General features: G+C 40.8%; 1 protein-coding gene across 1 annotated transcript; it reads right to left on the minus strand.

Annotated features, from left to right (window-relative positions):
- Positions 1-33,745: 33,745 nt before the first annotated feature.
- SLA (Src-like-adaptor) lies at positions 33,746-49,514 on the minus strand. The gene is made up of 7 exons (XM_008939508.1): positions 49,454-49,514; positions 43,200-43,299; positions 39,787-39,873; positions 38,326-38,429; positions 36,969-37,100; positions 34,913-35,042; positions 33,746-33,965 (listed from the first exon to the last, which is right to left on the minus strand). The coding sequence occupies exons 1-7, from the start codon at positions 49,512-49,514 to the stop codon at positions 33,746-33,748; spliced, it is 834 nt and encodes a 277-aa protein (XP_008937756.1).
- Between the last annotated feature and the right edge of the window lie 22,575 nt (positions 49,515-72,089).

Genomic DNA, 72,089 nt, shown 5'->3' on the forward strand with positions numbered 1-72,089 from the left:
AATCACCAGCAGTTTCTGCCAGTAATGTTGAATGAAAGGAGGGATGAGTTTTCAAATAGATAAAAACAATTGCAATGGAGACTGAAAGTCATATTTAGGAAATCTGGTTTTCCCCCTAAACCAAGGTAACGAAAGGGGCAATTTCTTCAGAAATTAATGCAGATTTATACTGTTTTATTATTGGTGGTACAAAAGAAAGATAAACTATAATGCCTTTGGTCCTTGTTTGTGGTTTTCTGCAAGGATGGGGATAGTATCTCAAAGATTATTCAGAACTGGATCAGAAGAAATCTTGTATTAGAGGCGTGTGTTAGGTCCCACTTTGGAAGAGATGCTGTAACTTGCTATGACACCATCTTTTTTTGTATCAGGAAGAAAACTTGTTTCAGTCTTGTAAATTAATCTTATGGTACTCACACGTGTTATTTTAAAAGTAGGTGGATCCTCTTGATAAATGAAACTTAACTGCTCTCTTTCAGGGCATTGTGTCTACTGCCCCCTAAAAATCTATGCAAATTGTCAACAGCTACAGACTTCCCTGGTGTGTTCTTTCCAGAAATACACAGCATATCTGCTAAATGTTGTGTGTAACGGAAAAGAAGCAGGTTGACTAGTCATTAGATAACTCAATTTAAATCATATACAACTGGGTTTACAGGAGATGGTTAATATTTGCAAAGGATTTTCAATATTGAGTTCAGAATTTATTATAAGCTGTTTTATCATCCTATCTATGACCACCAGCCATGATCATGTTCGAACTGTTTGTATTTATTAGTAGAATTTGTGCTCTTTTAATGATCTTTTCAATGTAATAGAAGGAAAATACCTGTCTTTAAAGTTAAGCAGAAATAATGTCTGTATGAAATGCCTTGAGGAGCTAGTGGGGTAATGTGTAAGTTGGGCAATTCAACTTCCTTGAAATCTCTCTTTCCCATGGGATGTAGAGAACCTCTTTAGTAAAGCTTTCTTCCTCCCAGTGTGAAGCTCGGTAGTAATTTTGTCATTTTTCTTTTATGTTTTCCTTGCTTTCTTAAACACAGAAAAGTAGTAACCTAAGCAACACTTAAGGAAATTAAGCTTTTCTATCTGTCATTTGCTTTCTACTCTAAAGACTGTCCAAAATTTAGCCACAGTAATTGAAGTGCTCATTTTACCCTTAGTAATAGTCTCTATTATACACATTTGCAGGTCACCTTTCCAAATACAGAGCAGCTAGGGATGTCTCTGATCTGCAGAGGTCTGGTTAACCACCCAAGCAAGCAGAGCCTCCCATGACGAGGCAGGATTGGGGATCAGAGTGGTTGTCCTGAGGACAGAAGTCAGGAGAAGTCACTGAATTACAAAGAACACAACTAGCCTGGAAGTCAAATTAGCACTAGTATCCTGTGCTCTTTGGGTCTCTAACACCACTCTGTGCAGCAACACATTCAAAGTGCAACTGGACACCATCTGTCCTTCTTACGTTTTGCCTCATTTTGATGGTAGGAGTACCAGCCTGGTTATTTAGGTCAGGTTACTCTCTGTGTCACATTGTCAGAGGTTTTGGAAAAGTTTCAAAGACATTGTTTCAAAACTCTTTATATATTTTATATTAATATATGCTATAGATTAGTGGGTTTAGAGTTGGGAATCATAGGGAATCTAGAAGTGATGAATTTTCTACATTGTGGTATTACTTGTGCTTGAAGGAAAAAAAAATTACTGTGACTTCTGTGTGGTAACCAGATGGTGAGTGTAAGAAAATGTCACTATTTAAAGAGTACTGTCATGAGTGTATACATACATGTGTGTGCCCATAGAAGTATTTTTTTAAAAATATCTACATGTAAACTCCACCAAAAGATCAGAAAGATATTTAGATTTAAATACATTTCCAGAAGGCTCTGTGAAATATTGAAGTTAATGTTATGTCCAGTCCGGAGTCTGAGTTTGCAGAAGCACAATCTAGGCTTGTATATTGATAATCAGTTAATGCATTTGACTGCCTCACTTGCCAGTCAGCCAGTCTGCAATGCCCGGGACAGAGTGCACAGAACTTTTCTTCCTCCCATTTGCAGGTAGGGTGCTGACTCCATTCCAGGTCAGGTGTTTCCAGCCCCAACAAGTTGTGAAGAATCCCAGATTAGCAGATTTATTTTCAGTCTTGTGGCAAGTAGATGCTTTGTCTGTTTTAGTGATTGATCTTCTTGAGGGAGAGTGTAGAGGCATGTAGGAAATACATGAATACAATACAACAGAAAAAGCCTCACTGAGAAGAGTTTCTACAAGTACATGGGCAGCAAGAGGAAGGGTAGGGAAAATGTGGGTCTGCTGCTAAAAGGAGCGGGAGATCTGATGGCAAAGGAAATGGAAAAGGTTAACATGCCCTTCTTCATCTCAGTCTTTACGGATAAATCCACCCTTCAGGCCCTTGATACCAGGAGCAGACGACTGGATAAAGGAAGACTTATCCTCAGTGGATCAGGTTAGGGTACAAGCTGGACATAAAAAACCCATGGGGCCTGATGGAATGCACCAATGAGTGCAAAGGGACCTGGCTGATGTCAGTCTAAGGCCACTTTCAACTAACTTTGAAAGTCCTTGGTGACAGATGAGGTTCCTGAGGCCAGGGGGGAAGCAAATGTCACCCTGTCTTCAAGAAAGAAAAGAAGGAAGATCCAGGGCACTATAAGCTGGTCAGTCTAACCTTGTTCCCCGGGAAGGTAAAAGAGCAACTAATCCTGCAAACCATTTCCAGACATATGAAGAACAAGGAGGCGATTTGGAGTAGTCAGCATGGATTTTTGGAGGGGGAAATCATGCTTGACCAGTCAGATAGTCTTCTACAATCAGATGACTGTCTAAGTGGATGTTGTTTACCTTGACTTCAGAAAGGCTGTTGACACTGTCTCACATAACATCTTCACAGAAAGTGGAGTCTAAGTAAATCAACAGTGAAGTGGAGTAAAAGTTGGCTGAACTGCTGGGCACAGAGCCGTGACCCAACTGGAGGCCAGTCACTGGTGTTACCCCCAGGGTTGAAACTGGGGCTAATAGTGTTTAACATCTTGAATAATGACCTGGATGATGTGACAGAGAGTCACATCATCCAGGTCATTGCAGTGAGTTTGCAGATGCTAAAATTTTGTAAAGGGATGGCTGACAGACCAGATGAGTATAGTGCCATTCAGATGGGACTCAACAGGCTGGAGGTATGGGCAGACTTACGTCTTAGGTCAAGCTGTCTTCCATCAGGTTGTCTTTCATTTCTGTCTGAAAACTGGCTAGCAAATGCATGGAGAAGCTGTTTTAACATTCACTCTTCTGGGAAAATAGTCTCTTATGTTCACACTTGCTTCAGATTTTCTAGTTCAAATTGATGGGACTATGGGCTCCTTTGCTGCCTTCCTTAGGTGGTTGGGAGAGCACGATTTGCAAGCTGAAGTAACATCTTACATTAGCTGCCTTATGTAGTTAGAAGAAGTTGCATTTTAAGAAATCTTTGACATCCTGCAGGAGGCCAGTTTGTTAAATACCAGCTTCTCCATCTCTACCCTTATGCAAGGATATGACCTCAGATTTGAGCATCTCAGAAGAGCCAGTAGAATCTTTCTGCCCTGGGATGCCATTCTTTAATTAAAAACAAAGCCAACACAAAGGAACTTGTCAAGATTCATTGTTTTCTTCCTGAATAAATTGGAGAGCACTCTTTAAAAGACAGTTTTATGGCTCCCCAAACATTTTATTTGTCCATTTGCTCTGCAGTGAAGCCAGCTCTCCCAGAGCAAGATTGTCTTTCTTTGGACTGTCACCAGATTTTAATTTGTTTCACTTTCTGTGTTATGTAAACTTCAAATCTCACTGGCTTGATTTTATTTTTTTTAAGCTTGCATGTGCAATCTTCAACTGCACACAGTCAACAAGGGACAGCTAGAATGGTTTGATTTATCCTATTATCTGCCGTGAGGCAGAAATCCTTGAGCCAAAGAGTTGCAAGGCATTGTCCATCCCTGTTAGTTCCACTATACACAAAGAGGAATTCTGTTGCAGTCACGACAGGTTCAAAAGAAGAAAAGTTGAGAGCAGATTCTTTTTGTCTTACCCAAATAATTTTCTGCAGTTTTCTTCACTGAAACAGTTCCTAAATAAATACGTATTTATTTTCCTTTTGTTCCCCAGTCTGGGCTTTTGAGAATGTTCATTAGCTGTAATCTTCATAAAATCTCTAGACCTTTCGATATCCAGTGGCAAACTAATTTTCATTAGCAGCTTCTTCCCATGCTGTCACAGAGCAGCCTGCACCCACCAGGGAGATGCAAAAAGTTCCTTCCCCATGTGAGGCTGACCTCAGGAGAGATACAGCAGGAGGCAAGGCTTGAGGTTCTTCGTGTTCCTTGCCTGGTACCACCAGATTGTTCACCCAGCAGCCTGTTGTAGCCCTTTCCCCAGGTTACTCCCCCTACGAGCAGGACTGCTCGGTGTTTCTAACACTCATTGCATGTCCGTCTAGCCTGCAAAAAGGGGGAATTAAGTGCCCTGTAATGCCTGCAGGCCACTGCTGGCTGGCAGGAGAGAGGTGAGCTGCACACTTTTACCTCATTTCTTGTTGCTTCGTTGTTACTTCAACGTGTTTTTCCTCTTTGTGTTCTTGTAATACTCTTTCTGATAAAAGGCTAGGCTCTCCAAGTCACCTTCATCACTAATCTGTAGTGTGTTTGACTGAATGTATAGTTTTCATGTGTAACTAAATTAATACTTTGTCTTCTGCACATCTATCACATGGAGCAAAGCATGCTCCTGCTTTTGTGATTTCCACATAGTTTCTGTTATCTGAGAAATAATACTTGCAAAACAGAGAGTCTGAACAGACTGGGGAAGTCCAGCCTATTACATTTGGAGCTTTTTTTCCCCTGAAGAAGTTAACGTGTTGTGATGACGCTGGGTATGGAACCATCTGTGGTGAGTTTCAGGGGTGACCTTTAGCAATGGGAGGACAGATGTTATTTTAAGACTGCCCGTACTGAAAATTCTAATGGCATACTGCAGTCTTGGTTTACTTCTGCTGGTATTTAAATAACAGCTCTGCTGAGCTGTGTGAGTATGGGGGAATTTTATATAAAAGAGAAAAGAGTCAGGTCTCATTATTAGATTTGAGATGGAACTTTCTGCAGCCAGTTCTAAGATAGGAGGAGTTAAGGAATGGTTTATAATCAGTTATTTATTGTTCTTTTACAGTTGCGTAGTTCTATTATTCAAACGATTTATGCACAAGGGTTTGAACTGTGGAAGTTCTTAATGTCTTTACAATGAAGACTGAAAGAGGCAAAACAATCTATGAAACATGTTTCCTGGCTTTTTAGAAGGAATATTTGTGCTTGAAGAAAACTAGAGACCCTGAAAATATTCCTGTGCATATATGGAAGGGAGGAGCGACACTGATGTATAAATTCTCCTTTTGTTCTTTGTTATGAGCTTTATGAATTGCATGCAGTAATTGCCCAAACTTTAATGAGCATTTGTGACTCCAGGTTCTTCAGTTTTAAATAAGACACAGGTATCTTAGATTTGGCAACTGCTAGAAGAGAAATGCCCTTAAGTGGTGATCTCTGCATGGGACTGCAGATAGAATATAAATCATATGGGCTCTTTTCCCACTCCATTCAAATCAAGTAGTACATTGGGAGACCACTGATGTATATGGATGTAAGGATCTGTTAGGCCCTCCCTGTTCCTGCCTCCTGTGATCCCCTAATGACTTATAGTCCTTCCCTTGATGCAAGACTGAGCAGTAGCTATGGGATTTTCCAGCATGGGAATAAGTTTCCCATCGGGCTATCTCAGCACATGGGATATTTCCATTCTTAACAGAGATGCTGATGGGTGCAAGTGCCATGTAGCTGACTCTGGTGATTAATACTATCATTTGTCTTCCTATTTTCCCACAATACTGAGGATACGTCCGAGAGATCTTTGGTGTGAAACAAAGACAGCCTTTTTTATGCATCTTTAGGAAATGATCTACCATGTCTTCATACATTATATTGGACCTCTGGTGTAGAATTAGTCTATCTTTGTTCTTAAAGTCAATTTTTATTCTGTTTGTAAAAATGAGGATTGTAGCCTTTTGAGAACAGTTTATTTTAAAACTGGATAAATACCTGGTATGTTTTTAGTATCACATCACTATACCATTTACTATAATTGGCACTACTGAAGGAGGCAGGAGGGTTGCATTTAACATGAGCATAGCAAGATTGCTCACTGCTAGAGGTCATAAATAACCTTTGTGAATTCGGGACATGTTTGTCTGAGGTGTGATTATAGTTATTATGCAACAGTTTTAAGAAAATTACTCATTTTGAGTTACTCAAATCTCAGTGGATGGGCAAAAATGAGAAGCAACTGTATTTTTGAAAGAGTATATTTTCAGCAGGTCCTCTCTCAGCTGCTGATTTGCTGTTTTTGCAGATTGCTGATACACAGACAGGTTAGCAGTCTTTGTTGGAAAAAATCTCTCAACACTAGGAATATAAAGCACTGAGTTCAATCTGTAAGCATGTTGTTGGCTTGAGTCAGGGCTGTTAGATATGGCTCACAGATTTCGGAATTAAGATCAGAATTTGTCTTTCAAACATAAACTAGACATAGTGAACCCAGAGATCTGGTTTGTGTACCTCTTTAACTTCATGTTAACCTCATCTGATTTATGTACCTTCTCAACTTCATGACTTTTCTTCTAAATTTAGCTTATTTTATTGTACTTCTGTATCTCTATTTCCTTATATCAAATGTCAAATTTTCCAGTAAACTCAGAACTGAACACTCTGCTCCCACTGAAGTCAGTGATGAAACTTTTGTTGGCTTTATGAAAAGGATTTTATAATGTTCTTGCCTGTGAAAATGGGAATCTGAACTTTGTGCCCCCAGGAAATCTATTCCAGTATTGTGATCTTATGACTTGAGTGGGAACAGAGTAAGGCCAATGTTCAGTCCTTTTGCAAATCCAGTCTTAAACCTTGCCTACCCAAACAAAAACATCTGGAAGAGAGAGGCTCTCTGTATGGGACATCTATAATTTTGCAATAAATGTTACAGGGCTGGCTGGATTCGGAGTGCTGTAATTATCCAAAACATTTGCCAAAATGTGGTTTGGAAGGTCAGAGCTCAACCTATATATAAAACAGAAATGTCTTCCAGCCCATCAGGTGCACCATGCGTTTTCAGTAAAGCAGTGCCAGTTTGCAGCTGTATCCCAGAGCTGGGTGGCTCTGGGTTAAAGGGCTCTGCTCTGTCATTAAAATAAGCATTAGTGTTTCTGCATTTATCTGCATCTGGGGTCAGCTGGGCAGAAGATTGGAAAAGGAAAACACTGGAATTGTCCATGTATAAATCTGATCTGAGATTATGAATGCTTTATCCAGGACTGAGAATGAAAAACCCCAACCCACAACCCCTAAACCAACCCAGAAAACAACCCCGTGTGGGTAGTGGGAGGTTGCAAGTGTCACTTCTGTGAGATTCAGGGCAAAAAATAAGCAAAATAAAATGTGCTTTAGGTATGAATGTATGAGCTATAGATATTTACATCAGGAGTGGCCACTCTTCTGTGCCTCGCATAGGCTGCAAAGTGCCCATTCTGTCTTTTTGTGTTTAAAGTGAATGTTATTAACTTGACTCTATCTCACATAAAGGGAGGAATTAAAAACCCTTTTAATATAGAAGTAGGCAGTTTAGCTTGTGATTAGTTGCAGAACACTACATACACATTGCGTGGAGGTAGGCCTGGTCTCCCAGGTAGCAAGTGATAGGACAAGAGGAATTGCTCTCAAGTTGTGCCAAGGGAAGTTTAGATTGGATACTAGGAATAATTTCTTCACAGAAGGGGTTGTAAAGCACTGGAACAGGCTGGCCAGGGAAGTGGTAGAGTCACTATCCCTGGAGATATTTGAAAGATGTATAGGTGTGGTGCTTAGTGATACAGTTTAGGGGTGACCTGGCAGTGCTGGGGTAACTGTTGAACTTGATGATCCTGGGGGTCTCTTCCAACCAGAAAAATTCAGAATCACAGAATGGTAGGTGTTGGGATGGATCTCTAGGGATCATCTAGTCCAACCCTTCTGCTAAAACAGGTTCACTTAAGGCAGGTTACACAGGAACATGTCCAGGTGGGTTTTGAATGTCTCCAGAGAAGGAGACTCCACAACCTCTTTGGGCAGCCTGTTCAATGCTCTGTCACCCTCAAAGTAAAGAATTTTTTCCTGATGTTGAAGTGGGGCTTCCTGTGTTTTCTTCATAGATTCTATGATTCTATAATGGTAGTGTGCATTCACAACCTTAATTTGAGCACCTTCAAAAGATTTTAATAATGGTAAGCTAGTAAACCTCAGGGAAATAGATACAGGAGGCCAAACTCAAGTGTTGGAGGTATAAAACCAAGGAATTTATTTTGCTTCTGTGGAATTGTTTCAAATTTATTTCCTGAGAGAATAGAGTTTAGCATAGCAAGAATACTTTTGAATGTTTGACCTGAGGGCAAACGGAGGCATAGAAGGATTATGAGACTTCCCGAGATCAGTTGATGAGTCAGGAAAGCTATGGGAAGAGTCAGTCTGGTGAAATATCTTCCAAAACCACTGATGCACTCAGACTTGTTGACTTACAGTGGAATTCAGACAAGGCTCCGTCTTGAAAGAACCACAGCGAATAATTTAAAGCTTTGTGTCTGAACCTAGAGATGTTGCTTGTTCCAGTAGTAGGACCTCAGTCACTGGTATTGTGCATAGAGCAAGGTGGCAACACTGCTCTTTTGTAAAAACAAAGTTTAAGTCATTTTGATTACAAATAAAATCTTTCCTTGTTCATGTTTTTTGGGGAAAAAAGAAGTGATTGAAAACATACACCAATAAGATATAATCTGGAAAAGTAAGACCTGGGGGATCTAGTAGTTTAGGCAGATAATATCTGGAGAAGATATCTGGGGCCAGTCTTTTTTCAATGGTGTCTAGTGATAGGGCAAGAGGCAACAGCCCCTTGAAAAAAATGGAAATAAATATTTGATGCAGTCTAGTGCTTTAAATGTTGAATTAAGTCTTGGTGGTCCATGGCCACAAAAGGTGTTTAATGGGGTTTTGTGGTGAAGGAAAGGTTGTGAATCCATGGAGACAATTCCCAGAGGTCCCTTCCAACCCTATCATTCTGTGGTGTAATGATCAATTCTCCATAACTTACTGGTTGGTTTCTATTTTTAATAACTTTCTCAATAAATGTCACAATCTGTCACCCAGATGTATAGGCTGAAATTTCCTAATATGGGTCATGCAGCAGGTCATATTAAATGGTTTTAAAATAGAAAAACCATTGACAATATGAAATGTAGTAATACCCACATAACTGAAATCACTGTACTCCTCTGAAATAATTGAGTAGTCGGTGCTTAAGGGGAAGGAAAAATTAAGTGCAGTGGGTCTGTTGCACAAGTCAAACTGTGATTGGAGGGTCAGAAAATCAATGTACTCCTCTGAAACAATTGAGTAGTCGATGCTTAAGGGGAAGGAAAAATTCAGTGCAGTGGGTCTGTTGTACAAGTCAAACTGTGATTGGAGGGTCAGACTCTCTCTGAGTATAGCACTGATGATGACTTTGCTGCTCTGAGATACCAAGTAAGCTCGTGGTCGGTAACACAAAACAGTGCAATACCACATTAACCTTCATTTGTACTTAACTGGAGACTTTCAGCCTCTATCTCTTGGATGAGTTGCTCCCATATATAACATGAATAGAATGGTTGAAGTGGTTGAAAAGGACCCATGGGCCCCAGTGTTCCCTTCTTGCGTTTTGTTATATGGAGTACAGTTGGTTGGTTCATCACTCCATCAGATGTTTTCTTCAGTAAGGGTGAGAGCAAGGGGGCTAGCACTAGGGTAACAGCCTTGGCAGTGGTGGTAGCACATCAGATTTTTTCAGCATGTCTTCTGGGAGATAACCCATGCTTGAGGCTTATGCTTCCTTAGGAAGGATTTACCTTGCAAAAGTGAAGATTTTCAGCATTGATGTAGAGCCCTGGGTTGTGACATTTACTCTGTGTTGTCATTAATTATTTGGAATAGAATAATTTTGAAATCTAATTTAGTCATTGCTATTCCTTGCCTACTGGTTCAAGGAACGATGCAGCCAGGCTGATCTGTGGCCTGTTTTGGGTCTTGGGTTCTCATCAACTGGACAAGTATGTCCAGATTTCCAAATTGCCACAGCCCTGATTGCATGGACCCCAGACCTCAGCTCCAGATTTGATGTTGAGTGGTATGGTCACCGATGCCTTTCTGTGAGAAGGGGAAGGAAGGGGACTTTGGCCATTTTTGCAAGTCACCCATTTCTCAGAAGACTACAAGAAATCTTTAATAATATGAACTGCCACAACTTTTGCATCTGTGTGGTAAATGCACTCAAGCAGCAGGGCAAAATCTGCTCACCAGGAAGAGCGAGGCAGCAGCTGAGTTAGACCTGTCCTCACCCTGCAATCACATGGAGAGGGTAATGCCAGCCTCCTCTTTAGGATTTGGTGGCCACAGTAGGGCCCTTCTGCTTTTAAAACATTGTACTGTTGATAGGAACTAAAATAATTAAAGGCCCATTCTTTCCCAAGTCTTCTTTTTTGACTTCTGTGTGCAAAACTGAAAGCCTGCAGATATTTTTAGCTTTGTGTATGAGAAAAGAATGTTTGTAGCATTTTTTTTCAGTTGTGTGAGAGAGAATAAGAATTCATGATGAATACTAGAATCAGTATGTATGTGTATATATGCTCCCACACGTACATGCATGTGAATATACACATTTGCAGATATGTCATGTATATATGTACATATTTGTGTATGTCTGCATATACGTATGAAATAGAATTAAACCTTACTTATGTAGCAGTTACATGACATTCGTAGGATTTCATGTAATTCTGCCTACAAAATCAAATTAAATTGATCAAAATAATCCTTGTAGCCTTTAAATAAAAGTTGGTAAATCTGTGAAAATTGCATGTCCTTCTGTAAGAGTTTGGTTTGTGGCTTGTAAGGAAATTGAAGACAAAATATAACATTTGTGAAAATGACTGTCTCATTTTCACTTAGTCTGTAAGGTGGGGGCTTGCTCTCTATATGTAGGCAACACAGATATCTTCATTTCAGCTGCTCCCGTGAGGTTCCCTGTACAGACAACATGAACCTCTGCCTCATGCTGTCAGTGGATTCCTGGGGGGACTTGTCTCATCCTAAAGCAGATGTCTAAAAAAGGATGGAGATATTGCATAGTAAAACTATCTGTTCCTCCTGACAGTACAAGGAGTCTGGTACAATTAACTAAGATGTGGACATCTGCCTTGCAGGTGAATGAGGTGAAGCTTACCTTAGGAAACCAGTTCCTGTTTTAGATACAGATGTGGATATCTGCTGAAGGTTCTGGGAATGCTCAGCCGCATGCAGGATTGCCACTTGCTTTCTAAGGAGTTAGTGGCTGTACCTGCTCAAGAACTTGGGTGCAAGCATTATCACCCATGTCCTTTAATGTAGTTAAGCCTGTTCAGAAACCTCTTATTTAAATCAGTTGGATCTACATGCAAACCTGGATGGAGCTGCTCCAGATTTACCTCTTTATTAACTGAATACCTGTGCAAGCATAGTTGTACATGACCTCTGAAAATGGGACTGCACTCTAGTCAATCAGAGGCCTTCGAATATTACATTCCATTTGTTGCCAGTTGATGCAAAGGAAGGTGAAAGTCTTTAACTGGGGAATTCCTCAATGCTTTTATTTCTAAATTATTGTCCTTTGAAGTTTTTACTGATTCCTCCTGTTATATGACTTTTGTATGGTTCACTTTACAGAGTACTTGGATATATGGCAGCCCTTAAATGTGTCCTCTGTTCTCATGGATTCATCCATCTCAAACTTCGAAGTTGCACAAGTTAGTAGAGATATATCCAACGACTTCTCCATTGCCAGAGACTTTTGTCTATCCGGTAAGAAATGGTTATTCATAGCTTTAGAGAAAATACTAAAAAATTTCAGTGAGCCTGAGTAAACCAAAAGCTTCCCCCTGCCCTTTCTGACATAGGTATGCTGGTTTTACTTATTTTAAAGACCACTTCAGTGTTTCTGAGTTTGAGAGAAGGGTCCTGAAATAGTTTATGTAATGAAAGAGACAATAGGGATAACGTACAGTGAGTGTCATTTTGACATCTCTTGGGCACAGTTCTCTTGCTTCTCCAGGCACTGTGCAACTTGGAGAATATTGTAGCAATAATTAAAGGGGTGATGTCATTATTTTCTAAAGAACAGTTAAGGGAAGCTCATCAAGTCAGACAGATGTAGAGACACCTACCTTTATCCAAAGTAACCTGTATCTGTGATGTGTGAGTGCAGTTTAACTGAGACCTCAGGTGAAGATGGGCTGTAGTATCAACAAAAGTAACTGCTTTAATCAGTAGCCTGCCTAGACAGTTGAGTCCATTCACTTGACATGGATGGGGAATCCTCAGTGCTGCAGAGCAGTAGAAATAAGGAAACTTCCCACCTACTGTAGAAGATGATCCTTGGCATGGCCCCACTTTTTGCAGTAGATGTTCCTTACCTTATGAGGGTGGGCAGTGTAACTAACTCTTCTTTTCTTCTCCTGTGACTGTTTGAAGGATGCTTTCTGAAGGAAAAGTGTTGAATAACCAGCTCTGAGTACAAACTGGGATGAGTAAGGGAATCTTATCTCTTATTCTGAAACCTTTCCCTGGGGTTCCCTGGGGACAGTTTGAATTTAGCTGAGGTCCTTAATACATTATTAGAAGACGTTTTTCTTCTCCTAAAACCTGTGATACTAGTTTTCTTGCTGTATTCCTCCATTTTAAAGCAAATACAACCTTTTGCCCTCTGGCTATTTTGCAGAATGTTCTGGAAGTCTGAGGACATTTATGTCCCATTATTTTATTTTAGAGCTGCTTCATATCTTTGTTGCTTGACCTGTTGTAAAACCTTTCTTTTAGGCATCCTATAACAATGCCATACAAAATACTCTGAGAATACATTTTTACCTGGTCTTTTTATTCACGTTTCACCTCACAGCTTGTTCAAAGAACCAGTCGTGTATGGTGGTTACACTGGAAATCCAGCCATCAACAGTAAGATGCCTTTTCTACCCTGATACTCAGATATGCACACATGGCCTACAAGGGCACAGCTGCTGGGTTCTACTCAAAGAGCCAGCAACATATATCTATAGGAGACAAGGTAAGAGCAAGTTAAGGCTGTGGAGGAAAGACCTCAACTCTAGTGCCCTGTGCACAATTCTTATGAATGAAAGAGTGAAGAAATCCTCACTGGACCTAAAGCAAGATGGGTATCTGCTAGACAATTGTTCATTGCTGTTGCAGTGAAGTTACAGCCAAGCAGGATGGGAAAATGTCCCCAAATACTTTTTATAAAAATGCATGAAATCATAGTGTTACCATTTAGTGTTGAAGCAGGTATAGTAAAGGAAGTTTAGTCTATGAGAGATGTTTCGGAAAGTGCAGAACAGAAAAACATACAAAAAAGCAGTAATGAAAGTCCAGCTCCTTCCTTTTCATGTGCAGAAGAGGTTTCTATAGATTCTTCCTTTTAAACTCTGACAATAACACAAGGGTTGTTGAAAGCCAATTGCAAGTCTTAAGGACTGTCCCTGGAGAAAAAAAACCAAACAAACCTGACCAAACAAAATCCCTAAGCCAAGGTGAACTAAGATTTTAAAACAGTGAAAATGATTTGAGAGAGAAATAGAAGTTCTGCAGGCAGGTAAAAATTCTATTGTTTGGCTATGTACTTACTTGTAACTCTAAGTTCTGTTGTTTTTTTTTTTTTTTTCCTTGACTTTGAAAGAGACTGCTTTCTGGTGGTGTAATACTGATTATTTCTTTTATTAGAGTAATTAGAAACCAGGTAACAATAAGAAGGAAGGGAAGAACTATTTCCTTTTATCCTCACTGAAATTTCTGTGAAGAATTGACAGATCAATGAGAATTTTCTAGGTTCAAACCTGATTGGAGAAAAAGGGGTTTGTCATTGTCAAGTGAAGTGAAATCACAAATTGTGACATAAAAGCTAGACTTGTGTGTTTGTGTATTTTTGTAGTTTTGTTTTTCATCATGTGACTTAGAATTTGGTTTCCCCCTATTAAATATGTTCTTTTAAGTGAGACATAAGGTGTCATTTAGCTCCATTTATAAAGTAAGACATTATTGAAAAAATCTTCTTTGGATAGGTAGTCAATAAAAAACTGGATCAAACTATCAAATTATAACCCTCTAAGATTTCTTTTTTTTTTTTTTATGCCAGCAAAAAAAAAATTCAGATGGAGTTTGTGTGTGATCTAAAATGTAGATACTGGCATATGTTCTGTGGAATAAAATGGCACTATTCACAATAAAATGTAAGGAAAGAGGTGGTGATGAAGACCCTCTGGTACCCTATGCTCTTGCATTCCCTTCTCTGGCATGTAGAAGGCACACATGTGCCTGACTTAGAGATCCTCACTTCAGTAACAGCACTTGTTGACGATTCCAAATTCAAGAACAGCAGTCCCTACTCAGGACTGTAGGGGATTTGGATATAGGTTGTGCTTGTTGTCTTCCATTGAAGCTCTTCTGTCTCACATGATGAAACAGCTACTAAAAAGGGGGCTGAAGGGCAAGTCTTTCCTGGTCAGAGCCCAGACCAATGATCTGGGAGGTTATTTTTCCTCTCTCTGACTTGCTATAAATGTTCAGAGGTTTAACATTGCAATTTTTAGAACCGGGAGGGGGAAGTATGAAAATCTCTCCCTCTTTTTCTAGAAATGCCTAGATATCTATTCTAATGTGATGTCTGCTCTGGAAGAAATGTTTGAGTAAGGATGTATAAAGTGAGAATATCATAAATTTATTTTTAAGTTAAAGAAGTGAGACACTTAACAGTTTAAAGTTAAGGGAAATGGGATTAATTTACATTTCTCAAATGGTACTAATGTGAAAAGGTGAATTATTTTTCCTTTCTTCACCCCACAACAGATTTATTCCTGCCCATTTCTGAATCGGATTTAACCCCATCTGTGTCCATCCCATCCCACGGAGATCTGATGGGCAAATCCCAGGTGATCCACATTGGCTCTGAGCGGAGGAAGATCAGCCAGTTCCTTGGGGTCCCCTACGCTGCACCCCCCCTCGCAGGGAGGCGCTTCCGCCCTCCAGAGCCCTTCGCTTGGCTGGAAACCTGGAATGCCTCTGAGCCTCGGTGAGACACCCCTGGGATCACCTGCAGAACCTGGCTCTCCACGTGTAGGAAAGCAGCTGGAGCCATGACAATGATATTCATGTCCTCTCTTGAAAAAAAAATCCTATAGGATAGGGATTGATAGTTTAGGGCTTTGTTTAGTAAAAAAGGAACATTTCTCTGTCTATATATGCATTCAAACCCTTCAAGAAAAAAGGCAGATTCCAGTACATTGCCTGGAAACTACACGTGACTCCCCACCAACTGCTGCCAGTCCGTTTTCATCCTGAGTATTTATACAAGTGTTTATAATATTTACACGAAGATATTTTGCTCCTGCTGGGCCATAAATCTGTAGAATATTTAATCAAACAGGGAGCTTTAATGTTGCTGTAACCAGAAGCTGTGGGCCTAATCTAGAGACTCTGCCTACTAGTGTCTAGAAGATCAGGCTGAAGCACCAAGACAGTCTTTTCTATCCAAAAGCTATTGAATGGCAAATACTTGCCAAATGGCTTGGACAGAAGTAGTTACAAACAGTTTAGGTAATGTCTTCAAAGGAAATGAGCACTCAGAACTGTATTAGCAGATGGGCTAATATTTACTTTTTTTTTAAGTCCCTATATCTAATGTTTCCCATTGGCTGGCCCCAGCTCATCGCTGAGTTTGGGTTGGAGGCACTCTATGCATAGCCTTTGTGTACACAAATGTTTTTCAGTTAGTCTTCCAATATCAGTCTTCATTTTGTTGCATTGAAGAACCAAAATGACAAATTATGAATGTGTATTTATCTTAGAGAGAAGAGGGTTTGCATAATACCACTTAGTATACTTGTGCTGGGGAACATTTTAGGACAGTGGATTTCTTTTTAAAAAGACCCAAAACAATCAGAAATGCAGCAACGAGAACCAAAATGTGAAAGTGGAATGTTTTTCATAGGGTCTTTCTGGCAGTGTACCCCTGCTCCACATAATAGAAAGCAAACTGCAGAGCACATGAGACCCACTTGTGTAAGCCATGCTGCACACATGCAGAGGAAGAGAAACAAGAAACAAGAGATGAAAGGTGCGGAACAGTCAGCAGGAGAGGGTCTGGTGGAAGGACTTGGTGCATTTCCTGCAGGGGGAGTTGAAGAAATCAGGGCTGAGAGCTGAGGTATAGTAACCCAAGAGCTTCCAAGGCAGCTGATATGGACCTGAGGTTTATTGACATCCCGTGTTACCCCTCCAGCTACAGCTGGCCACACAGTCCTGTTCAGTTCCTGGCAATGAGAATGGTCCTCATGCGGTTGGTGACAAACTACCTGAGCTAGCTAATCTGGCCAAGAGCTTCCATCATTGTGGAAATGATAGATTTTTCAAGGGAAGTGGCACCCTGCAGGCCTAACATGATTCATCACCTGCCTTGGTGGAAACACACCCTGAGGCTACAGATTTAGAGAACTGTCAGCTGTGTGGAAGCTATTTGGTCCCTCCATTACTCAGGGTTTATCTGCAGAGGTTTCTGGCAAAGCCTGTGATGGACCTAGTGGAAAGAGACGTGACATTGTCTTGCAGAGTTGCAAAAATATCTGTCCTTTTGTGGTCTCATCCTTCAGGTAGCACCTGAGTTGTGAAGGTGTTAACAGCAGAACCACAGTAGCCCTGCAGCCTCATGGGAGGGATCTGGTGGGATGTGACTTTTTGTTTCCTTAGGTGCACGGTGGTGCTGTTGCCACACACCATATGCACTTTGTGTCTGAAGCCACAGTGTGGTGTCTAATAGGAATTTGGTAAAAGCCATCTGCTTCTGTGGTCTCTTTTTGAGGACCTGGTGTTGAAATTTTCAAAGCAGCTTAGGGATCTTAGTTAATCTGCTCCTATCTTTCAAATTCTCAGTGCTTTTTTTAGGTCAGTTAAGAACTTGGTCATTGTTTTCAGTTATTCATTTAAGGTTAAAAAGCATTCTTTGAGCTTAGCACCATGGAGGTGCACTTGGAGAATCAGAGGGACTTCATTCTCTGTGTATATAGAAAGCATTGACATCCATATTTTTTAGGACTCTATAATGGTGTTGCAAAATATTTGTATATAAGAAATTCACATTAGCACAGTGACATTACTGATGGTAGAGAAATATTTATTTATCAGCCTGGACCTGATAAAAGACTTTTTAAAAATCCAAACCAAACCAGCCATAAAACCTGTCCAGCTGTTGGAGCCTTGAGCTGCTGGAGGAGCTGTGGACTTGCCTCAGCAGGTGGCAGCCTTTCCCTGGAGTCAGTCCCAGCATGAGGAGATCCTGGGAGCTGGAGGAACTTGGAATCTTGACGAGTTGTTAAACAAAAAGAACCCTAAAAAACAACAACAAAAAAAAAACAACAAAAAACAAACAAACAAACAAACAAAAACCCAAACAAACCAAGCCAAACAAACAAACAAACAAACAAAACAAAAAAAACCCAACCAAACAAAGAAAAAAACACACACCAAAAAAAAAAAAAACACAAAAAAAAGGAAAAAGAAATAGCTCTGAGCATGGGTGGTGATTCCTTCTCCCCTGTGGAAAGCTGTGTGATTAATAGCGTTAAACTTGTTGTCCTGGCCAGATTCCTACATGTGAATTTGTATTTTGTCTGACTCAAATGGCTTTAGAAGTTTTGGTTGGAGGCGATGTGCTTCACTATGTCAGTGTGAAAGCTGCTAAGTGATGTCACCGTCCTAGGAACCTCCCTTATGGAAAGATTTTGTAGAATTGCATTAAAGCTGGCCCTTTTCCTTGTGTTTTCTATTAAATTATTCACAACTCCAGTGTAAAATTTTACAAAGGCACTAAAAATGATAATTTAGAAAAAATTCTCTGAGATATTGTCTTCTCCATAGCCAATTTTGGCTTCTTCCCTAATAAATTGTGCTACCTTTCCATAACTCATTATGTGATACAATTGTGGCTATGAAGTAGAAGGAACTGGCTTCAAAATAGCTTATACCTGAACTGCAAAAATTATCCACTTGATTCTTGTCATGGAGAGAGCTCGAGCATAAGAATTTCATACAGATGATGGCCAGGAAATTATTCTCTGTATGTGGCTGGCTGCTGAATTCCTATTGAAAGGTTGCTTTTAACGTTGCTTGGCACTGTTAATGGTCTGCTATGATGCTTAGAGCAAAGAGATATAAAAAATGCATTAACATTTTAAATTTAGCAGATTTTCCCACAGACTATTAGAAAATAAAACAAATATAAATAAATGTGGTCGATAGATTATTAGAAATTGAAATAAATACCTGGCATTTCAGCAAAAGAGTGGATTGCATAGATGTGCAGGCAACAGCAGGAGGAGACCTGTGCCTGAGACCCCCCATCCTGCTCCCTCTACATCTGGTGCTAGCTTTGTGCAATTTATGTAAAGCATGGGTTTTCTGAAGGTCTATTTTCAAGTTCTAATCTTTTTTTTAAATGAGTGGAAGGATGCTGGACATGGAAATACGACATGGTTTTTGCATTTTTATCTGTGTGTACAAACCCACGTATTTGTTATTAAGATACAGATGGGCATAGTTTTGAATGTGATGTATATCTACAGATTTAAAGACTTTATAAACTTAGTGCATCAAAAGATAAGGGAAAAGCAGCAGTGGGAAAAGAGTTCAAGCCTTTTTATTGTAATTTCCTCAATCTGTGTCTCTAGGGCAGCTTGTTGGCAGCCAGGAGATGGAGAGGCCCCATCATACTCTGCCAGTGAAGACTGTCTGTATCTGAACGTCTTTGTTCCTGCCACCAGTGTGAGTATTTAAGTCAAATTTTTATGTAGCTGATCACTGTCTCTTTTCAAAATACTTTTATTTGTCATGAAATGTTGTTTTTCATGTGGTGTCCACAAAGCCCTGTGAGGTTAAATTAGGCAGTCTGTTGTTTGTACTGGTACAAGAGTGTTCCCTATAGTCATTCAGTGAGCTGTGTTTGGGTAACTAGGAGGGTAGAAAATTGAAAACCTAGAGAGGAAAAGAAGGAAACAACACAAGAAGAAGGTGGCAACCAAGGGGGAGAAAATAAGGACAGAAATGGCAATGTCCCTGAAATGAGATTGAGCAGGAGGTGATAATGTGATACAACACATCACATCAACAACTACCACCAGTTTTTTACTCACATCCCCACTGTTTCCCTCTTCATATCTGTGGGAGCTCCTGTGAGGAATGAGGTCAGCAAGCAATGCTGGGTGCACAAAGCATAAAATAAATGTTTTAAGATGATCGTGTCAGTGGTACAGTCTGAGAAACTGTCATTTGAAAGTTCTTCAATTTATCATTCTAAAGAGATATAAAATAAAGCTTCAAGTTAGAGCCAAGTGTAGATGATGGGCCAAACCCCTGGGGGGCTGGGGATAAAGGTGCTGAATAAGCATGTGAAACCCATCTAAAAATGGGCCCAGAGCACAGGAGTAGAGCTTTTTTTTTTCCACAGTACTGGTCATTTTCAGAAGATGATGGTGGTTGTACAGAAATTTATGAGTCTGTCGGACTGCAAAGAGCTGGTTTAGGTATGTGGCATCAGCACACAGTCCCTTGCAGGTCCTTTTCATCACCAGAAAAACCAACAGTCTGTTTTGTCCCTGCAGCACCAGACTGTCACCTTGCCTTGAGTTCAGTCATGGCTTATTGAAACCATCAGGTCACTGTTGCAGGCACTTTGCCATCTCTGCTTAAGTGCTACTTTCAGGATAGCTTGTTTGAAAGCATTGTATCTTCTGCCATCTGACAGACTGAACAGGCTTGTCTTTTCTCTTGAGCAGTACTGGAAACTGATTCCCTCCTGGTTTTTGTAAAGCTGTGAGACAGAAGTAGGTCCGACCGTGTCAATCAGTTTCACATGTGTAAGTCTAGCCCAAGAGAGAACCAAAACTTTGGTTTTTGCAGAAGTAGCTGGGAGCAGAAGGCATGGCATTTTCCTGTTTCATTTTGTGGCAAGCTCTATTTTTTACTCAATACAAAGAGCTATGGTTAGATATTTTTCAGCCCATGGGAAGTTAAATTAGCTAGTAAATACTGAATATAAAATCTCCTGGAGAGCAGCAAAGGCAGAGGTCATTCAGGAGCATTTTGAGCCTGAGCAGGGCTTGCTGCCTGTCACTGAAAGATTCTTAAGAAGGTGAATGACATCACTTCATTTTGCTTCCATAGCTACATTTACCACACAGCCCTTCAAATAAAACTGGTGCTTCTAAGAGACTATTTTTCCACCTTTAACCATCACCACCTATCACACTAGCAAAACAAAGCTGCACTTCAGCTTGATTTACAAAGGGTTCAAATGTATGATCAAGAGTCGAAACTCACCACTAAGAATCTTCTCCTGTCCTGTGCACACGTTGTTCCCATCCTTATCACACCATCCCTGTTGCACTCAACTCTTCCCAGAGCAATGCTGTACATTAGTAAAAGCACTGCATGTCACCTGGCTCGCAAGAGTTTAAATCTATCCCTGCCAAGTAGCTCATTAAGTGTTTTACAGAAAGATGGAGATAGCTCTGAATATTATGAAGCCTTTCAGACTTCCAGCTGACTTGCACCTTCCTGGTGGATGCTGAACTTCTCTCCCCTTTGAGAGTTTGCACATGGGACCTAAGCCTCAGCAGGCATGAGACCATGATGGGGCTTCTGGGCTCCCCAGAAGACATCCCCCTGCTCACCAAGACAGGCAGCTATCTGAGCATGTACCAGCTGGAAGTCTTTGAAGAGAGTTGACACCTCAAAGCCTGACTATTTGCATTTTGTTGCTAAGCATGGAGCAAAACACTGGGCAGTAGCCGTTTGGTGGCCTTGGCCTGGCTGTGAGGATTGTGCTGGCCTCATTCTGCCCAGATGTTGTGTGTGCACCACTGCAGCCTGACACTGGTGCTGGTGGTGCTGCATCTGAGCCTGGAACCAAGTGGTGGGTGGTGAAGGTATTGGCTCCAGCAGGCTTTAGTTAAGGTCTTGTATTTCTTCTGCCTCACAGATTTCATTGCAGTGTTGGTTGAATTTGGTTGAGAACAAGGCTTGGGGGAAATTCACTTATATTCAAAGCAAATCATCCAGCAGCTTGTATAGTAAAAAATTAATCAGCTACCAAATCTATAGATAGAGGTGCCATGAAATATCTCGTTTTGTGAGGCATAGTTCAATTACACCATGAAAATTATTGTACTATGCTGTTAAAATAGCCAACAAGAAATGGAAAGGCAATTATGTCAAACAGCCTTCATCTAAAATACCCAAATCCATGAGCTCTGAGACTGAAATCCCTTGGCTTCAAACCCAAGTTATTTTTCATGATCGTTTAACTTTACATAGGAAAGGGATCTGTCATTGCTTGATGCCAGAAATGGGAATGGTCTGTCCAGACACTTGGCACTGGGCACAGCTCTAGTGCTAAATCTCCCCCCAGATTGCTCCATATCTGTTGCAGGAGGCTTTGTTTTGCCATTTTCACTTTTATCTTCCATTTCTTCATTTCTTAAGCTTTTCATCACTACAGCATTGGGTAAAGTCACTCAGCATAATGTAATACACAGCTCATGGGGCAGCTGGAGGTCATGGTGCTACCTACATAGGCTGTGCACACATGGGAAGAGCCTAGTGTGAACCTCAGGCTGAACCATGCCGAGCTGAGGGGATGGAGCTGGCTCAACAATATGTTTAATGCCATTTTAGCTGAGATGACTTGATGCAGTTCTATTTTAGAATGAATTTCTGTCTCAAAACATTTTTTTCCTCATCTCTCTTTCTGTGCTACATGCAGTGCAGAAACAGGAACCAGGGACCAAGGCACCACGTATTAGGCAATTTCTATTCAGGAGCAGAAGTTCCTGAGAGAGCACAGCACATTTCAGTGTTTGCAATTTCTGGGGTTTTCTTGGTAATATTGTCGTGTTCACAAGAAGCCCCTGAAGCAATTCTCCAGACAGACCAATGAAGAGTGCACACGTATGTGACAAACTAAGGGCAGCTGAGGGGAGTTTGCCTCCCATTTCCTTGAGAGGATATTAGGAAGAATTTCTTTCCTGCCAGAGCAGTGAGACATTGGAACAGGCTGCCCAGGGAGGTGGCAGAGTCACCATCCCCAGAGGGGTTCAAAAAACATGTGGCATTTGTGGACATGGTAGTGTTGAGTGATGGTTTGACTTTAATGATCTTAGAGATCTTTTCCAACCTTTATGATTCTGTGATTCTTATCCTGTAATTTTGCAGTCAGCTGCAGCCATCACTTCTCTGCTGCTTCTCCCCTACAGCCAGTTGCATTTTTGCTGGAGGTGCTCTTTGCCAGAGCAGATGGGACTGCTGTGTTTAGCTAAGCTCCATCCAGAAAACAACAGCAACAGAGCCCAATGCCCTCTAGCTGCAGGGAAAACAAACCTCAGATGTGCTTTGATGCTGCTGCAGGGGCCACCAGCCCCTCTTTGAAAAACACCACAAGTTGGCAAAATAGAAAGTGGGATGGGTGGGTGAGTGTGATCCTAGCTGAGCACAGGAACGAGGAGCCTCTTTCAGGATAGTCCCAAAGTGGGCAACAGAGAGTGAAAGTGCTTAATGGAAAACTGAGGTTACACTTTGGAAAAAGCATTTCTAGCACTGGAGCAGGTTTTTCTGTGTTATGCAGCAGGAAGGAGAACAAAAAAAAAAAAGGCAAAACCTGAAACCTCTCCATCTGTTTCACTGGTATTTCATCTGAGTGTCATCTTGACAGAGCTGTAATCTGCTGGCAGAGGTCTCCTGGGGCAGTGCTGCTTTGGTGCTGCTCTTGCAGCTCCAGCCCTGCTGTGTGTGCAGGGAACACCCACACAGATGCTTTGGGACAAAACCTCAGTTTCTGCACAACATTGGGTGGCTCTGCAAGGAGTGCCAGCCTGGGCAGCAGCCCATCATAGCTCCTTCCCATCCCAGCAGTCCTGCTGGGCTTCTCAGGGGCAGACTCCCTCTGTGCTTCAAAGAGGTGGATCTCTCCCATGCAGCGAGAAAGTCCTCTCTGCAGGACCTCTCTACATATCTAGCAGGTCAAAACCCCCACAGGGACTGAAGGAGCAGTAAGAAGCTCTTGTCAAATGAGATTTTTGGGACTAGATAGTGTTTAAGTACTGACGACTTATGAGTAGAATGTAGCCTTGCACAGCTCTTGAGCTATTCTTTCTCAAGTTGAAGCAACCCAATAAGCCTTTTCCTTCTCCTGTTTCTTGCCAGTTTGAACTTTTCCTGCCTGTTTGTGTAAAGCAGACATGATACAGCAAAGATAAGCCCACCACATGCTCAGTGGCCAAGTCAGCAATTGCCTGAGCTAACCTTGGTAGAGTTGTTGGCTGGTGGAGCACAGTGGTACTATTAAATCTTTATGCTAGACATAGTGTGCTCTTTAATGGTATATAGATAATTGTGGGCAATTTAGCCCTAGAATTTCAGATAGATGGCCAGATAATCCCTCATTATGGCCACTGTTGAAGACCTATGAACATTAGCTATTAGCCAATGTTAGCAGGGCAGGTGCTTGTGTTCTCAGCAGTGACCTACAAAATCTATCTGCCACAGAAATATTAACCTGATTGTTGTCATTGCAGGTCAGAAACCTGCCAGTGTTGCTCTTCTTCCACAACGGAGGGAGTTACAGTGCTGAGGTGGGAAGGCTAACCATAGATGGATCATACCTTGCTGCCATCAGTAACATCATTGTCGTGACAGCAAACTACCGGGTCGGTGTTTTTGGCTTCCTTAGTACTGGTAAGTCATGGATTTCTGAAGCAAACACAACCAGGGGCTAAATTCCGTTCTGTAACACTTTCATTTTTAATTGGGAAAAAAAAAAAGTTATTTTTACATTTGAGAAACCTGTATTTTTCACTGATTAAGGTGTTGGGTTTTTTTTTCTGAGAAAAATGGCCAAGAAATGGTAGGGACTTAGTCTCAAGAGAAAGAGGAAAGGCTGGACACAGGAGGACAAGAACAAACAAAACCAAAGCACCAATATCAAAGCACTGGCTTGACATGTTTGCAGATTAAATGGTGGATATTGGGCTTTGCAGACACATAAACAGGTTCAACATTAGAATTGCTGCTAGTTTCAGTGGCATGTCATTGTTGATCTGGTTTTCAGTGTCTCCAACTTCAGGCAGTTCCTTGAAATTTGGCTAGTGCTCAGTTGTGCCCAGGTCAAGGTGGGGAAGAGGCAGAGAGAGGTAACTGCAGGTGAATGGTAAGGAGGACATGAAGGTGTGGAAAGTATAGCACAAAGACGATTGATGTTTGACATGTTTATTTTGAATTCTGTTAGCCCTTTTTACTGTCCTGGGCATGACTGGACATTTGCGTGTTCTCTGTTTGCATCCTTCCCCATACTCTAGTGTAAAGGGCACTTTTGCTCTCCTATTGCCTCCTAATACAGTTGCCATTAAAAATTAAACAAATTTGCATTATGTACAAGATTTTATGTAGTGCAAAGATGCATGTAGTTATGAAAATGTACATTAACACGTCCCTAAACCTTTTTGGTGGTGCCATCTGGTCTTTGGGTTTTGGTTTGAGTTTTTTTATCCATTTTGCCTTTTTATTAGATTTGCCTGTTTAAGTAAGTAGTGCTTTTCCTTCTACCATCCTTGAATTCTGGCTGGGGTAGGAATGCTTAAAGTAGAGAGAGACATGGAGAGAAAATTCAACAACTGCAAGTGAAGCTCTGGTTCCATTGGCCTGGTGGCAATCCTTGATCTTCTCTAGCAGACATTTTAGTACTTTCAATAAACTTTAGGAGGTTATTTTTGTCATGTTTGCAAATGCCAGGCCTACGTACTTTGTTTCATGGTTCTTTTGAGTATTTACTGCTAGTGCTGCTAGGTGGATTTTGCCTAGTTTGGGATTATAGCTGCAGCTATTGTTATTGTTTCCCTGCTTTGTTCTACTGCTTTGTTCAAAGCTCACTCCACGCAAAGCCTGGTTTTCATTCAGTAACTAGAGCTGGCACTACAAACTCTTTACTCGTTTAGCTATGAAGATGGTAACAGGTGTATCTGGGGAAAGAATCACTCTTTTCATCAGTGCAAACCAGATGCTTATGAAAGTGATACTGTGGCTTCATTTTTGGTAGAGCCCAGTGCGTGTGGATAAGTCCCCTGCGAGGTTCCATTACACAGCACTGCCCACGCCTTACCCACTAACCTCCTGCAGCCCCTGCAAGTCTCACACAGGCTTCTTCCTAAGTGGAAACTGCTAAGTGGGCTGAATATTATACAGCAGTATTTATATGATGGTCCTTATTTTATGGCTCAGGATGAATTCTCCATCCTCTTTCATTAGGGATCTGCACACGTAGCTCAAAACATCAGTGCATGAGCTGAATGTACTGAGTTTGCCATTCTTCAGCTAGGACTGGTCCATTACAGATAGGGAGTGTTCAGGGATCTTCTCCTTCCCTGTACTATTGAGGTGCAGCCAGGGACAAATGCAGTCTTTCCTGGCTTCTTCCCCTGTGAGAAATCCTTGATATACATTGGGAAAAATCCTGTTGCTTCAGAAGGAACCTGGAGCAAGTCAGAAAAGCTCTTTGCAAGAGTCACTGGAACAAGCTAAACACCACATTCATGGGAAGCCCTAACAATTTCTTCAGTGCTACACTCGTGGCTCTTCTGTGTCCCCTTTAGTCCATGTGAGGTTGATGAACTGCAGTGTGTCTGTACTAGTCTCCCTGTCAGCATGGATTTTCAGTCACACCCACTCTGTTGAGCTCTCACTGCAATTCCTGCTCTTTGGTCCACCACAGTTTGGTGAAGTTATTCTGACTCATTCTGTACATAACCAGTAGCCACTGGGGATTCTCAGTGAAGGTTATCAAGCTGGGTCAAATACTGTATGAGGTTTTTCTCAGCACAAATCCTTACCAATGCACCAGAGATATTTCTAATCTTACTGAAAGATTTGGACAAATTTGGTCCTTCGGATGTTTTACCATCAGTCCCAAAGGGGACAGGAGTTCATCCTTAGGATTCTGTGGGCATTAGCAGAAGAACTGTTAGAAGACTCTGAAGTTAAAAACAAATGTTACTCCCTAAGCAGTATCAGCTTCATTGTCCAACTAAGCCAAGTGCTGAATGTTGACTTGTCATAAACTGTAAATCTAGAAATGAAGAAGTTAAAAGGAGATTTGGGGGAATGAAGGATAGTGAAAATAAAATATTTCCTTTTTTTGATTGTTGGATTTTTTTATTTGCTGGTTCAGTAGTTGTTTTGGTCTCTCATGGATAGGGCTTCTGCAGGGAGTCAGAGTCTCATTCTTCTGACTATACAGCATGTTTAATTTAATCTGTTATGACCTATTAGTGCTGCAGAAAGTGATGCACATTTTTATTAGTGCCATCACCTCTCACTTTGCACCCAGAAAAGTTAAGGTGAATTGCCAGTGATATGAATGGCAAAGAGTATGGAGAAGATAATCAAGGTTTTATGCAAAATTCTTTTAAGAGTCCATGAAGTCACATAAATCAAGATGATTTTCATGCTTAAATTTAGCACTATTGTTCTTGTCCAGTTTAGTAACAGCGGGACTGCACATGTTTGTCATTGTTTGCTTCCTGGGGACCGGTTTCTTTTCATTCTTCCATTGTCCCCAGGAAAACCATCTTTTCCTTCAGAAAGATCTCTTATGAGATTTATATCCTATTCAGGCCTATCACTCAAGCAGTGGAAAAGATTCCTGGCAGACACATTTATTTTGGTTTGACTACTGTGAATGTCCATGCATGCATCTGCTCCCCGGTGTGTGGTACATCTCACAACCTGGCTGTGGGTTTTGCCAGGTCAAAAGGAACTGGCTACATTTTCTTCCTTGGTCTTGTTGTTTTGTATGTTCATAGCAAGGTACATTGTGGGCTAGAACATCTACATGGATTTCACTTCCTCTGGAGAGGTTTCATAAAGCACGCAGCAAGCCTTTGAAATGGGGTGTCCCTTTTAACAGCATAGAGTGGATTTATTGCTGGATTGAGAATGCTTAGAACTGGTCATGGTGTATAGAAAAGCACCAAACACCTAAAAAGTCAAGCAGGAAACGTTCTTCTCCATTGATTGACTGGTGTGGCTTGGCCTGATCATCTGAAACTATGGCTATAGGTGGAAGGTTGTAGTTTCTGGAGCCATTTAGTTCTTGGCTGTCCTACTGAACAGAATGATCATTTATAGTAATGATTATTGTGATGTGTGTAAAATATGCAAGGCTATCAATAATCTGATCTCTATATGCTATTTGGCTGATTAAATTGGTCTCTATGATATCTTAGTAATTCATGAAGGTAAGCATATGGATATCTACTACAGGATGTAAATTTTCCATTACTCTGCCTAAGACAGGGCTACATGTCCACCAAAGGCAGCTTTTTACTCTACTGTCTATTCATTTTGGTTCACTGGTTTCTGAGCCTGCCTTTACTTTGAAATGGTGCTATTTGGTCTCGATAATGGAAGAAACAAATTGTTTCAGCTGTGTTTCTAGTCCTGACTTTCTATCTTGATTTTTTGTTCCAACTTATAAGTGTGGAGTATTTAAAATCAATAACAATGAATGGCTCACTGTGCATAAAAAATAATTAGACAGTGAATAATCATTTTCTATTCCTTATGGTCTGTGGAAGAATTACTTATTCCTTGATTGCTATAAAATTAAGCTTGCCTAGGACTTTGTAACATTAGATGGTTTCAGCATTAGTTTTCTATTAAAGAATCAGGTTCCTGCTGGTTGGTGCTGAGGAGAAAGTAGTCTTCAGTGCTGATACCTAAGCATAGGGAGTACATGATTAATTTTTTTTGTTTTGTTTCCATGGGAATAAAAATATGAATACATATAAAGCAGATCTCTATTGGTTAGACATAGGTGAATCTCAAAGTTTATCTATATGGAGATACTATAAATTATAAAATAATATCTGTACATGTGTAGAGAAATGCAAGATGATGTGACCTATCGACTCTTCAGACAGGGTAAGTGTAAAAGGGATACAGGAAGCAAACAGATGCTATTAGGTGTACTCCAGGGAAGTAGTTGATGATCCTTATAAGTCCCTTCCAACTGGAGAATTTGGCAAACACACAATTTTTTTTTTCTTTTTAATTAATGTTAAGATTGTTCTACTTATGTAGAAAAAGAATCTTGTATTGTGAATTTATGGATACTTGAGCCTGGATTCAAGTTTCCTGCCATGAGGTGTCCAAATGAAGCTTAGAAGTTGGAGTATTATTTTTCTAGCATCAGGACAGACAATTAGGCATTTCCAGGGGTGCCTGGTGGAGTGGTAAAAACTCGAATGGAATCAATCTGTAAAGTGATGACTTGGAAAAGACCATGTCAGGCTTTTAAACTTTGCTACCAGTTTTGTCAAGGTTCAGCTGCAAGAGCTGCTAAAAACGTAAAACTTAATCAAAACTTCAAATATGTATAGTTCTATTTCTTTTCAGACCTATTTATTTATTTTCCATGATAGGTTCTCCTGAGGCAAGTGGAAATGCTGGCCTTTGGGATCAATTGGCAGCTTTGAAGTGGGTGCAGCAGAACATCGCCAGCTTTGGAGGAGATCCAAGGAGGGTTTCTGTAGGAGCCGATCGTGGCGGGGCTGATGTTACCAGCATCCACCTGCTCACACAGACAGTGGGTATGGACCTCTTCAGAAGAGTGTTGTTGCTGGTAAGTCCCATTCCTGCCACTTCAGCGTCGTTGTGAAAGGATGTTGCTAGAGACATGAGGAAGCTGCAGTGTGTGGGTGCTGGTTTTATTTCATTCTTACCTTGGCAGCACTAACAGGGCAGTTGTTGCTGTGGTTATTTTTCATCTCACCTGCGACTGCTGTCTCCAGGAGCTCAGTGCTTCACGAGGATGTACAAGAGATGCTCTTGGGTGTTTGATGTAGTCATAGTAAGAATCTGGATTTCGTCACTGTGGGTTTTTGTGTATTGTATAAATAGCCTTGTTTCATAACTCACAGGTACAACAGGTTAGTTTCCATTCCATAAATACAGTTGTTGATCAGCAGTTTTTGGACTCTAAAACCGACGAGCCAAACATCCGCGTGTTTAAAGCATCCAATCTTTTTATCAGATCTCATGACAGATTTCATTTCAAAGAAAAAGCAAGTTTCAGAGAGAGAGTAAAAATCTGTTTACCAACGGACTTGTCTGCTGTCAGCTCAGACCATTTTCACTCACCCCAAGAGATTCATAGTTTTACAGCCTTTCCTGTGTCAAATCTCAAGACTTTGAGATCATCTTTGTCAAGCGTCGATACTACTGTTGATATTTACAGCCTCAGATGATAGTAGTATGCTCTGAAATGAGGCTTAATCTTCAGTGCAGGTTTATATATCCAGTAGAAATGGTGCTTGGACAAAATAATCTCTGCTAGCAGTGTTGACTTGGTACAGTAAGCAGAGAAGCAAAATTTTTGGGCCAGGAAACCTGGGGCACAATTAAATGAAATCTTGCCTTGAAAATAATGACATCTGTATTCACTACTTGATTTTTCTTTAGTGTGTTCTTCCTGTGCCAGGAAACATAACCTGCCTTTTGCACCCCCATGTCTCAATAAGATTATTTTGATTGCATCAGTCTAGTGTGGAAGGTAAAAGACTTCACTGAAAATTGCTGTTCAGTAGTTGATTTTTGTTATGCCATTCTCAGATAATTTCAAACTCAGATAGTTTTCAAATCCTGGAATGTTTAGGGCTGGAAGAGCCCTGTAAAGGTCATCTAGTCCAACCCCCCTGCAGTGAGTAGGGACATCTTTGACTAGATCAGGTTGCTCAGAGCCCCATCCAAGCTGACTTTGAATGTTTCCATGGATCTAGGTTAGCTAGTAAACACAGAGTCCTTTTCTCCCAGACTACACTTTCATCCTACTCTTTCTCTGAATTCACAGACCCTTTCATGACATGGCTCAGGATGGGGCTCTGGGAAAGCTGTAACAGGATGCAGTACAATTTGCCAGTTGAGCAGCTGATGAAAGGGAAATGCAAGGACCCCTTTGGTTATCGTTATCTCTGGAGTGTAGTTCCACATTCCATCTTTTCTTCTACAAAGAAAGTTTGAATTCCTTCTTTCTCCTAGAGCAGAACATCAAATAATGGGAAACTGTGGCAAGTGCAATGAACAGACAGGCACATTGGTTCTTCCCACTAACCTAGTGTTTGTAACAACAGTTTTCTTTCTGTGACTGTTCAGATCACTGTCTTGGCAAAAACAGGACCTCCACTTCTTTCAAAGTAACATTAAGTAATTGTCTTTAAAATGCCATGGTGGATTTAATTTTCTTGTAAAATGCGCTGACAAAATAAAAAGCAAGCAGTAATAGCAGTGGCTTAAAAATATACAGTCTCTCTTTTTTTATTTTTCTTATTTTTGGTACTGAAATGATGCAGAATGCAACTGTTGGTTTACTCAGGTTTCTCACCTAGACTTCCTGTAAAGGATAGGTCTTGTTTCCATTCCAAGACACAAAAGTCATTGTGTAGTTTTAATTTTACTGTAAAGAAAGGAGCTGCACATAGACTAAGAATTGTGAAACTGATAATATATACCAGATATAGCTTTCATCTGGGAAAATGCCATGAAACAATGCAGCTTTTCTTCAAAAGTTAGTTTTGCCCTCCTTATTTGAGTCTTTGTCATGCATTAAAAAATGATACTGTTTCTAGCATGCAGAGAGGTGTGATGTATGAAAATTTCTCTACAAGAAAATGTGCACCTGAAATAGCAAAATGCTTTTGAGTCTCCTGTGTCTGTCCTGTAATAGGTTTTGTGTGGAACAAATCTGAAAGAAGATTTTACAAAATCAGTGCAAAGCTGTCATGGGGACTTATTATAGGTTATCTCATCTTTCAGTAGTATGATTAGAAAAAAGTAATCTTGGTGATTATGGTCTTGGTTTAAATAATTTAAGAGCATTAACCTGGTATTTGACTTCATCTTTGGTTAATTGATTTATTTACCACTGCAATTTTGATGTAGAAGAGTGGGTCAATGGTATGGATTGCTTCCACCTCTTGCAGGAGGCTGGAGAGGACATATACATGAGGTGTCCCATCCAGGCATTCCCTGGCACATCTTAGGAGAGCTCTCAGGCCTCCTCTGCCCAACACAAAGAAAGACAACATGTCCCTCTTGGCCATGGAAGCAGGTCAGCTGATGGTGGAAAGAGGAGATGATTGAAAACTACTAACACTACTGAAAACTACTGCACTCAAGTGCAGAGCTGTCTGACATGTTCCCTATTTCTGGTCCTATGATTAGCTACTCTTCCCCCTCTTCCCATCCCCTTATTTTTTCCCCTTCACCAGCCTTATTCCCTCTCAAACCAACCAACCACTTCTGGTTACTTTTTCTCCATTGGTCCCAGTTTTGCTACATCCCTACCCAGGTTTGGTATTTCTGGTATGGTTTCCTAGGTGATGACAGACTTGTACAGAATCACCTCAGTACTGTCTGCCTTTGCAAGATGGTACTTCCCAAAAGGTCCCCGATATGATCTTTCTGTTGTCTGTGAAATCCAGCCATCCTTTAAGGCAGTGTTCACAGATTTTGTCACCTCACATCATTACTACGAGGGTGACCGAGCACTGATGAGGATGACCTCCAGAGGTGCCTTCCAACCTGAACTGGTCTGTGATGGGGTGAACGTCTTGTCACCTGAACATCTCTTATCCTCTTCTCATGGAGCATACTCCAAGTACTACCCAGTTACATGGGCTCAGACTCTTCTGTCCATCAAAGATGCTTTCTGGCAGTGTCAGTTCAAGACTGGGCATTTGTACCAGTTGCACGCTAGGTTTTCCATTTTCTGAAAGCAATACAAAGCAACTACTGGATATTATTTTAATGAATAAATACAATGACTTAGAAATCTGTAATGCTCCCTGTACACTGGATAAAATGCAGTCACCATAACATATTAACGATCAGTAACAGTAATGAGATTATACAGATGCCTGGAGTTCCTGAGTTCATTTGGTTTTGTGGTGTTCAATGTTTACCAGCCAAATTACATTCATCCTTTACGTTCTGAAATATGTTTAAATAGGCTGTGAAATATTTTGATCTCTGAATGTCTCTTGCTAGTGCAAATGATCTGTTACAAGATCTAAAGATCACAAAGATTTGTGCTAAGAGGTATTACAGAGGAAATATATAAAAACCCAATTCCCCACCTCTCCAAACCTTCATTACTCAAATCTGTGCAAAAAAAAAGTATGACAGAATATTAGACTGAAAATATCTTGGCTTGAGAATAAAGATTGCAGCATTTTACAGCCCCAGATGTGAGTGACTACTTGATTTAGAAAGCAGTCACAAGTCAGGTTCAAAGGACGATGCTAGCTGCTCTTTTATCATTTAACAAAGGTCACATACACGTACAAAAATTCTCCATGAAATTTCAGATAAGCTCGTTACAAATCTTTAAGCAGTTTGATGAAATGTGTCATTGCTATTTGACATAACTCTCTTCAGACAAAACATTCAGAAAACTCTTTGACATCCACTGTTGCCGATTCACTTTCTTAGTTTAATTATTCTTAAAAGCCGCTATTAATATAAATATTACATATAAATATGTGCGTGCCTTCAGGACATCAGGTTAAAATCTGATCCTCTACACATAAAAAATGTTTTGCAAGCCTACCTTTGCAGTGAGGCCTGTTACCACATTTTGTTTTTCACATAAAAACCCCTCTGTTATATATCTGCTAGACTATATGCAGCCAAGGTATGGTTTTGGGTATGCCTGTACTGTTTTTCTCAGTGAGTTAAGCCTGTCTCAACTTTGTGACCACTTTGTGACACTACAGGCCATTACCAGCAGTTGAATTAAATGCCACTTAACGATTTTAAAGTTTCCCCTAAAAGGCAAAAATGACAGAAGAATGGAATCAATATAATCAGGTGTTCCTTGGATGCTGGATGTTAGACACTTTTTTGGGGTTACTGAAAGCTTTCTGACCTATTGTCAATGATAATGAATGATTCTGTCTAGAGAAGGCAAAGGCTTCTTTTCTCAGTGTAGGCAGGTTCTGTAAAGAAGGTTTTCAGCCTTGTGGAGAATACCCAAGTAAACCTTGTTACTAAGTTCTTGAGCTGTAGTTAGTCCCTTCTTATGCAATCACCTTTGTACAATGGTGGGAATGCCCCTTACTGGAAAGTCATCTGTCTCACTTGGCTCTTGACTTAGAGTCTATCTCAGTTTATCGTGCTTGTGAGCAGGTTGTCATTTCTGATGCCCTGGGGAGGTTCCCAGCCTATGCTGTGGCTGAGATAGCACCCTTAGGAAGGTCTCTGATTAATGGTCAGAAGGGGAAGTGCAGAAGCATTGCCAACATTGTCCATCAGCTGGTGTGCTTCTGTCTCTCAGCTGTTGAAGGACTGCAAGACCACAGGATGCTCTGTGTTTCTCTTCTAACCCCTCAGTTTTGGGTTTTTTTTTTGGTTGTTTTGTTTTGGTTTTGGTTTTGTTTTTTTTTCACTCTGTCTTACATCTAGTCTTCATAATATGTAGGTGGCAAGTGAAGGACACTTTTGCGTTTGCTCCCTGTGTATATAAGAGATTGGGCTTTCTTCTTTCTGGAACTTGCAAAAGAAGTGCTGTCATCTCCTGTTAAGGAGAGGTAGGAAGCGATACTTTCCCTCAGACCATAGCTGAGACAAGAATCATCCATTGCTGCCAGGGTGCTTTCAGTATCTTCACTCACCTCCAGCCTTTAAAAGAACAAAATTTTGTTATCATTCCAGCTACTTGAACTGAGCCTATTAATATAATAGTAACAGTTGCTGTACCAAATTATTTTAATTTTGTTGTATAAAAAAAAGTCCTGTCTCATAAATCACCAAACATTTCTGTCACTTAGTGATTTTTCCAAAACAATCAGTACAACAGTAGTATCTAAACGTTTTTTGGCATCCGAGAAGGAAAGAATATCTTTATTTTTTCTCTCTCTCTTCTTAACCTGTAGGAAAAATAGCCTCAATACTGCAGAATTTTGTTGCATTTGTAAGCAAAATGAATATGCTTTGTGAAAAAAGCTAGTAGAGGGAAATTTACATTTCAAATATAAGAGGTGCTTTTGTTTCTGAAGGTGTTTTTTTCACCAGCTTCTGAAACCTGACCTACTTTCTCCAGTTGCAGTCATTATATTAGAAATCTCATGAACCTCAGGTAGGGCTGTGTGCCGAGAGAGACACAGCAGGAAAGAGACATGCTGGGATAATGCATTCATGGCACTCGTGCTGCTTCAGGAGGAGCCATTTCTGACTGTTGGGGCTCCCCTGTAAGCTACTGCATGGTAGTGTGCCATTGGTGGTGGATCTGACTGGGCTTTATGGTCTGGCTTTTACTCCTGCCCCCTTGGTGGAGAGGACTCACAAGTCCCTAAGGGAGTGTTTGTGTGGCCACACTCATAGCTGGATAGGAGAAATGACTGAATGTTAACTAGAATTTCTTTCAAAGTTAGACCAAGATTATCAGTTAGAGAGCTGGACATCCAGTTTTCCTGGTTAATGTGCCGTCAACAGCTTTGAAGATTCTCTAACCTTTAGAACTGATCTCAGGAGAAGGAAATGGCTGTTCCTGCTGTGTTGCAAGTAGAAGTATATACAAGGATGGAAAAACCCCTTGATTTTTCTGGCAGCCTGTGTGTATGTGGTACCTGTGAATATTTCTCCAGCTGAAGTTTTTAGTCCTCATCACGACAGGAGGAACTTGATCCGTTACACTGTTGTTAGTGCACTGGGTAAGACAAGGGGTTGTAAGGACACAGCAGAGACCATCAGCAACCTCTGAACAGAGAAGTGAATACACAGACAGTTAATCTTTGCTCACTGTTATCGTCACTATTTTCCTTCCCCAAGGCATGCTCCAATCAACAGTTTTTGGACACAGTAGTAGTCAGTCAATAACTTCTGTGTTCTCAGGAAGGACACTGTAACACAGGCCTGACTTTTTCCTTTCCTTGTACCTCTGCCTTTTAATTTATCATGGGATGTATTTCCCACAGTACAAGTGGGGAACTGAGGCACAGAAAGATAAAGTGGTTTACCCAGAGCCTAGAAGGAAGTTTGTGACAAAGCAGGGACTTCAACCCAGCTTTTCTGAGTCCTCAGTGAGTTCTGCTTTTGCCTCCCATTGTCTCAGCCATGCAAACGGAGTGTTAAACAGATGCAAGATGCAACCACTCATATTGGATTGCATGTGCAACTATTTTGCTGGAGAACATGGCTGTTGAATGAATCAAGGTTCCTGTTACATTCATCTATGTTTCTTCTCTCTAACCTCTTCTCCTTTCTCCACTAGGAACATTACATAAATTCTTCTGCCCAAGTAGAGAACATCATGGCTGAATGCTTATGTTTTACATATCAGAGCCTTATTTCAGGGTGAGATTTCATATCATCTCATGGGTGAGGGTAGAAGAAGGAGAGCTAAATCTCGCTTTGTCTCCTCTTACACCTGTAACTCAAGTAAAAATGGTAATTGTTATAAGTTTTGGGTTCCCCCCTGAATTTTAGGCTTTGATTGATTACCTCTTTCTCAATGGAGAAAGGTGTCAGCTAAAAGAAAATAAATCCTCTCCAAATTGTCATTCCTCTGTTTGTATTATAGGACATGAAAGTTTCTCTCACATGTTTTGAATGTGAATATGGCTTTTCTCCTCAGTTTATCAGAGCACTCTTTGGCCAACACAATTTCAATTTACCTATGAAATATGCAGATCTGGTAGCTTTACACTTTTAAAGTTACAAAGTACTCATCACTAATTAAAGCACAGGACATATTGTTCTCTTGTAACTTTTATGCAATTAATTTACTGCAATCTTCCTTCCTTCTTTTAAAATGTTCTCATTTTAATGGATGGTAACTGCAGCCACTTAATTGTGTTGTTTGTCAAGTTATCTCTCTGACATGGGTGAAATTTCCATAAATCTGGAAAACTGGCATTGAAACAGATGTCATCTGCTGGACTGATATTAGTAAAAATGACAACTGAAACTACATTTGAGCTAACAGCTTGAGCCCCTTGATATAAGCTCTGCTGATAAAATGCAGCCAAACTCTTCTAAAGTAATAGGGAAGAAGCTAACAACATTTCTGAGAATTTTCTGCTGCAGATAATGTTGTGTGAGATAGTGGTTCCTAAGAGAAACGTGATTGCAGAACCTGATCTTGCATGTCCTGATGCTATCTGCCTGTCTATGTAGTAAATAAATAAATGGCAGGCATGCTCATGCTGGTAAGCAAAGTGAGCCAGGAGCTGAACTCTGGACTTGGGACCCAAAACCGTGATTTGCATCTGTACAGATTAACATTTTCACTTTATCTGTGCTCTGAGAGGGGCTGGGCATCCCTGGCCCACACTAACACCCAGATTATATTTGAAAATTGTCTAGGAAGTGCTAGATGCCAGTGTTCGGACCAAATAGTGCTAATGACCTAGGCACACAATATCATATACCCATATGGACAGAGCCTATTTGTCTTTATTTAGCTGAGTTCTTGGGTTGATTTCAACTGTACTGTTACGAGTAGTATATTTGTATTTAGGATCAAAAATAATGTAAAAGATATAAACCAAAATACTTTCCATTACTTGTTCTGCAACAGTGGTTGCAAGTCTCAGACACAGGCAAAACTTTTTGTTCTGCACCTTGGCTAGATAGTTTCACAGTTGCCACTGGAAAATATGCTTATTCTGCAGCTCTTTTTACCTGAGTAGTGATTCACAAGGTCTTCAAGGCACTGAAAGGTTTGGCGTGGGGAGATGTAATACCAGTTGTTTGGGAGGCGGAAGATCCTGTAATGTTTCACTTGCCTGTGCCGCACCGACAAGGAGTACAGCCCTGGAGAGAGAGCAGAGCTGAGCACACCAAAGTGTGGCCCTAGTTCTGGGTGGATACCAGGGACCATACCCAGAGCATGTAAGATGTGGTGCCATGATCCCAAAAGTCCTAGAAAGGTCTTAAAAATACTGGGTGGCCATCCTAATTTCTATTTATAGAGTATACTTTATATATATACCTAAGCATAACAAAGAGAATAAAAAGCCCAACATCAAGGCCTGGGATTTTGTTTGGATTTCAATGTCTGGTGTGGTTTTCTTTGGGTTTGGTTTTGTTTTGGGTTCTTTTTTGGTATGGGATTCTTTTAAATGGTATAAAGAAATAGACCTTTACAGAAGTTGTTTGCCTTTCTCTGAAGAGGGGGACCAGACCCGTGTGCTGGATGCTGATTTAGTCATCCCCCAGTCATGCAGTAGCTGGTACCTGATAATGCAGTTCTGGCAGGAGGTGCTAACTTGATTTCCCTCCTTCTTTGTTTAAAACTCTTGTGCAGCATTTAGTTGATAAAGACTGAATGTCGTTCCTAAATTTCTTTGAATTTAGTATAGGTATTAGGAAACTATTTGGCCTGTGGTATGCAAGAGGTCAGAGTAGGTGATTTATTATTCCTTTCTATCTGTAGTATCATATTAGGATGTGTTCATATGCTTCAGAAAAGGGGAAGGTAGCATGCTGCACAGTGGGAGGTGTATTCCCATTGAAGAGAATAAAAGTATGAATTGTGTACAGTGCAATTTCCATGTAGAAACAGAATTAGAAAGAAAATAAAACTGAAGGCATGTCATTTTTAAAAAATAAATCAAAGAGCCAGCTATTTATACAGGAAATGCACTTACGAGCCACCGCCACTGCTTGGTGGGTATTTTATAGCTTCTTCAAGCAATCTTTTGTGGACCAGGGCAAAGCTGTGACTTTGAAAAGTCCCACTGCCTGGTAAGCTTTGCATGCAACCAAAGTAAATAACGGTGTTTAAACAAGTGTGTCTTGTTTGTGCCGATGGCTGTGGAACTTTCCATGGCCATCACTACCCCTGTTTCCAGCACAGCTTGTAACATAGGTGACTGGTGAAGACTGGCACGCTGCACTGGGTGCCTCTGTCTTCCCACTGTATACATTTTCTAGTTTTGGAGTGATCTATATGAAGCAGGACAGGGAGTGAATTAAAGAGCTGTAAAACTGCTAGTGCCTAACATCAAGGGAGAAAAAAAAAATCGTATTTTCTCACCTTTCCTAGTTTCACTCTCTCTGATCATGAAGGAGCCGACCTTGGTGTTGGGTAGCTGGAGAAGTTCCTCTGCTTTTTCTCTTCCCAGCCCTTCAAATAACCAGCTGTGAAGCAGGAAAAAACAAATTCTGAAATTTGGACACCAGTGAAACAGAAAGCAGCATGTGGCCATGAAAGTGCAGCATTAGCCAGGAAAAGTGACTGCAAAAATAACACTGTGGCTTTCTGTAGTTATCCTCTCAACTATGTCCAGGCATATTTCCCCAGTTTATGGAGAAAATCTTGCTCTCTTTGAGTTTCATTAACTTTTGTGAGACTAAGAGAAGAGTGATTAAGGTTTAGAGTTATTAGGGAAAACAAAACTTTTCAAGTTGCCTTGATCTGAATTGTTGGGGACGTACGCACATGGTATATTGAAGGTATACCTGTGACATTAGTTAAATCCCTCTTTTTCATTTAAAACACCTCTGTTAACCCCAACATGTACTTTAATGTATTGTAAATAAACCCCAAATAAAATACAGTATTCTTATTATGCTAGGAAACAGTCCAGCCATTTGAGTTAATTTGCTTTGTGAATAAGAGAAAGTGGAATTAGTTCTACTCATCTTCACCATAGTTTGATGCAGGGCTGTATTTTGCCACAACGCGTATCTAGCCATGTAACTGAGCGTGCTCAGCTGGTGTAGGAGTTACTGGCACTTTAATTTAACATTGTTCTTGCATCTTTGATCCAGTCTGCTATCAGCAAAATGGTTCCGGGCAAGATTCAGACAGGACCTTCTGTTACTGTGTCTGTGCCCTGTCTTTGGGAAAGCAGCTCTGTTTCAGGAGGATGTAAAAGCATAGTAAAATTCAAGCACTTGCAATAAATCACAGTGAAGTTTACAGTTTATATGCTTGAAATTAAACAGCTATTCAAACTTTTGCCAGAAAACTTTTAAGTTTGTGCTTTAATGTTTTTTTTCCTGACTGGTGTCTAGGGCAACAAGAAACCTCTGCACCTTCCTTAGCTCTTCCAGTGTGAGAGTTTACATTCTTGAATGACTTATTAGTCTTTCTATTTGTTCTTTTTGGTCTTTGCTTCATGAGCAACCCTAGCTTAGATTTTATTCTTTGTAAATATTAAAAGTTCTTTCTAAATAGGGTCTCTTTATTAGTGTCTTAAAATTAGAGATCAATCCATGCAGAAGAAGTATTTTAGATATATTGCATGACATTTGAGGGGTTGTTGGCTCCTTCCAGCACTTAAAACTAAGATTTTCCTTTTCATATAATATAAATTTATATGTGGATTTGATGCTCTCAAATTTCAAAGAAGCTATTTTAGACTGTCAATAAATAAAATTTCTGTCTCTCTAGGCAGTATTGACATCGTTTTGGTTACACACTGAATAACTTATCAGGGCAGTATATATAGAAATGTAGTGTTGAAAGGCTGCAGGAAGAGCATTTACTTACCCATGGTAAACCTTTGCTACGTATTTTCCTGGAATATAATTTTCTCGACCTGTTGTAAGGGAATGAACTCTCCACCAGCCTCCCTCACTGTGAGAAAGCAAGAGAAGGGGTATTTTCAGATGTACGTTCAGAGCTTGTCCTCATTTTAGAATATAGTTAAAACATACAGATTTTCTTGTAACCTTCTGTTTGTGTTCCTGAATCTATGTATTCAGAAGAGGTCCCAAGTTTGTTTCATTTAGAATAGTTCCATTTCTAAGCCTACATCAGGAATAGATTTGGACACAGAAAGAAACTACATTTGTTCCATTTAAATTACGTAAGTAATAAAATATTTTTCTGCAGTTAAAAGAGGAAGGGTAAATACTCAGTGGTTAAACCATGCTGTGTTCTGCCTTCCCACAGCTAGACTTGCACTGGTATCCAAGATACTCAGCTTGTGTCTGAATATTTTGTGTCTGGACAGCCCTGTAGTTGGTCCTGTATCATTACTCCTGTAGTTACTCTTGTGTAGAGATACCTAGAAAATGGGTCCTCTCTGCCTGGGAATAGGTTTTCGGTCTAACAGAACTTGATTCATGTTTTAGCCCTTTCCTTCTCTTCAATGAGTTGCTGACCAGCCTCCAATAAAAAAGACCTCATAGATGAAACTAGGTGACTAGAGATATGGTTTTTTCACTGCCGTATTTTAGGTTCTTTCTCTGATACTGAATGCTGGCTTTGGCTTTTGAATTCCTTAGGAAGGGCAAGGTAATAAGGATTTTCACAGGGATACTGTGGAACTTTAGTAATTAGTGCAAGGATGCTGATGACTGATGGATTCTCTCCACCTTTTCCTTTGAATCGAAATAATAGCGTGTCTTGTGTTTGAATGCTGTTTTTTTGTGAATGTTCATATAAGTACTCCCAAATAATGGCCAGACTGCAGGCCAGAGTCTCAGTGTATGCCAAAACAGCTGAGCTGAAAACACTTAGGTTAAACCTTCTGAGATATAGCCACTGGGATCATGGTCCAGAATGTATGCGCTGAGGTAAAAAGGGAAGTGTCTACTGCTCTGAGCTGGCAATTTCAGGTCCTCACAAGTTTTGTTTGTGAGTTCCCAGCTAACATGAAGTTATCTGTAAGAAATTTAGGTTATTTTGGCTTTTTTCCCCGCAATTCTCCCAGACAGAACCAAGAATTGCAGTAACAAAAAACCTGAGAGACTCAGCATCTTGGTCCCTGCAGGCTGTAATACTGCTAACCCTGAAAAATCCCTATGACAATTAAAAGTCCCAAAGCAGCACATCTCTCCCAGGACAGGAGCCACAGAAATTGTATGAACTGGGGAGAGCACTGGAAGACATCTGGTTTGATGACTACCAGTTAAATACGGTTGTTCATCTCGTAATGAAAGGTGCCTGACAAGTGCGGAGAGTGTGAGACTGTGCCAGTGGTGCTTATCTAATCCTGCCAGGCCACAGCACTCACAAATATCTGTGAGGAGCTGTATTTCATATGGGGTTCCATAGCTCATGTTCCTGTCAGGATTGTTGGGGCTGGTTGCTGTGACACATAATTGCTTTGGTAGAAGGCTGACAAACTGCTGTTATAAGAGCAGTATGTGCTGCCTGCTCATGCTGGCTTCTCTGTGGTGACTCCTCATCCCTCATGCCTGCCGTGTTGCTCTTCTCTTCCACTGCATTTTGCTTCTCTGAATGATTTGAGAAATAGATTATTCCTACGGTTTATATGCAGCGAGAATCTGCAGGCAAACAGTTCCTGTTAACATCAGCACATACGCCAGCAGGGAAGAAGAGGTCCTTCATCAGCACACTGTGAGCACATAGAGCATTGGAGTATCTTGTCTTCTGTGGAGAAGCTGATTCAAAATAGGGAGAGGAAAGTTCCCATCAAGGCTTACTTTGGCTCTCATCTACACTTTGGAGAAACTCTTGATCACTGCACAACAGACAGGGATAACAGAACCTGCTGCTACAGGAGCCTAGTTCTTTTAGGAGTTGTTTGTCCAGCAGATGATACTGTGCAGCACCTCTATGCATATGATATGCCACGCATACAATTCCCATTGATATGGGCATACGTAGTTATGTGGCGCTGTGAGGGCTCGTAGCTGATGGAAGCAGAGTGAGGCTTTAAGCTGGAATTTCCAAGCTAAAGCAATTGTTGTACCGTGTCGTGTGTGTTACGCAAAGGTTTACACAGCTAGAAGTTACCAGAGAAGAATTCCCCTGGTTTAGGGAAGCTCTCCATCAGCAGAAAATTCATCTGGTGGTATTGTCTGAGCTTTGTGACCTCTAGTTTCAGGGAGGCAGGGAAAGAACTTGTCAGCAAGAACAGAACTGCAGCCACTCTGGGTCAGACAAAAGGTCTGTGTAGTCCCATGTCTTGTTGCTGACAAAGGCCATTGTAGGTCAGAGTGGCCTGGAGAAGAGTCTGAGAATTCATCAAGCATCTGTGATACTTCTTTTGAGTACTTCTGTCCTCCAACCATTTGATGCTCTGACTTCCCTAGACAGACAATTTTAAAAATTAATTTAGAAATCCTCAGAGGATTTCTCTGCTATGAATGTGCCTGATCTCCCCTTGAATCCATCTTCTGCATCAGCTGCAAAGAATGAAATCTTTCAAACCTGTTTAAGCAGTGCAAACAGGGGCTGTGGTGCTGATTAACTTCTAGGAGGTCACTGTGTGCTGCTACAAGTTGTCATAAAAAAGTATCAGGGCTGATGGGTTCCATTTTCCAAGTGTGCTCACTCTTGTCTGAGGCAATATTTGCACTATGCATAGGGTCAGTCTGATCTAGTCCTCTTAAGCCTCCTTTCTTCTGGGGTCATAAATTATTGAGTGGAACTAGCCGGGAAATTCAGAAATCCATAAAAAAATTAAGAAAAAAAAAAAAAAAGGTTGTTTAAATTTTATTTTTGTTAGAGTTGCCTTAAATCTAGAGTGAAATTCTAAGACGTAATCATAAAGGAGTTGTTAGTCAAAATGGGTGGGAAAGAAAATGAGTGACACACCTGACACAGAGAAATTAAGAGTAATATTCCTTTTCCATGTGATTCAAATATTTTTGCTTTTACTATTTGCCACTAACATGGGGGGGAATACTTTCTCAAAATCATTCTTTAAAAGAGAATTCTTTTTTGAGTCCTACTTTAGAATAGAGTCTGAATCCAGCTTCAGAAACCATGTCAGAGGAATCCAGGGATAACAGAACAATCTGAAATCCCAAATCCTTAAACTACAGGGAAATTCACACCATGGCTAATCATCCTTCCTCGAAAATTCTGAACTCAGTTCATTTTGCTGGACTACATCCCATTTGGGCCACGCACATAAAACAGGGCTTTGTATCAACTGTAACTGTACCTAATTTGGAAAAAAAAACCCAAACCATGGATCAACTTACTCTGATAGCACACGTAGTTTTTCCCCTACATGAAATATAGGTTGGCTTATGTCTGCTGAAGGGTAGTCATAGAGGACAGCAAGGAAATCACTCTCCTGACCTGTAAAAGAAGAAAGATGATGTCACTTAAAACCAACATAGAGTTCTGAAGCAGAAATGGATTTTTCATTGTGTATGTTTTACATAGCAGGTAAAGTGTGGGAAGCAATCTGAAATGTCAGTTGGTAAACATAAAAAGCTGAAGATGTGCCTATAACTTTTATAAGAGAATTGTGAAGATACTAGAAATGAAAAAAAAAAAGTCATTTGGTTAATTGTAAGCAACTAAATATAGATCACATTTTCTAGTAATTACCATATTTAAAGGACATATTCACTTTGAAACTAGAAAAATTGGTAAGTATTTATAGTATTAGGAAGTAACCCAGTTTGATTAATGCCACTGTCTCTAAATGCCTCCAGCTACAATTTTAAGCCAAGCTGGTGCATCACATTTAAGGAAAGGAAGATGCATGTTGAATTGTTCCATCATTTAACACCACTGATACTTTTCAAAGGTAGGAAATCAGTTTCAGTCAGTTAATCTGGCCATTATTGCCCATTTCTCATCAATTTGTAAAATTAGCTTGATCAGCAGCTGGAGTGCTTTGTTCTCCCACCTTGTGTGGAAACTGTAGTAGAGGCAGCACATGATGCCCTTGTCTTCAATTAAAGATAAGAGACAATGTGAGTGTCTATCATTAAGTCATTGTGCAACTGCAGTTTGCAGAGCTGAGGTCAGTAAAGAAATAAGAAGGCCTTTTACATCACTTGGGATGGCTCTGGGCCTGGCAGGACTGTGTAGGACACATGCTGAGTCTTCTGGGTTTCTATTGGATGGAGGAGGCACTTTGCACAAGACTGGGACTATCAAGTGTTCAAGGTCTCCCCATCCATCAGGAATCTGTGGTGCCCAGTACATGCTGTCGGGTGGGAGATTCAGGAATTTGGCCTGCTGGGTGTTTTGAGCTCTTTGACAGGGGTCCTGGCAAGAGGGATTGTGCAAAATGCTGCCTTTGTTTCTCCTGGAAGCAAGTCCCTTCCCTCTGCATGTCACAGTACCTTCTGCTGGCACATGGGGAGACAAAGTTTGGCCTCTGTCTCCAGCAGGATCAGCTCCCCATGCCTTAGCAATAACATCTAGCAGTACATTTGGTTTAATCTCTGTATTTGCCCACTCTGTGCAGCCCAACATGTGCAAAACTGGGAATGAATTCAGGGGTGGAGAGAAAGAAATTACCAGGATAGACAGACACAATTCTGTATCTTGTTAGATTTTTCTCATTTAATACAAACTTCTCATCAGCTTGTCTTTAAGGAAGACAACTTTTTGGGGAAAACTAGAAACAGCATCTTGAATCAATGCTGAGACTCGCTCTGTGTTTTCAGCCTGTGCCTCAGAGCCTTACAAATAACTCAAAGTAATAACAACAAAAGGCTGAAGGAAACGTGGAAGTCTGCAAAAAATAAATCTTTTCAAGAGAAGAGATTTTACAGGTGTTCCCCTTACAGCAGCAATAGTGGGAATATAAATGTTAAGGAAAATATTCCACATCTGTGGTTTCAAGGAAATAAAAAACAGTGTTTGCTCAGTTGATTTTAAGTAGCTGTTATACAAATATATATAACATATATGTTGCTATACAAATATAATACATATATATGTTATAAATATGTATGTTGTACAAAGTAGTGGGTTATTTGATCTTAATATTCAAACTGGCTGTAAGCATTTTAAGACTTGCTAGCCTTTGCTTGTTGAAATAGCCCCATGACACAGTTGGTGAGCACCCTTATGGTTGCCTCTATGTGTAGTGTCTGGAATAGACATTGATTAATTTGAGAGTGTGTTTAGTATTAGTGTTACCACAGTTTTCTTAGCTGACTAGCATCACTGGACTAAAAAGAACTAGCCCAGTACCTTTGTGATAATTGGCCAATTGCAGTGATTAGTCTACTGTGACTTCTTATACAATGACTTCAACTATTCTGAAGAAATTCTGTGCTAAGCGTGCCTTTGGTTGCTTCCCTGTTCTGCACGAAAAATTGAGACACCTTCTCTGTTGATGAAATTGCTGAGTACCTGAGGCTAACAAGACCTAAATGTTGATGCTGAGTCTTTTTTAACAAAGCAAAATCTTTACCAAGGACTATAAGAAATATATACTAGAAGTTACACTATAAAAACTGCAGAATGAGGTTGAAGTGCCATCACTTCTCACTGAAGACTGTTAGACGTTGGTTCTATATGGAATGTCACTTCTTTTATCTTAATAACAATACCTTTAGCAATGCTCTTTTTAAACTTAAGCTCTTTTATTTATAAATGTTTTGTTTCCATACTGAAAGGGTGGAAAACAAGTGTTTTTCTGCTGTCCTTCCCTGGGTACTAGTGGTTTGCATTTTGTTATGCACTGCTGGGTACATGACTTTTTGACTACTCCAGCCAGACTCGTGTTACTTTGCTTGCACTTTCAGCTTTATATTCGTTTTTGTTTCAATTTTGCATGTTAATCTGTAGTCCCGAAAAGGAAGGAATTAATGAGTGTTGGCTGCCACATCCATGCAACCATTACCCTCTTAAACTACATATTCTTACGTTGGAGTGAGAGTGAAGGGGTTCTGTACTACCCAAAACCTTCCTACCCTCCTACTGCACAAACAAGCCCTCATTTTAATTGGTATTTAAAACAAACCTCACTGGGGTTTTTGATCATGTAAAATAACCCACTGCACTCTACGACATTTCACAGAGCCCGTACTAGCTCCTTTCAAACACAAAAGCCTCGAAACAGAGACTAAAAAAATTACACTCTAACCAAACTTCACAGTGATCTAATAGATTTGATCTGCTGAGCTCCCCACACTTTAAAGTTATAAGAAAAGAAGGAAGGTTTGCCTGAGTTTTTCACACACAACCTCTCCTCTGCAGTGCAAGTGTAGGTTGCATCTGAAATGGAACAGCTCAAAAGTTAGAGTGGAAAGATTGCAGCAGAATCATTTCCACTGAATCAGGTGTTAATTCTGGAGTTTTCTTTTTAGGAGTAGGAAATCAATATGAAATACATGCTGGTTTTAGATGCCTGCATCCCTGGATGTCTTGCAAAGTGTGAGACTGACTATTGGGTCTTCAAATTATTCACTGTGAATGGACTGTGAAGTACTGTTGGAGAGGAGGAGGAGCATAGGCTGAGCATCTGGATCTGGCTCATTGCCCTGAAAAAAACACTGTGCTGTGCACCAGTGTGGTCCCTATCTGGAACAGGAATGACCTGCTGAGAGCTCAGCTCCCTGCATCATCCCAGCTTTACTGGCCAGCAGCAATACCACGATTTCTGGCAAGGTGTACAGCAGCAAGGGCAGAGGAGGGCACTGGTGTGTGTCTGGGAGGCTGTGTGCAGCAGCCGTAAGGTGTGGCTGCAGAGTCACACTGGTGTACCCAAATTAGATCTAAACCAGCCAGCTTGGGAACTGAGAATTATGCAGGTGCAGCTCAGTAGGGATTAACCCTTCATTCGGAGGCCCACGGGAGGAAGGAGGAGGAGGAGGTGGGCTCTCAACCCCCGATGACCCCTTGCTGCTGTAGCTGCTCTCTTATCAGTACAAAGTATTTGGAGTCCAAATACCTCCTCGGGCACAAAGTTTTGCTTTCAGTGCAGCTCTCAGGCAGCACAAGGGGCTTACAGAGGGCTGAAGAACACATCCACACTGCAGATCCAGTCTGCAGATTCCAGTTATTGGTTTTCTTTCCCCTTCTTGTTGGATATCCTTTCCCTTTTCCTTTCCTTTCTCTTTCAGGCCTTCATTTTATACAGTCTCACTGAAATGTGTCAGTATAAAACCTGCTATTCCTAATAACTATTTGGACTGTTGTAAGTTCATAGATTGGATCCTCCACCTCAGTTTAATCAAAGGTGGCTGTTCCATGTTTGGTGATGTGGTTTGGAGTTTGATCTGCTCAGGAAGACAAGCAGATACAAACTCACTGAATTAACCCCAGTATATGCCTTCAGTACCAAGTTCTTTTTCCAAAGTCTGTTTTCATTGGATTTGGATGACAGTACTGATGTTTGTCATCAAAACATTTGATTAGCAAGATCTAAGCCATTATGAAAGTTGCTGATTTGATCCAGACTATGAGTTACATCCAAAGAGCTAGGCAGACTGTTAAATCATAGAATAGTTTGGGTTGGAAGGAACCTTTGAAGGTCATCTAGTCCAACCCCTATGCAATGAGCTCGGGTATCTTCAAGCAGATCAGGTTGCTCAGAGCCTTGTCCAACCTGACACTGAATGTTTCCAGCCATGGGGCATCTACCCACTCTCTGGGCAACGTGTTCCAGTGTTTCACCACCTTCATCCTAAAAAATTTCTTCCTTTTATTTAGTCTGAATGTACTGTCTTTTAGTTTAAAACCATTGCCACTTGTCTTATTGCTACAGGACCAACTGAAAAGATTGCCCCCATCGTTCTTATAAGTCCCCTTTAAGTATTGAAAGAGGGTAATAAGGTATCCCCAGAGCCTTCTCTTCTCCAAACAACCCTAACAGCAGAACAACCCCAGCTCTTTGAGCCTTTCCTCATAGAAGAGGTGTTTCATCACTCTGGTTATTTTTGTGGCCAAAAAGCTGCCTTTGGGTTCTTGGGCACAGGTATCCAGTGCAATTTCATCTGTGTGAGTGTCTGAGACACCCCTACAGCCTTGGCAGACATCATTGCAGCTACAGGAGATGTGTCCTCCCAAGTGGCAGCAGAAGGTCAGGCAGGATCTGACAAAGCACCTTTTGAGACGTCCTAGACATGTAGGAGAGTGTGAGTAGACAGAGCCCTGAATTCCTAGATGGGTAATTTCCCCATGCAATAGCTATGCTGTCAGTGTTTGCTGAGCTACCTTTTAGGGGTATGTTCTATTTACGTCACTAGGAGGGACGCACTTGGCTTTAGCTCTGCTAAATCCTGACTTTTAGCATGTGCAGGAACGATACAAAGTTGGTCACAGCCATGGCAGTGACCCCTCACTCCTCTCCTTGTTGGCGAGGTCCTGCTCTGTGTGCCTGTCTCTGTTTTGATGCTTATGGTGTTTGTGGCAGCATTTGTTGGGAGTATCAAGATAAAGCACTCTTCTTCACAAAAACAAAACAAACAAACAAACAAACAAATAGATAAAAAAGTCAGTTCATGTTATGGGCCTCTGCATAGCCATTAACAGTGTTTGGTCCCTGTTTTATTAGGACCTAGGGCTACACGGCTGCCTGCACCAGCTAGTGCTTGGCCATGGTGAAAGAAGGGCCAGCTTTCCCTCCAGCACTAACAAAAACCAGGCTGCTTCCCTATCCTTACGAAAATGAGCAGCCCAACTGGACCATCATTCATGGAAAAAACAAGAATTTTCATTAATATACCCTCTAAAAAAAACCCCCAAACCTCAAATATAAACCCCAAAGTGTTTTCTCTTCCTCAACTTTGGGGAGTGATTTACTGCAGCTCCTGCACCAGCTGTCTGTCACATTGCAGCGTGAGAGCTGGGGCTGTACTCACTCCCCACCTACTCACTTGCAGTCTGGGGGTAGCAGGTCACTGAATCCTCCTTGCTTTCGCCCTCAGATGCATGGCCTCTACCAGCCTACAGTGTGGGGTGGGCTTTGCAACCTCATTTTTTCACGTCTGGATGTATAGGACAGTTGTGTTAGATTCCCCCTTTAACAGCTTGGCCTGTGAAATGTGTATTTTGGTATAAACTTTATTGATAAACCTAGTAACAGATTGGCTTTGTGCTCCTTTTAATGCAGCTAACAGTGGACATCAGGTTCAGTGCAAGCACAACGCCATAAAGGTTTTTAACCTTAAATGAAGCACCTTAATTTCAAATTTTAACCTTACATTTCAAATACAAATTTGTATAAAATGTCACATGCAGGTATCTCAAAACACAGTACTTCTGGTGTCTGAAGTGGTGCTTCAGTGCTTACTGAACTGGAAGGAACATCTTTCAAGGAGCACCAGTGATTAATAGTTTTAACGTTTGAGGGTTTTAATTAAGGTACTTTTTGGAACATACCTAAAAATAAGCACTGTCTAGAGGATGCCCTTCTCCCACAGCAGTCATGCAGTTGCCTGCACTTACTATGTCAGGCAGACGAAGGAAGATATATAGATGAATGTACCATATATTTTGAGTATCTTTTTCTCCTGAAAGAAATCAAGTGAGTGCTCACCTGTTTGGCTTGACACACACGTTTCTTCGGAGGCTCTCGGCGTCTTCACAGCATTTCCCATGGTGCTCTCGAATTCTGCCAAGGCTCTTCAGGACTAAACCAAGGGAGACATTGAAATGAAACATCAGACTCGCACCTGCTGTGCCAACGGATGAGAATTGACCTGGTTTGGGTGTCTCCAGTCTTGTACAGTTTTGCTTTTGAGAACTCTTGTGTCAACTTGAGAGTTTTACATACTTGCTAAACTCTCACCACTTTGGTGCTTTTATCAGGGGAATAGCAGAAAACCACAGCTAGGGAAGTTGCTCAGAAGAACACGATGCAGTAAAAGTTTCCATTACCAGTACCTCAGCACAATAGGAAGTCACAGCAAAGCCATGCCCATACAGTCATTTCATACACACAATGTTCTCTACAGCATTTGGAGTTCTGAAGTTACAAAGAAATTAATTAGATTGGTCTATCTGGTTTCCAGCGCCGTGTGTCTATAACGTCACTTTACTGATGAACACTAAGAACGTTATTCAGTGGGTTTTTTTCCTGCTGCAGTTGTGGAACTAAATATTTTGAGAGAGACAGTTGCTTCTCATGGCTTTACTGCACCCATCCTAATTCTCCCTGCCATAGGACAGAGAGAAAAACCCTTTGGATGTGGAGTGTGTCTCATGCTATGGTATATTTTCAGAGGCAGAGGGGAATAAGCTGTATCTACTTGAAATTGCATCTTAAAGCAAGAGAACTCAACATCATTACCTGGCATGTAATTATTTTTTAAAAATATATTTCTGTCATTTGCCCTGTGAAAATGGTAACGGGAACTCCAGCAGCATCGTGTGGGTGTTGTGCATCTTGCAGGCTTCTCTAGCTTAAATATTTCAAAGGTGACTACTGCTTTTGGTGTGCTGCTCTTTATTACAACAGGCTAGAACCCGATGGCTCTAGCTGGAGAGGTGTCTGAAGCGCTACTGCTGAAATCAGTGAGACTTTATTACTAATCACCTTTTGGAATAAGATTGGCAGAGTTAAGTATATTTCTTAGCACCATAAATTTTTGATGTCTTACAGGAAGGTTAGGAAGACACCCTACAGCATGAAATGCTGTTCAAAAGGAAAAGAATTCGTCTCTTATCAAATGCAAGCAGATCAGTGCTAAACCAGATGGTAACGCACAGTTTGACTCCACCTCATCTGATTTTCAAGCTTCTTAGTGCTTGTTCCCAAAGGCTCTTTGCTAGAAGTCTGTATTTCACCAGCCAAATGGCACGTTACCCTTCCACTGTCAGCACTCAGGGACTAGCTTGTGGCACATCTCTAAGATGCAGCTGTGCCAGTGTTCTTCTGACAAGTGTCTGAAATCTGCTTTCACAAGAACAAAAAAACTGCTTCATTGCCTGGTATAAGAAGTCTAGCAGCTGAATTAAAAAGTAGCCTTAAATTTAAATAAACTATTTGGGTATTCATGTTTGAATAAAAAGTTTTCTTGATGGAAAACATAAAATAATTTGCCATTTAAATGCACCTAAATTTCTAAAACTGAAATCGGAATTTGTTTTGGCAGGCACTATCTACTTGCATGTTTATAATTTCCTGAGCTATGAGTATTTTTTTTGCAAGATTCAATTGTAATTTCTTCAACATTTTTCTCAGTTGTATCCCATCAAGAATAAGAGGTATATTCATAGGGATAGTGCAGCCAATACTTAGGCTATAGATATTATAGATATTCCTGGCTCATTGTCAAATTAGCCAGCAAAGTTTCCTGGGCATGGCAACAGAGAAAATAGGACTGAAAAAGTCAGCCAGAGAAGTGAGATAAAGATATATTTTAACAGATAACCTGTGCTGAGCTATGTATTTTAGTAGCTACATTTTTGCAGCACTTCAAAAGAGCAATTCAAATCTAAGTAAACTGCAGCTACCAAAAATTTTGTGCAGTTCCAGATAGGTGCCACGCATGGCAGCATAAAAATCTTGTGCCCATCCATAGTTTTAACACATGCAATTGTTATTTAGATGGGAATAGTACTTGAATTTTGTGTCACAAAATTATGGCAAAATAAAAATAACAGAGTCCTACCTCTATGTACCTCTATATTTTGAGTCTTGGTATTTGAGGGCCAGGAGAGCACGTCGCCCTACTAGTGATCAGAATTGTGACAGTGCTTTCAAGGGCTGTCTTCCTAAAGTTAAGATACAGTGGATACAATTTTCAGGTGTGCCTGAGTCACTTTGGAAAGTGATATGTAGCATTTATACACGATGGAAAGACTTCTGAAAACTTTACATCACGCAGACTTTCTGAAAGCATGGCACGTTTGAGCAAGGCACCTTCATTTTCCTACGTGGTATTTAGGGGGTCTAAACTCTAAACGTTGCTTTAAATGTTGTTTTTGAGGGTTTGCTTATGTGTAGTTTGTACTTAAGGTACTTGCTGTCTAGTCTGGATGGATTGATTAAGTACCAGACAACAGGCATGTGCCTACTTTGTATTTTTGCAGAGCATGTCCCAAACTGGCCTGGCTTGATTCTGCCATACAAATAATTGTTCTCCTCAAAGGGCCTCTGAAGTCAACACAAGAGAACGTGCAGCTCAGTGCTACTACTTCAGATGTGGAAGAATCTTTCTTATGGAAAATACATATGTTATAGAGTACTCACAGTAACAGCGAAGAGCAATGATGGTTTGGACTTTGATGTCACCAGTGTGACAGTTTGCTGTGTCTCATTACATTTTCCATGCTATTTTACCATCACTAGTTACCAGCAGTGACAGCATAAAGTCTTGAAAGGGACAGAGAGTTCAAGCTGTTCTCTAGACTCATGGCACAAGCTTTCGATAAAAATAAGCAAATGGAAAGCTGTGACTGCTGCTGTTGATTCACTTATCCAAAGTGATTTAAAGGAAAATTACAGATATCAGATTAGATTTACCACTAAAGCCGCTTGTCATCATGCATTTGGGCAGAGCAAAGGTGCCTATTGTCCAGTCAAAGGTGGTAGAGTGAGTGCCCTGAGGTATGACTCAACTCTTAGACATTTGAAAATAAAATGAAAATCGAAGAAATTGGAAGTTTTGTTTGAAATGGGGTGAGGGGGCAAAAGATTGTTTCTGCTTGCTGGCTGGCAATGGCTTATCACTGTTTTTAGAGTAACAGTGTATGAGTTAGCATCCTAAGTATTTCTGAACCAACACTGCACATGGCCCTGAGGTGCATGGTAGAACTCAATGGCTCAAGTAGCTTCTGCTTGCGCCGAGCATCAGCACTGCAATACAAGCCCGTTGCATTGTGATAGGGCAAACTATGGTGATTTTATGCAGAAGCAGAATTACAGGAAACTGTACAGCATCTTGTCTGAGCTGATTTTTTATCATTTCAGTCAGTAGCAGAGCAATAGCAGTTTTATAGGTTATATTCTTTAGAAATGGTGCAACTGCTCCAGGCACTCCATCTCACTTCAACTTGGTGACAGAGCTTGGGATACGAGCAGAGGTGGCATCCCTCTGTTGCAGAGAAATGAAATTATGCCAGATCCAAAGAAAATCATTCACTGAGGGTGAATGGGGAAGAATTAAGGAGAGATGATAGAGTCTAAGCTCACCTTGGCCTATCAGCCCAAGCCCTGCACGGAGGACCACGGCTGCTCTTCAGCTCAGAGGCACTGCTGGGCTACAAACCAAACTCTACCTGCTGCTCTCCCTGCTCACAGGCTGCCTCCTGAGGCTTGTGTGGGAATGTGATTTTAACCATTAAGATCATGTTTTCAGTGTTGCAAGCTTTGATCCCCCCTCTCCTTCCCTTTCCACTTGTACACGCGCTCTTTAAGGGAAGCTGGTCCTTGCAGCCATAGCTGTTTGCAAACACACAACTAGTGGGGTTTATTGATCTTCACTGCTTTAGTTTTGCTGCTAAAATTAAGGTGAAAAACCACCCATGGCCCTAGTCTTGACTTCTTTCCTATTTATTAGTGGCAGAGCAGATATAAAATCTTCACCTGTCAAGACTGGAACCTCACTGACCTACATTGTGGGTCAAAAAACCTGTGGCACAATTTACACCTTCCATTCCTGTGTGCAGCACATGTAGCAATAATTTGCAGAGTCTGTTCTCTGAGAAAACATGCTTCTGGAACAGCTAAATAGCATGGTGCATAGGAAAGTATGTCCCTTTATAAGAATTTTTGAATGTTATAGTTTAAAGGATTGAAAATTAGTAAATATAAGGAAATTAATATAGCAAGAGAAATAAGAAGGCAAGATAAGCACCTGCTCTGCCAAGAATCCTGCAGATTAGTAAAATTAGGACATTCATCATTCCTGAGTCGCTATATGCTATTTTATTTTTGTTACCTGATATCCACATCTACACCACCAAGGTCTTAGAATTTAATTCTCACTAAGGTTCACAGGTAATGTCTGAATCCCATTTAGTTTAACAATGAAGGCACCAGCATCCTCTTATTTTTCATGTGGGAAAAAGAAGCAGCTTAGATTTCAGAAGCTGTATATTTTTTGGTTAATTTCCCTTAATCTGTCATTAATCAAAACGAGCAGCCTTTCAGTTTTGAGGCAATTGCACCTTATGCTTAGAAAGAACAATGTAGTTCTGTAATCAAGGTAATTCACAAAAACAAAAACAAAAAAAAAACCCAAACATGAAACAACAGAGAAATACCACATTATGCAAACTGGTAATACTTTGGATAAAAAGCCCACTAATCTGTGGGCTCATATTTTGGGTTATAGTGATATAACTATCACTATATGCAGTTCACTTCAGCGTAAGGTCCTACGGGTCTACCTTACTGTGAGCTTTCAGCAGAAATATTCCTGTCCCTTCTATCTTCAGTACCACTCCTTAGGAAAAGGATCAAGGCAGGCTTTTCTATTTCTACCTTTGGTGGTACGTGAAATCCACGGTCTGAATACTACCACTGTTAAGGAAATAGAACTCCCCTTTATATAAATAAAATTGAAACATTTCTTCCCGTATGCAGAGAATCCAAAACGTATCAGAGCAATGTTTACCTTTAAATGCTAGGCATGATATTCCAGGTTGCAGGATTTCTCAAAAAAGCCGTAGTCATGCTACTGCTCTCATGCTGCCAGCAAGGTTTAGCTGATGAAGCCGAGGAGCAGCCGGTGGAATGAGTGTGTTGTGAAGTTCACGCTGTCATGTAGAGCAGCATTTGCCAAACAGGCCACATACTTCCTCTCTGAGAAATAAGGAAGGCTCAAAGTGTTTGCAACAGATGAGGTTCCTGTTGCAAGTCACTACTCAAGGCGGGTTTTATCTATGGGCTGAGAAAAAAAGGGAGGTTTTCAACATATTGCATCAGGGCTGGTTTTACCAGATATAAAAAATGAGCAAAATAATCCGGTTTACGTTACTTACACGAAAAAGGTTTTTCTGTCTTTCTTCATTTTCCCTTCCAAATTTTTTTATTCAGCAAAGTTCACTCCCCAACTGTTTTGTTTTATGCAGTTTTGCTAGTTTTTCTCAGACAGACAGGAAGAGGCACAAAACTTTGTTTTCCACTCTTATTGAGCCTAAATGGGAATGCAAGTTTTGCTTTAATCTTTACTCTGTACCCCAAAATAGCTCTGTCTGCAAATAATTGAAGCTCAATATCATCAACGAAGGAATATGGAGTGAAAGACTGCCTATGAAGCACATTTTCATATAAGTTGTACAAAGTGCAGAAGCAGGAGCCTCAGAACCTTCCTCATCTCAGTGTCTGAGATGGAGAATCCAGGATATTAGCCTGTTAAATAACCTGACTGAAGTCACTCAGGAATATAGTACTGCAGTTAGGAATATGGCAGTCCATGGGAATTATTAAGGTTTGCCCTTTGCTTTTGTAATCAAGATGTCACCTGAGAAGCTCATATTCCTAAATTTATATAGTAAAATAAAATCAAAACGACCCCTCCCCCTAAAGCAACAACAACAAAGCCACACCAAACAAACAAACAAAAAAAACCACAATAAAAACCCACCAGAAAACCCAGCAAATCCAAGCAGACCAAGCAGAGTTCCTACTTCACACTAGAGTTTCTCTGAGTGGATGCTCATTGTAATGCCAATCTGTTTGATGATGAAAACTAAAAGTTGACAAGTATGGGAGCTGTTGTGTAACTGCTACTGGAACCAGGAGACACTGGTCAAATTCCCAAAGCTGTGCCAGAATTTGGAGCTATGGAACTTTCAGGAGAATATCCTTTCTCATTAACAAGCTGTGCTAGCAGTCCTCACTTTGAAGGGAGAGGAAAGCCTTATGGAGCTTGATAAGCAAATTAGTCTAGAGGCAGAGCTGTGACAGCATCATAGCTAGGGCTCTGGGGAGCTGCCTTTGCCATAATGCCTCATGATTATCCATACCAGCTATATTTTGATTTTTTAGGACCTTACTGCTTTCTTGAAATCACAGGGATGTGACATGCATGCTCCTTAATGGCATTCATGGAATGGATGTACAATGTCTCTGGAACTACTAAAAGTTCACAGGCTAGGGGATGTCTGCACCACACATGGGAATAGGGAGGGATAGAGCTCTGCCTTTTCCTGGACCTTCTCCCCACTATCTGCTTTAGGCTGGCTCTGGTGGTCTCTGTGCCTTTACAAGAAGTGAAGTTACATCCTAAGATGCATGGGACAGATCTCAGACTGAGCAGGAAAGGTTGGGCATGCTAAAGAAGTTTGACTTGCTTGATAGGACATGCCTCACTGGAAACACAATAAATGTCAGACATGGTTTGTACCATACTTGTAAAGGCACAGATGAATTTGCAGTGGAGGGAGGTAAATAAAATTCTCCATTTCCGTGTCATTTCTGCCTGTTTCTGGTGGCTATTTGCTCTTGTACAATGATGAGATACAGTTTACCCTTTCAGTGCATTCAGCTAATAACTTCTTTTAAATTGATAAGGTAACATTTATATCTAAATGGAAGAAAGCTTTGATATGAATTCAGTGGGGCTTTATAAGTCATCTTTAAAGCGTTCAAGTCACCAGCCTGACACAGGCACTCAGTGCGTCACTTGAGAGGGGAACGCTGCACTTGCAGGACTGCCTCTGGTAATAGCAGAGAGGGGTTTGCTGAGTCTCATGTGTAAAAAAGAAACCTTCCTTCTTCAGAATTATGTTTTTTGATAGAAGAGAGGATTCTCCTTTTCCCCTCTTTTTCTTGTCTACTTTTTTAATTTTTTTTTGTTTGTTTGTTTTCTTTTAATTTGGAAATCGTAGTTCTAGTAGATGATTATGGAGGAGAAAATGTTTTTCTCAGTCTCCCTTTCTGTTGCTGGACTGACCTGCCAATTCCCTGTTACATTTCATGTGCTGGTCTTTGCCATGTGTCTGCCACAGAGTTTCTTAGCTGTGACAGAGACTCCCTGAGTTGGTCCACAAGATATCTCCTCTGCCAGGTTCCTGAAGACAGACTTTGTCTGAAAGCCTGGAAAAATGACATTTCTGTCTTCACACAGAGCCCTGCAGCCTCAGTGTGTTGTAAGCACTTGCCACTATGCAGAATTAGATGTCTAAGCAAAAGCAGTGCAGGATACTGGAAAACAACCCTGTGAGAAAAAGAAAAGGCTCCAAATTGAAAACAGCTTCTGAAAATACTTTAAATCCAGTCTTTTAGAGAATAATCTGTTAAACTAATTGGAAAGAAGAGTTAGTGGTCACTTAGTTGCAGCTTGCTTATTTTTACAGGGAGAAAAAACAGGATATCAACAATCTCTTTAATCTGACATTAACTGAAACTAAAGACATCCTCAAACAGAAATAAGGTTCAGTTTTTTGTCAGTGATCATCTTCAGGCACGAACTGCAAAGGAGAAGACTCTGGTATCCATTTCTAGGTGTCTCTGAGCCCAGCTTAAATGCTTCATGCAAGATCAGGTTTTACTCAAACGTTTTAAGTGATAGGAAGCACTTGAGCTCAGCAGTCAGGAAATGAAGAGCCTTGGCTATCTCAGAGGTCAAACCAGATGGTCTGACAGATACTTCTGCTGGCAGCTGGATGCCTCTGAGCCTGGAGAGAGCCTATTTCTAACAAATAAAATATTGCTGTACAGCTGGCGATTTTGGGAAAGCAGAATTATCAGGACATTTCATTGGCTTGACTCTTCGTTAGATATTTTTTGATCTCACTTTTTGGGTGGTGCTTTTTTATTGTCATTTGTATTGTGTCTAGCATGCTGCTGGGCAGGCAGAAAGCTTGTTTCAAAAGGAGTCTGCAGCCTTGCAGCCACCGGAGAGACCAGAAGGGAGTGCGTGTGTCGGAGAGACCAAGGTGGCTCAAGCAGGGTTCTCAGTTTCGAGTCAGGTTGGAAAAACTGGACGTCACGGTGTGAGGAGAGGAAGAAGGGTTTGGGTTTGCAGAGTGTGGGTGATAAAACCTAGTTGCAGTGAAGCTTCTAATCGTTAGATCTGTTGTGAATCAGTTTTGAAAAATTTTGCAGCAGTGAGCTGCCAGAGTAAATGAGGCATTAGAAGACTTTCAGCACTGCAGATTATATGGCAATTGCCTTCTCCAGGTGTGATGAGGGACAGGTACAGCTTACAGCAACAGTCCTGTGGTGGGTTGACCTTGGCTAGATGCCAGGTGCCCACTAAAGCTGTTCTGTCACTCCCCTCCTCAGCTGAACTGGGGAGTGAAAATATCATGAAAGTCTCATGGGTTGAGATAAGGACACTCATCAGTTCCTGTCGTGGGCGAAACAGACTCGACTTGGGGTAATTAGTTTAATTTATTACCAAGCAAATCAGAGTAGGATAAGGAGGAATAAAATCTCTATCTTAAAACACATTCCCACAGTCCTCCCTTCTTCCTGGGCTCAGCTTTACTCCCAAATTCTGTTTCCTTCCCCCACGTGGTGCAGAGGGACACAGAATGGGAATTGCAGTCGGTTCGTCACGCACTGTCCCTACTACTCCAGCCTCCTTAGGGGGAGGACTCCTCACCCTCTTTCTTGTGTGGGGTTCCTTCCACAGGAGACAGTACTCCACAAACTTTTCCAGCATGAATCCTCCCCAGAGGTTTCACAAACTGCTCCAGCATGGGGCCCCCTCATGGTCACAAATCCTGCCAACAAACCTGTCCCAGCGTGAGCTCGTTTGTCTCCATGTGTCCACAGGTCCTGCCAGGAGCCTGCTCCAGTGTGGACTTTGCATGTCACAGCCTCTTTGAGGTGCATCCGCCTGTTCTGGCGTGGGGTCCTCCACAGACTGCAAAGGGGATACCTGCTCCACTGTTAACTGCCATGGGCTGTGGGGCACAGCCTGTCTCATCATGGTCTCCACCATGGACTGCAGGAGAATTTCTGCTCCAGCTCCTCGAGCACCTCCTACCTCTCCTTCTTCACTGACCCTAGTGTCCGCAGAGTTGCTTCTATGACATATTCCCACTCCTCTTCCTGGCTGAAGTTGTGCTGGTTTGTTTTTTTTTTTCCCTTCTTAAATCTGTTCTCTCAGAGATGCTACCACTACTGATGATGGGCTTGGGCTTGGCCAGTGACAGGTCCATCTTGGAGCTGGCTGGCATTGGCTTAATGGAGCCAATGGGGACAAAGTGGAAAGCTTCTCTCAGATGCCACCTCCATAGCACCCTGGTTACCAAGACCTTGCCACACAAACCCAACACAAGACCATATATGCTTTTTTATTACTTCATCAGAATAGCAGCAAGGGCTTCTGGAGGGAGATCTGTGATGGACAGGATAGCAACATTCCACGTCTATGAGTTAGGAAGTCCCAAGAGGGAAGTTTACAAGAGGTACCAGCCTCAACTCAGCCTATAGCCTAACTCAAGCCTAGAGCTTGACAATGAAGCAAAAATTTATCTTCACACAATACCAGTTTGCATTCATCAACTTCTCACCACTGTAAGCTGAAACATTTCCTAGTATACAATTTTCTACTATCTAGTTTAACCTCTAACTTTTAAAAGAAAAAATAAAGAAATGCTTGCCAAGCTGCTGGTCCCTGAACCATAAAGAGTCCTGAAGGGCTTGCTTTCCATTTTCAGTGTCACCACTTGTCACAGCAGGTACTTTGCCCAACACTGTAATATTCCCACTATTCCTATGAATGTAGGACAGTGTAATATTGCTGTTATGGATTTTGTAATACAGCTGCAACTTCTTCTCAGCAGTTCAGTACTGAATGTTTTCTTCTGGGTCGTTATGAAAAATGTCATTGGAACTTCCTCTGATGACAGCAGGTCAATCCAGCAGGACAGCTGACACACGACCTGTGTATGGCTTCAGTTCCCTGTCAAGCCCTTCTAAATGATGCTGAGGTAGGAAATACCCTGTGACAGCAAGCTGGCTAACGTTCATAATTTTACTGAATATCTCATAATATTTAGAGGTTTGCTTCCAAAAATACCTGCTCTGCAGGATTTTCTGAAGATCTCAGCTGTTAGTTTTAGAAGTTAATCTTTTAGGTGTTGTGTTCATAGGTAGAGGAGAATTCTCGGAGAATTGAAAAACAGGGGACTAACAAAAAGAACACAGTGTTTGTTATTTTGGAGCTGATCTCATGATTTTTGGTTTCCTGATTCATGATTCTGTCACGTTGATGGTAATATGGGTGTCATGTAATGGAAACGAACAGTCCCTCTGCTATTTCTGTTTCTGCCTAAATAGTCCTATTTTTTAAAGCACACAGCTCCTTCATTACTGGTTACTGGGACTAATCACACAAATAAATTATAGTTTTATAGAGGAAGAGGGAAATACTGAGTATAACTGTGCCATCCTATGTGTCCCAAGCCTCCCTCTAATGTGGCTATGATGTTTAAGGAAGATTTCTTTTTAATGTGAAAATTTCAGGCTCAAAAAGGAAGAAATTTAATTCTGGGCGGTCTCCAGCTTCTGATCTCTCTTATTTGTTCCCGAGTTTTTTTTTGGTGAGGATGAGGAAACAATGAGCATGAATTGTGATGTGATTTTGAAGAATAGAGAACTGGTACAGTTTTGCTTGCCTAACTTCTGTGGTAAGAGAAGCCTTGTTTCCAGAGCCTGGAAAGTATTTGTGATGCACTAGAGGGGGGGACATAATAATATTGCTTCCAAATAATGCTTGAATGATGTCTAAATTCCTCTCTCAGCCACTTCCATTCCCAGTAAAAATTAAACATGAATAACAGTAGTGGATACTGCATCTCTTTCAAACCCCAAACTCATGACATACTTCCTGAATGGAGATATTATCAAAAAAAAAAAGCAAACTGAGGCAATGGCTATTACCATGGAAAACAGAAGGGGGAAAAAAAAAAAAAAAAAGCAAACCAGAATAAAGAGCACATAGACCTGTTCTAACCATGTGTGCAAAGAGAAGATGTCCACAACTAGAGTAAGCTCTTACTCAAAATAAGAACCATCATCACCTGACAAATGTATTTGCAGAAGTTTTGAAGTTTTCTTTCACTTGTCAAGCTTGGACCATATCTAATGCTAGCCCATACACATGCAGTGCTGTGGCATGAGGAGTTGTGTGTCCATGCTTTTAGCTCTCCCTCTGCAGAAGACTTATGGGACACTTCCATCCAAAACCTTTTACAGCCATTGTTTGACTCAACACTTGACCCAGGAGCAGTCTTCCAGTTTGTAGAGATCTTAGAGACAGAGGAACTTTGCACAGCTTTTAAAGTCCCTGGGAGGAGATGCATTCAAAATTAAGCACACACAAGGTTGTTTTGCTTGGTTCCAGTGAATTTTTGGATTCTGTATGTCATCTGATTTTAGTAATCTCTTTCCCTACCAAATTTAGCCTTTTAATAAAGCAGCTTCAGAATTTCCACAGAAACCACCACTTTCAGAATTTATGAAGCTTTCAGAACTTGGGAAACTGAAGCCCTTTAATTTTTTATGGGTTTGTTTTAAATGAATGCCCTTTGGAGGTATTGGAGACTTGATAAAACATGCTGAGCACAAATCTGATATTAAAGAATATTTTTGCCAGATTAGTGGACAAATATTATGCAATCCTAGATATAATTTCTCTGCCAAGGAGAAATGAAAAGCAAGAAAGTTACTCCACTGAGGGAAGCTGGCATGCTGCGTTATCCCATTTATTGTCTCACTCATTCTCCTTCTGGTGAACACGCTCTCGTCTGAAGGCCAGTCAAAAATGCAGTGTTCTCATTCTATGCCCTGGAGACACACCCACACACAGAGATAATCTCATCAGGGATATTTTCCTTTCTGTCTCAGGATCAACTGAGTCAGTGCTGGTCATCAGTGGCAAATATCATGCCTTACAAACACAAAGTAGACCACTGCAAATCCCACATGAGGATAAAGCCCATTGCTCACTCAAGTTCCCACCGAAACCAAGGGTGGAAGTGAGGAGTAAGACTAGACCGTGTCTATTTCTTTGTTCATTTCACGGCTGCACTTTGAGTTCTTTGGACTCAAAGGTTTGAGACAATTTCAGATTAAGGATTTACTGTTTGTTTTCTCTTCCTTTTTAACTCACTCCTGGTTTCCTGATTTTTCAGACTTGTATTATGCTTAGAGCAAATTCAGTAAGAATTCAGTAAATTGGTTGAAGAGGTTGGGGTCTTTCATATCATGTGTGTAAGGTTTGGCTTTTTTAGAAGACAGAAACTAATCTTAGTAGTTATTATAGTAAACAGATATAAGTGTTTGGAAATTAGTCATCTAAACCATGTCAGAGCTATTCCAGCCTTTCTGTTCTAGGTTAGATCTTATCAGATTTATGCTGATATATCTGCATTTTGATAAGTACTTTTCATAGTTACTCAGCAAAGTTGTACCATCTTTTCTTGGTGAGGACCTTTTCCATTCCAGTACAGCTGCAGGAAGAAACAAAGAGTCTGGGCCAGAGATTGAACTGCAGTCTGTGCCCTGATTTTGATCTGCTCTGGCTCTGGTTGATCTTCTGCAGTTTGGTTTAACATTTTGCTCCTACTTTGCCCACAGCTCTTCCAAACCCTTGCTACTCCTTGGGTTAGCTGTCTTAGCATTTCTAGCCTAAACTTATTTTCACTCAATTTGAATAGTTCATGCCCATTTGGCCTTGCACCAGCATTGTCTTAATGTATAAATAGCTCTTTTTTGTGGATTCATTTACAAAAAACACGCATGCTTGCTCTCAGTTCCTATTTATGACAGCTGAGGAAGTAAAACGCTACATAGTCTCCTCTTGTATGATGGGCCCTTCATTCCCTGATGTTCCTCACAGCACCTTCTTTGTATATACTCCTGTCTGAATTTTTCTCCTTCTAGCAAAGTTTTCGGAAAGATTTGTGACTTGGGTGCAGTCATAACATAGACACTTTTCTAAAATAGCCATGTGTCCTGCTCTGGCTAGGATAGAGTTAATTCTCACTAGGAGTTGGGAGGGTGCCTCAGCCAGGATAGACAACCAAAACAGCAAATAAATTATTTGATACTATGCTGATGCTTTGTACCACTTAAGATATATATATATATATGTATATATTGTTATCACTATTCCTTATTGCTCCTTTTCTATTGTTGTACTAAATTCTCCTTAGCCTGTGGGGGTTTATGTTTTTTCTTCCTTTTCTCCTTCCCATTTGGAGGGTGGGGTGATTGCACGGCCATGTGGTGATCACCTGCTGGCTGGCTTTAAGCCACGACACCACGGCCAAGCTGGAAATAGCCAAACTTATTCTTCTCCCCTTTGCTTTGATGGTTATAACTTGCTTCTTATGATATAAATACCAAATTATTTCTTTAGGTGTTTTGAGAGCATTTGTTGACTGATATTGTCTTTCTTTTTCCAGGGAGGTTCAGCTTTTTCTCCAGCATCCATTATCACTAAGAGGAGAGCACAGACCCAAGCAGCAGCCCTTGCTGAAGATGTGGGGTGCCCTTCATCCACCAATGAGGAAATTGTAGCCTGCCTCCGCCAGCTGCCTGCTCGTGTCCTCAACGATGCACAGACTAAGGTATACCATAGCAAAATATATGCCATTGGCAAAGAATCAAAAAGTTTCCCATTGACACGAAGCTTAAAAAATAAGTTGGACTGGATCCTTGTGAAAGAGGAACTGGACTATCTTTGGTGGAGTGATGCTCTTGTCAATGACATCCACTTCTGACTTACGAATACTCATAGCTTTATTCTCCTTTAGACTAAATTCCTTTTACATTGCTTTGACCACATCTTCCTAAATTAATCTAAATATAGTTTTTTCCTTCTTGCAGTCTCCTCTTATCTGCCCCTGGGTGTTACTCTAGAGGAGAGTCAAGTGTCTCTTAAATGGGAGACTTGTGAAAGCAGAAGTATGAACAATTCTAGACCTAGATCCTTTACTCACAGGATTAAAACACCCACTGGCAATACGTTTTCTGACCAGGACCAGCACAGAGCCAATCCCCAATTCAAGACAATATTTTTACAACTAAAAGACCATCAATTCTCTCAGGCCTATTCAGCTAGTTTCACCTACAGAGACTGTCAGCAAAAGCATTGTTTCCTGGCAGTGGGGAGTTTGCACTTACATTAACCAATCACTTGTTCACTTGAAGGCTGTCAACTCAGTTGTCTGAAGGATAAATAAAATGTCAATGACCAGGGTAAGCTAATTTAAGTACACTCTTGTTGCTTTTTTGCTAACCTAGCTCCTAGCCATAAGTGGCCCGTTCCAGTACTGGGGTCCAGTGGTGGATGGACTTTACCTTCAGGAACCTTTAGCTGAAGCCTTGCAGCGCCCTCCACTTCAGAAAGTGGATCTGCTCCTTGGAAGTGCTCAGCAAGACGGGCTGATCAACAGAGCTAAGGCAATTAAGGTAGGAAGAGACTGACTGTTAATGAACTGGTATTTTCTACTGGTAATGGTATTACTGTTATTTTGGTGATGATGATAATCGTATGCAGCCAGGACAGCTTTTTGATTTCTACAATTTGTGAATTATACACCATGCAAATATGCAAAGGCATTGTCCATCTCCACCCAGTCCTGTTTAGGCTGATTGATGCATTATTCTATTTGTTGATTAACATTACTGGGGGAGATATGAAAAGGTAAGAGATCAGCAGTGATTTAGTATGTATTAATATGCAACAGTATGTTTTACTGTCCCTAAAATTCCTATTTGTGTTGCAATCTCAGTTAAGAAAGCGAGCTCATAGCTTGGTTCTGAGGTTCTTCACTGTGCAGCAGGGCTGAGTCAGTCTTTTCCATGCCAATGCTGTTTTTTTTTTCAACAATGTATTTTTCTCTGTTGCCTCTAAGAGGTATGTTTTCTTGTAAAAATATGGATAAGTTATGATGAAGAATAGCACTGGCCTGATATGTGGGCTAAGGTTTTTAGGGCATAAACAAGTGAAAAGAAAAAGAGTTGCATCCATACTGTACTATGAACATAAAAAGCCTCAAAATTTTGAAGATCTACCCAGAGGGATTTTACATCTTCTTGTCAACTCTCTGCCACTGTCTGTTCTTGAGACGGGATTTCAGCCTCTTCTAGTACATTTATCCTTCTGTACAATGAGAACAATAGCTCTGTCCTGTTCAACACTTCCAAATTAAATTAAATGTTCCAACATGCTCAGATGTATGCTAAGAAATCAGCAGGAGAATGTAACATGGCAGGAATTATAGATTTCTGGGCTGCAGTAAGAGTGTGACCAGAAGGTTGAGGGAGGTTCTTCTCCTTCATCCCTCTGCCTAGTGTGGCTCCTATCTGGAGCTCCTTGTCCAATTCTGGACTCCCCAGTTCAAGACAGAGAGGGAGCTACTGGAGAGAGTCCAGCAGAGGACTATGAAGATGATTAGGGGACTGGAGCACCTCTTACAAGGAAAAGCTGAAAGACCTGGGTCTGTTTGCTCTGGAGAAGAGAAGACTAAGAGGAGATCTTGTCATCTATCTAAATAGAGAGGAGATCTTGTCATCAACTCTCTAAAGAATAGGGGGCAAGAGGATGGGGCCAGTCTCTTCTCAGTGGTGCCCAGTAGTAGGACAAGGGGCAAAGCACATAAACTGGAACACAGGAAGTTCACCTGAACATAAGGAAAAAATTCTTTTCTGTGAGGGTGACTGAGCACTGGAACAGGCTGCTCAGAAGGGTTGAGTCTCCTGCTGTGGAGACTTTCAAAATCTGCCTGGAGGTGTTCCTGTGCAACTTGCTCTAGGTGAACCTGCTTTGTCAGAGGGGTTGGACTGGATAATCCCCAGAGGTCCCTTCCAACCCCTAACATTCTGTGATTCTGTGATTATTTTGAGAGTTACCTAAGTGAACTGCAGATTCATTACTCTCTTTCTGTAACAGTGTGGTTTTCATCTCTTAGAAGGCAGTGAAAAGTCAATCCCAGCTTCCCTTTGCTGGTAGTCAATAACACAGAGACTACTTCACAATTAATGGCAAAATTAATCCTTTGAAAGAAGGCTTTTTGACCCACCAGAATAAAGTTATTTTGTTTGTTTAGCCTCCATCAGAAGTTTCCTGCTCTCGTTTCACATGTCTGTCTTTTTTTGTAATCAATTAAAAGAGGGTGTCAGTCATAGGAAATAGATTGTGATGCTGGAGGCCTGCAGATAACGATCCAGACCCTGAGAGGGGAATAAACATCAGTAACCTTATTGCAAGTCATGTGATGAAGACTAGGAAGTGAAATGCTTTCCTTTACCACTATTTCCACGCATGACAGTTGTCTGCAAAACCAAAATAAACTTCCATTAGGTCGTAGAAATTATGCAACAAATTCTGGTGTTAATGAAAGTCACAAATGCTAAAAGCCAGCATGGTCAGGTTGAAATTAAAAGGAAACACTTGTAACTGAGAATTCAGCAGTAAAATGTTGCCTTTCCAAAAAGAAAATCTGGAATATCTGCTTTATTTAAAGACTTGCAGAAAATAAGGTTGGAAGGGGGCTCATAAAGTTGGTGCAACTCAGCCCTAAGTAATGGTCATATCTACCTCAACCTGAAAGACCTGTTTTAAAATCTCCTACTGTTGGAGATCTGCTGATCTCCTTTGGCAAGGATTTAACTATTCATACTTAGAAGGACAGTTAACTTCTTTACTAGCTATTATAATAGTACCTATCTTACTTGGTGCTACTGCTGCAGGTCAGATTCCACCTCTGTTCCAGAAAATTTGTTATGTTCATGGTAGTTGGTTGTATTTTGTTTCATCTCTCTTGACTTCCTTAAGCTGTTTTCATGTTCTCAGTAAGAACTGATGACTTTTTAATGCACATTTCCCCCATATCTATTTTCCTGTGTCTTCAGGTTTTCAAGGCTCGAGGAAGTAACCAGTCTATATTCCCGTCTTTGGATTGTTTTCTTAAAGACCTACTGCAAAGTTAAGGTTTCCTGATTTCTTCCTTGTCCATGTAGTTAGTACATTAATTGCTAGGAAACTGTAATGCTTCTTCTGTCATTGAGCTATTTAAGAACATGCATTTTCCAGCTCCTCAAGAGCACTTCTATGTCATAGCCATGACCATGGATAGTTGCAGTCCGAGTTAGATGATAAAGCCCCAAGTAGGCCACACACATATTCAGCCGTGCCCCATTTCCTCTGTCATAATGTCATGAGGGATCTTTGATCTGTGCTAACTGTTCTTTCCCCACAATATACCTAGAAGAAGGGTTTGAAAGAACCCACACTGTCTCCTACTCTTCCACTTTATTAATTTAAGGGCTTGCTTGAGGTAGATCTGACTTGCATCTTTCTGGAAACCCCAAAGCTGGTTTTACTGACACAAGGAAGATACAAGGCTTAGCTGGTGGTCAGAGCACTGAACTCAACTTGGGGAGCAAAGGCATAGTTCCTAGTTTGCCTCTGACTGCAACCAACTTATTTAGTCTGTCCTTTAAAAAGGGGACCAAACCACCCTGGGGTGAAAATCCATCTGTGAATGTGCTCCAACACTGCAGAGAGAAGAAGCATGCATGTATGTGGGCTGATAAACAGCACAGCTATAAGGTCCTGTGGTAAGTGCATGGAATTGGCAAAGTTCTTCATTTCCACCTCCTTCAAGAAGGTTGATTTCAGTGCAGTCAGATGCAAAGACTGGGGGATATAAAAATTTAACCCTTGATGAGCTGTTCTGCCAGTTCCTGGGAATAGTTCCTGGGAATAGCTGTGCTGGCAAATTCAGCCAAGGGCTTGCTTTGTTAAGCCTGGTCTTGCTCTGTTAGTACTGATCCTGTAAATGATGACAAGACACTTTTAGCCATTTGGATGTAAACAAGCTTGAGATGTGATGCAAATCTTATCACCTTAGACTGGAGCTGCATGCAAGTTTTATAAACTCTTAGCAGCTGAGTCTTAGGAGTGAGAGTAGAACTTCTAACTGCAACGAGAGCTGAAGGTGGGAAGTCCACTTAGCACCATGTTGCTCTGGGGGGGCTTACTGGCATTTGATTGTGTTGGATGTCTCTGTAATCCCACTGCAATGCTGTGCTTGTACCTCTGAAGACCTTTATCATTAAAAATGAAATAGAAAAACAGAAGACACCACTTACGTGCTAGTAAAACATTTATGTTTGATTTATTTACAATTAGATGCTGAGGTCTCTCACTGATGTTTGCAGGAGAGTATGCTGAACATTCGTGCTTAGTGTCTTGCCCATGGAAATGACTGTTTTATCACATCCACTTGAATGCTTATTCATGTGAACTGAGTCAGATTTATCACTTCCTGGAGCACTTCATACTCATCCCCAGTGCAGCCATCAGATGGTTGAAACTAAGTGAGAAACAAAGCAGGATTTGTTAAGGCAATGGCAAGTGGTACCATAGTGCACTATTATGTGGCATATGGAGCAGTTAAGTCTGAACCTGTTAACTGCAATTTCCATGCCAGACCTTCAGGGATATTAGCTTTGAGCAGATATAGATTAGAGCAACTAAGCAGAAACCTCTAAAAATGTTGATTTCAATTCCCAACTGGACAAATTTTATCCCTGTGCTATATGTGGTGCTCAGGTGGAAGAATCTAATGGATCCTACTGGCATTAAATATATGGATTCACTCATGCTGCTCTATATCTGTTTGTCTATATGGACCTAAGTCAGTATAGCCTTCTTTACATTCTCCATATGTTCTATGCCTACTATGTCATCTCCACATTGCAAGGAGATGCTTCCTTTTTAGTCAGAAGTCTAGGTTTGTATTCTATGTGTTTTCTTTCTTTTTCCTTCCTCCCTTAGCACAAATCTAACTGGCTGCAGAACCCAGAACCAGAACATAGGGAAGTGGATAGAGAAATAGTTTATTTACCCCATATAAGCAACTGGATCTATGCAGACCTGAACTTCCACCCTGCACTACATTACAGTCAGTTATTTTTTTATGGATAAAGGTATTCAGCAACATTCAACAGATGGCAGATATCTGTATATTACTTTTAGTGACCAGGGAAGCAGTGTCCTGCTAAATGCCATCTGTGAGGGGAATGGGCAGTGAGCAGCTCTTTACTTCATCTTGCAACTAGCTGCTATCCCTGAGAGACTCTGCTGAATGGCTGGCAGGTCTTTTACCATCTTTTGTGACAATGTTTATCAAAAGCCACTTAAGCCACCAGTACATACTCAATGTTATCACCATTCCAGTTTTTCAGAAAAGTACATTTTGCCCCTAGGAAGATATAAATGTTTCATCTACGTACTGCTACAATTTCTTTTAAAATAAAACTCTGGACCATATTCATATATATATGCTCCAGAAGCTATGCTACAACAGCAAGAACAGTAAGCATTATTAATAATAATTAGTAACTCATTATTCAGGCAATGTTTATGATGGTTTTGCATCACCAGAAAGTAGTGCACCTGCTGTCTTTAATTATTTTCTTACTTACTTTTCTAAAAAAGGTTGAAAACCCTGCTATAACTCTGAGGTCAGTTGCTAAAACTCTTTAAAAGTTAGCAGAATGCAAATTATTTTACATAATGTGCAGCTGTTTCTATTAATCTGGTAGCAGCTGTTCTCTCTATTCCTGTTTGAAAATTGTTCTTCAGTCATATATTTTCTAGTGGAAAACATTTGTTGGACATGAAAAATTGGTCAAATTAAATGAATTTCTGCTTTGTCTTTCTAATATTTCTTGAGTTTTATTTTGAAAGGATTGCTTTATTTTGTGCTATCGTGCTAAAGTCAGATGCTTAAATTATATTGTAGCCAAAGCAATACTTGAGAAATCGTGTTTCAGGTTGTGCTATTTTAGTGCTGGGTGGGATGAAAAATCTCTTACATGTCTTACAAATGTCTTACAAATGCCAGTTCTGTTTTTCTTCTGTCTCTGCTTGTCGAGTCCTCCTTCACCTGACTCAACGTGTCTCAGGGACCCCACTCTCGTATGGTAATGGTTGCTGAGAAAGGTCATCAGAAATTCTGAGGCATTTTGAAGATCACAGAAACTAGTACATAGGCACAGGAAAAACCTCAGACCGACCACACTGAGTCAGATGAAAGGCCCATTTAGCACAGAATGCTGTTTTCAGCAGTGGCTAAGAGTGGATGTTTGTAAGCATATGGTAAGCAAATCTGATACTTCTGCTAAATGCTCTCCAAACCTCTATCAAGTTGCAGCTCAGGGACTTCCTAGCCTGAATTGTTGTTTCTGTATTTTATAACCATCAACTGATTTTGTTTCTTTTTCTAAAAATTCAAAAACTTGTTCATGAAACTTCACCTTCACCAATCTTGGCATCCACAAAAACCACGTGACAACGAGTTCCAACCATGTGTTGTATGATGATCCATCTCTTTCTCTGTAGTTTTCAACCATAATATTTATTTGATGCTTGGGAGTTGGTGAGGCAGTGAAGGATCAGTTCTTAAAGGTACATAATCGATACACTAAGGGTTCTTTTTCTTCTTTTTCTCTCTGTTTAAGTATATTTGACAGGTGTAAAGTAAGGTGCCTAATCCATTAAAATAACACAACAAAATGCTATGGGATGCTTTACACATGAGAGCTTGGGCTGTGCACTGACATGGAAAAGCATCTGTTCTTATCCATAACTGTTAGCCAAATCTGCTAGCCCCAGTCAACAAATGAGAGAGTCCTACTTAGAGAGCAGCAAAGCTTCTGCTGGTTAGTAGAGACCTGCAACCATGTGCTGAAGCTGATGGAAAGATTACTTTTGAATCCATGAACTTGCAGTCAGGTCCTCAGCAATAGTTTCTACTTCTTGCAGAAAAATAGACGTGTCCTTGCAGTATTTAAGCTGAATGATTCTGCAGGTCAGTGTGCTGTGCAGTTTCACATGTGGCATTTGTGCACATGAAGTGACGTGTCATGTGTGCGCTGCAGATCTTTGTTGAAGTACAGCTGTCCTATTAAAACTGGCATCACATGACTCTTATCACATCCCATGGGCCAAAATCTAGCAAAAGAAAAATTTATTACAAATACAAGGAGAATCCCCAAGATCTTTTTGGACCGTGGGGTATTGGGTGGAGTCCTGAAATATCTTCTAAAGTCACTTACTGGAAATGCACACAACGTTAGAGTATATCAGTAAGGACAGGCCTCAGTCTCAGCAGACAAGGGCTCATTTTCCATCTTTCACTTCTGTGAATCTGTTGAAAAGTAATTATTGCCTCTGTACTTTCTGTATTAGGTTGTGGAAAGACCTTCTAGCAGCATGATGAAAACCAGCTGTGAGCCATCAAAGTAATATATTCAGCATCTATGGTAACTGGGCTGGGCAGACACCAGCCTATTCTGCATCAGAATGACTGCCTAAAATAATATTAGTGTTTTGTAAGATCTTTCTCTCTGGAGTTCATATACTAAGTTTCAGCCAGGGTGCAAGGTGCTCTCTTTAGAAGGGACTTGATCCACATGACAGTTCAGGTTACATTTTTTTTCAGGAATTTGCTCTGTTTCTGAACTTCAAACAAATTCTCGCCTCTCCCCCCCTCAAAAAAAAAAAAAAAAAAGAAAAAAAGAAAAGTCTGAACTGATAGCATAAAGAACTTCCTTAAAGAAAGATGTGTTGAAAAATTCCAGCAGTCTTTAGCTTTGGTAAAAATAAGACTGGGTATTCAGATTGGCATAGAAGATGGTCCTTGTGCTATCCATAGTGCTGCAGTGATGTGGAACTCTGCTCTGGGAAAAATTCCTTCATGTTAGGAAGGGTTTCAGACCACAGATCTCAGGAAAAGGGCATTTCATTGTAGGTCTCTCTGAAAGGCCCTAAGGGTTATAAAGTTTGAAGATCATGGCTGCTACTTTCATAGATATTTGGAGGAGGAGGAGGATTTCTCTTCCAGGGTTAAGGCAGATATTAATCCAGAGGGGACCTAAATACAGGCCTTATGGCAGCCACCTTTCTTCACAGGTGTTCCAAAAGAGCCATGAAATGGCTCTATGGCATATTCACTTTGTGGAATTTCCAAAAGAAGTGAGCATTATCTCCCCCCCACCCCCTTCTAGTTTTCTTTCAGTGAGCTCATTAGAAAGATGGCGTTGGGCACACCTAAAGTGGAGAACTATCCCTGTGGGCTTTCTGTAGTAGCAACTCATTGTTCTGAGGAAGCCAATACTGCTGGTGACTCTTGGAAAACAGAAGTAGAACTGTCCCCTACTTCTTCCCTTAGGAATCAGAGAGGACTCGTTCCAGCAGAGGGAGATCTGAGCCTATATTGTTCCGCTAAAAATGCATGTTTTG

This window comes from Merops nubicus, unplaced genomic scaffold (genome assembly GCF_000691845.1).
Source record: "Merops nubicus isolate BGI_N331 unplaced genomic scaffold, ASM69184v1 scaffold3324, whole genome shotgun sequence".
NCBI classification, from domain to species: domain Eukaryota; kingdom Metazoa; phylum Chordata; class Aves; order Coraciiformes; family Meropidae; genus Merops; species Merops nubicus.

Bases quoted from the DNA above. Each gene is read 5' to 3' on its own strand.
- SLA (XM_008939508.1), bottom strand. From the start codon at position 49,514: ATGGGAAATGCTGTGAAGACGCCGAGAGCCTCCGAAGAAACGTGTGTG. The intron at 37,101-38,325 runs GTGAGAAAATAC...CTCTCTCTCCAG, and splicing joins AGAGAGTGAAACTAGGAAAG to GGCTGTACTCCTTGTCGGTG. The intron at 33,966-34,912 runs GTACCACATACA...GTTCTTTTAAAG, and splicing joins AGCTGGAGAAATATTCACAG to GCTGGAGGTGAGTGAAGATA.